Source organism: Dromiciops gliroides, chromosome 4 (assembly GCF_019393635.1).
Source record: "Dromiciops gliroides isolate mDroGli1 chromosome 4, mDroGli1.pri, whole genome shotgun sequence".
Taxonomy (NCBI): domain Eukaryota; kingdom Metazoa; phylum Chordata; class Mammalia; order Microbiotheria; family Microbiotheriidae; genus Dromiciops; species Dromiciops gliroides.
This window is the reverse complement of record NC_057864.1, coordinates 295443790-295515878: the sequence shown is the minus strand read 5'-3', so window position 1 is coordinate 295515878 and position 72089 is coordinate 295443790.

Genomic DNA, 72089 nt, shown 5'->3' with positions numbered 1-72089 from the left:
TGTTTGTGAGATTTTCTTATATATATTTTTGCTAGAAGTATAAAATCTCAAATAGTTTGTTTTGTTTTGTTTTTTTTCTGTTGTTTTCCTCAAACCAAATATACATATATCATACCCCATACCCTTACCCAAAGCTGTGATTTCATTGTAAATAGTGTCCAATGAGGAAATTCCTTAGTATAATGCAGGTTGGTACCTCCCCAGCAATTTAATAAGAATTATTTGGGACATTGAAATATTTAAGTGCTTTCCCCCAAGGTCACAAAACCAATATAGGACAGAGGTGGGACCCAAGTCCAGGGCTTCCTTACCCCAAGCCAATTCTCTCTCCCTTATGTCATACTTTATATGATTGTTGTTGTTGTTTTTATTTCCTTAACAAAATATATATTTATAATCATTCATTTTTAAAATGCTTTAAACCCTATAAATTACTTTCTTTACATGGTCTTTGTGAGTTAGTTAGAATTCAGTATTCTGTTATAAAGTATTACTATCATACATAAGAAGAGGTCAGCCTAGGAAGGTGATAAGGTTAGGATAATAACTTAGTCCTCAAATGACCACAAAAGATGCTGCATTGTAATGTCTGGGTCTAGACTGAAAGTCCATGGATTACTAAGAAATCCATTATTGGCCATGGAAAATGGGAATGGCATAAAATCTGCCAAGGACTTGAAAATATATGATTTTTTTTGGTCAATACTTCTTGTGCAAAATGACTAATATGGAAATGTTTTACATGATTGCACATATATAACCCATATTTGATTATTTACCATCTCAGGGAGGGGAGAGGGGAGATGGGGAGGGAAGGATACAATTTGGAACTCAAAACTTAAAAAAAAAAAGTTAGAATTGTTTTAAGATATAATGGGGGGATTATTCAAATTTAAAAAAGAAAATATATGATCAAGCCAAGAATAGAGACAGAACTCAATGTCTCCATTATGGCTAATACTTCAATTATCAAAAGTAAAATAAACCCTCCAAATACAACGCAAAATTTTATGGAGAAAAATCTGAGAATCAGCAGCCATTTTTCTCTTTTCTCCCAGTTATGTTTTCTTCCCAGAATTCTTTTCAAAACCCTTACCTCTGAAACATTCTTATGCTATATATGAATTCCTCCCGGGACCAATGACACTTTGGAGATTATGGAGGACCAAACATCCATAGAAATTCCTTATATCCACAAGTAAAAATACATTTCACTATTAAGTCCAAATACAGAGTTCCTATTTTGTTATATATAAACACCAATTTTATACATTATGGTACAGCACCCCTAAAGTCTTTGATTAATCTTTTCAAATCAATCAATCAGTCAATAAACATTTATTGTTTTTTCTAGGTGATGGGGGATTCCTTCATTCCTTCATTTGCTCATTCATTAGCAAATATATATTAAGTAACTACTATGTTCAAGGAACTGTGCTCAGTGCCAGGATTTTTATACTACATAGGACAGAGTAAGGATTTGTATGCAAATCTATGGAGGATGGTGAAGAAAGCATATCTTTTGAACTTGACTATGAAGGAAATGTAATTTAAAACATAGATATTGAAAAAAAAACAACTTGCAAACCATGATCCCTCAAACCCGCATTACCATGAAGCATTCTTAGAGGTTTATTGAAAGACAGTGGGTAATGGGCAATAGGTGTGTCCATTCTATTATTTTCAGGCCCCACTCCAAAATCATCTTCAGGGACTACGGTTTCAAGGTAATCTATGCTGTGCAGAGGCTTAAGAAGTTAGGAAACCTTTGAGATAAACCCAAATTTAGATCAAAACTAAACTTAAAAGTAGCAAAAGAAGTGATAGCATAGGAAAGGACACTTAGGAGACCAGACTCTTAATTCTAGCCAAAGGTCAATTCCAACATGTTACTCTATCAATGAAGGTTTTGGTGTACACTTTTAAAGCCCAATTGTTCTTCCATCATTTTAAATGGGTAGTGAGTTGGAGATAGACTGATTATTCTAATGACAAGTGCTGGATGGTAGGATAGCTTTAACAGCCAGGAATGACTGCCAGCAGATTGCTTCCTTTCCCCTACAATAAACGCTTCTTCATATCATTCTGTCCAGACAAGATTCCTGGGATGGGTTCCAGCTGGGACTGGCACATTGACTAAATAAGACATTGAGCAGTTGGTGCTTAACTTGGCCTATCTCCCTATTCAGATGGGCAAACCAGACTACTGAGTTAGCACCAACTTCATTGTCTGCCTTTTAAACTGACATAGTAACACATACAAGGCATTAATCTTGATTTCTTAAATTCTCAAACAGACACAAATGTTTCAGAAACTTCTTGTATCTAAATTCACTGCTTGCAATGTTGATTCACCTCATAACCAGAAAGTACTAGATCAGAGATTTTGGACCTCTAAATAATCTCCGATTTTGAAGGAATTGATAGTTGGTTCACAAAATGATAAGGTCTTTGCTCTGCAGGAAATCTCTGATATCCCTATCTAGCTAGCTAGCTAGCTAGCTAGTTCTCTAGCTAGAACATATATAATTATATATAAAACATTTACCTGACATATATCATCTATCTACCTATGTTGAAATCCATATGAGCTTATGACAGAGGTAACAATAAAGAAAATTTTGTTTTATGATTTTCTGATTAATAACACTAGCTAAGACATAAAAAGAGTTCAACAAAGATGTTTCCATAGGGAGCATAGAGGATGACCAAATGGAATAAGGATTCTATATAGGTCAGGTATTCTTAACATGGGGTACATGAATTTGCTTTTTAAATCTGTTGATAAGTTTTACTATTAAAATCGGGTTTCCTTTTATAATCCTGAATAATTTTTTGCATGTGAAAATATCATAGCTTTCACCAGATTGCCAAAAGTTTCCATGACAAAACAAAGGTTGAGAATGCCTGAGCTACAGATAGTAATAATATTAATATCAATAGGAAGTCCCCCATTATTCTGGGTGGACACTCAGTAAAGAAATTAGAAGACATGGACAAGAATCCCAAAGGATTAGATAGATGGTTTGGTATATTGTAATCTGTCATTATGATTGTGGGGGGTGGGGGGCGGGGGTCATCTATTGAAATACTCAAGTGCAAGTGATTTAAATCTTCCAGGAAGTTGTATAGCTCTAAAGATAAGGATGCTGTAGAATATTCCCTGAAAACAAATCTGCCAATTGCCTTTTCACATTTTAATAAAGCATATTCTTGAAGAATACAAAGATTATTTTATATATATTTTACATAGATGAAAAAGAAGGCTTAAGGGATACTGATATCTCCTTGTAACTTGTTGCTCATCTTTTCTTTTTTATTTCTGATTTAAAAATTTTAAAAAGAAGAGGTATTATCCATGATATTTCCAATTCTTATACACTTTCTCTCTTTGAGAGCTACCTTGAGAATTGATCTCTGAGAACCTTTCAAATTGTGTGGCCACCATCATGAATTTCTTCTCTTAAGTATAAACTTAAGTTCAGCAACTCTTCGCAATGTTGTCCTTTTAATTTCCATTTCTACTTTTTCATAGAGATGATAGAAGATAAAATATAAATTTTTGTAGTGATGTTAGAAAATATAAAATCCTGCTATGTTTTTTAAATTGAAAACTAGATTCCAATTAATGTGAATAATCTTTCTCATGATATGGTCATATTATTTGAACTTGTACTACATATTCCCACTGAACTCAAACCAATTACCATGTTTTACATAATTTTAACATTGAATGGTGCACATTTAAATACATGCCAACACATTTTAAAAATTTAACTTAACTTTTTGTTATTTTTAAAATTCCAGATGTTCCCCTCCATCCCATGTTAGAGAAAGTCACCATTTAATACACACACACACACACACACACACACACACACACAGAATGTGTGTGCATGCATTTGTGTATGCATGTGTATCTAAAGCCATATTATGTATACTACTATTTATCAGTTCTTTCTCTGGAGGTACGTAATGTCTTCCTTCATAGGGCCTTTGTAGCTTATTTGACTATTTATAATGCTCAGAATAACTTAGTTGTTCACAATTATTCTTTGAACAATATTACTGTTACTTTATCCAGTGTTCTCTTGGTTCTGCTCATTTCACTTTTCATTATTCCATGCAAGTTTTTCTATGTCATTCTAAAACCAGCCTATTTATCATTTATGTAAAAACAATATTCCTTCACAATTTTAAACCACAAGTTGTTTAGCTATTCCCCAATTGATGGACATCCCCTCAATTTCCAATTCTTTGCCATCACAGAGGGAGCCACTATAAATATTATAGAACATATAGATTCCTTTCCTCTTTCCACGATCACTTTGGGAAACAGATCTAATAATGGTATTGTTAGGTCAAAGGATATACAGTTTTATGTTTCTTTAGGCGTAATTCAAGATTGTTCTCCAAAATGATTGGACCAGTCCACAGTTCAATCCATAGTATATTAGTGTCCCGTTTTTTCCCATATCCCCACAAAATTTGTCATTTTCTCCTTTTAGTATTATAGCCAGCCTGATAGTTGTGAAATGGTAGCTCAAAGTTATATTAAATTTTTCATTTCTCTAACCAATAATTATTTAAATATTTTTCGTATGACTATATGCATAGTTTTGATATCTTCTTTCATAAACTGCCTGTTCATATCCTTTGACCACTTATCAATTGGGGAATGACTCATATTCTTATACATTTGACAAGGCTTTTTATAAGTCCCATTTATGAGACCTTTATCCAAGAGAATGTTTTTCCCCTATATGCCAACACTTTGAAGAATATATTATTCATATTAATCATGACCTAACTGTAGAGATTCCAAAAAAGTATTTGATTAAGGGAAAGTGGAGCTTTGATGGCTCATCTAAGAAAAGTCATTCAATATATGTGTTTTCCAAGGTTTGCCATTGTCAAAAATTCAGAATACCTAAAAAAAAAATCTCTATAGATGAAGATGCTTGGCATATACTCCTATTTTAAGTGAGAATCTTGGTAACTGCATTAAGCCCTTTTCAAAGAGATACACAGCAATGTAAAGAAAATTAGTAAAATCATCCATAATGGAAAAAAAAGATGAAAAATGTATATTGTCTCATTTATGCCATGTGGCTATTTGGAAGCCTGCATGATAAGTACACCAATATATATCTTGAATCAGCACTGCAAATGGATCAGTTGGCCTCCAGAGTTTGAGTAGAGAATTGGGCTGGATCATGATTGTAAAATTGTGTTGTGTTTTTATTTATCCCCAGTTGCTTATCACTACAAAAGGTCCATTAAAAAATCCTAATATCAAAAAGACATTAAACACACAGGGCACCTGACACAGTTTATTCCCAAAACAGCAATAAAAACAACACCTAGAGCAGCAAAACCCACAAAAAGATGGGCTAAGATTATTTTCCATCCAAAGACTCATTACAGGGGCCACGCTGTGCTGCAAGAAGAGTGCACCCGACAATCATGCCAACATAGATCCCAAGCATGCTAAACCAGAGGAACTTACCATGGAACCTCCAAATTAGCTGTAGCACCAATGTCTTCTGGAACTAAGCTTATGGTTGGGTGAGAGGGCTGAACAGCCGGCCAGGGGGGAAATACAGGAGTGTCTGTGGGACCTAAGGAGGAATTCAGCTATCCCACCCCAGCAGGGAACCAGGAATAAATCTTGTGAGGCAGGAAAGAACCAACACAGCACACAAAGTTCTGCTGGCTGGTTAATTAGCAAGTTGGCTTGAGGTTATCTTCATACCGGAGAACAGGCCAAGCAAGAGAAAAACCTGCCCTCCCTCAAACCAAAACACCTGGAACTCTCTGATTCTTGGGACAGTGTAGCTTGGAAGTAGGGACCCACTGTAAGAGGGAGTTAAAAGTCAAATAAAAGATGGCAAGATGAGCAAGCAAAAAAAGTTGAGAACTATAGAAAGGCTATTATGTGACAAGGAAGATAGAGGTGCACCCTCAGAAGAGAAAACCAACCTCAGGGCCCCTACATCTAAAGCTTCCAAGAATAACATGAATTGGTCTCAGGCCATGGAAGCACTCAAAAGGGACTTTGAAGAGAAAGTAGAAGAGATAGAAGGAAGATTGAGAGAGGTAGAGGAAAGAATGGAAAGAGAAATGAGAACAATGCAGGAGAGGAATGAGAAAAAAAATCAACAGCTTGAAAAGTCCATTGGAAAAGGAGATACAAAAGCTCTCAGAAGAAAATAATTGCCTAAGAATTAGGATTGAACAAATGGAAGCTAGTGACTTTATGAGAAAGCAAGACACAGTAACTCAAATCCAAATGAATTAAAAAGAGAGAGGGCAATATGAAAATATCTCCTTGGAAAAATAGATGGAAAATCATTGGACTACCTGAAAACCATAAACAAAATTAGAGTTTAGCCAGCATATTCCAAGAAATTGTCGGGTAAAATTGCCCTGATATTCTAAAAGCAGAAGGTAAAATAGAAATTGAAAGAATCCACCAATCACCTCCTGAAAGGGATCCCAAAAGCAAAACTTACAGGAATTTAATAGCCAAATTCCAGAGCTCCCATGTCAAGTTGCAAACAACTAGAAAAAAGGAATTCAAATATTGTAGAGCTACAATAAGTTTAAAACAAGATCTAGCAGCATCTACATTAAAGGACTGGAGGACGTGGAATATGATATTCCAGAGGGCAAAGGAACTGAGACTACAGCCAAGAATCACCTACCCAGCAAAATTGAGTGTAATCTTTCAGAGGAAAAAATTGGGACTGCAATTAAAAGAAGAATTTCAGGCACTAGTGATGAAAAGACCTGAACTGAATAGAAAATTTGAATTTCAAATACAAGGCCCTAGAGAAGCATAAAAAGGTAAAAAGGATAAAGGAATCATGAGGGATATTAAAAGATTAAACTGTTTACATTCCTACATGGGAAGATAATACTTCTAACTCATAAGAACTTTCTCAGTATTAGGGCAGCTGATGGGAATATATTTAGACAGAGGACACAGGTCTGAACTGAATATGAAGGGATTATATCTGTAAAACATTTATTTTTTTGTTTATTCTTGTATTTTGTGGGGCAGTGGTAGCTTATATCTGGGGCTGGATTTGGGCTTGGGACCTCCTGGGTCTAGGGCTGGTGTTTTGTCCACTGTGCCACCTAGCTAACCCCTGGTGACATCTTTAAAATAGGGTTGAGGGGTAGAAGGAATGCACTGGGAGATGGGAAGGGGAGAAGTGTACTGAGGAGAGGCAGATCACATGAAAGAAACAAGAAAAAGCTTATGGAGGGGAGGGGAAGCGGGGAAGAAGTGAGGGAGTGAATGAACCTTACTATCATCAGAACTGGCTCAAAGAGGGAATAACATGCATACTGAAGTGAGTATAATAATATATTTTGCCCTAAGGGAAAGTGGGAGGGGAAGGAGATAAGGTGTGTGGGGGAGAAAAGGGGAAAATGGAAGAGCAGATTGGGAGGGAGGCAGGTAAAAGGAAAATACTTTCGAGGAAGGTGAAGATGTTCTGCATAACTGCACATGTATAACATATCAATTGCTTGATTTCATAGGAGGGTTGAGGAGGGAGGGGAGGAAGGAAAATTTAGATCACAGAATTAGCTCAAAGACCGTAATCCTCATCAGAGTGGGCTCAAGGAGGGAATAACATCCACACCCAATTGTGAGGAGTAATCTATCTAACCCTACTGGAAAGTAGGAGAGGAAAAGGATAAGGAGGAAAGGGTGAAAAAAGGGAGGGCAGTGTGGGTGAGGGGGGCAATCAGAAGCAAAACACTTTTGAGGAGGAATGGAGGTAAAATAAGATAGGAAATTAGAATAAATATCATGGGAAAGAGATAGGACGGAGGGAAATTAGTTATGATGTTGGCTATAATGTCAAAACATAATGATAACCTACTCTGCTGGCTATTGTGAAGAAAATTCTTTGTCAAGTTTAAGGTACTATATAAAAGTTATGAGGAACAGGATGCTATCAGAAAAACCTGGAAAGGACCTACATGAACTGAAGCAGAGTGAAATGAACTGTATACAAAATAAAGGCAATAGTTTAAGTGATCTTCTGGGAAGGCACGGTACTTTTCAGCAATGCAATGATCCAATATAAACTCTGAAGAAACTTATGAAAATTGAAATCAATCTACATAGAAAGAACTGATGGTATCTTGAAAACAAATTGAAGGACTATTTTTTTCACAATTCCTTAATCTGAAGTTTTGTTTTTAGCTTTTTTCTCTCACAGCCTAGCAAATGTAGAGATGTTTTCCATGACTACTCATGCATAACTTATATTGAATTGCTTGAGTTCTTGGGGGTGGGGGGTGGGAAGGTAGGGGAGGGGAACAGAAGTTGGGAACACAAAGTTTTAAAAAATTGATGTCAAAATTTGTTTTTACATGTAATTTGGAAAATAAAATTCTAAAACAGAGAAAAAAAATCCTAATGTCCTTCCAATTTTGTGACATGGCTCCAAATTAGTATACAAGTTCAAAAGAATTAATGAATTAAAGACAATAGAAAAAGTTTATGTCTTAAAGGACTGGAAAAGGTCATCTAGTGAGAATGAGAAAATCATTGGACAATAGAATGATATGTTGTTGCTGCCATAGTAGTATAAAAACTATGTGATTGTATTCTTTAGAACTGCTGCAAAGATTTTATGGGAAAATATGGACTAGGATCACTCAGGTTATAGAGTAATGACCTGTATAGTAGAGTACTATACAGAGTTCTCCCTATAAACAGATATAAATCTAACAAAACACCTCAGCACCATGCAAATCATGACAAAATATATACATACATACATACATACATACATACATACATACATACATATATATTGTTTTTAAATGTTTGAGTCCACTTAAGCTTCAGAAGGTCTTATAAGGACTTTTTCAGAATGAAACCTATTGCTATGACTTAATTTTTTTGCAGAAAAGTTCTGCCAAATGACATCATAGATCTTAGAACTGAAGTGTGAGCTTAATATTAATAGTCATCATTGTATATGTATATATATATTGCATTTTACATTTTATAAATGCATATTATACATATAAATGTATTTATGTATAGGGAGGTTAATATTTCTTAAAGGTTTTCAAAGTGCTTTATAAGTATTAATTCATTTTATACTCATAACACGCCTAGGAAGTTAGTGTTATTATTATCACTATTTTATGAGATGAGAAACTAAGGCAGACAAGTTTAGTGACAATCCTAAGAGGCAAATGCCTTTTTTACTGATGAAAAAACTGAGGAAAACAGGTTAATCACTTGCCCTGTGTCAGTTGACCTAAGTCATATAGCTAGAAAGCATCTGAGGCTACATTTTAACTTTTCTTCCTGATTCTAGGTCCAGCTCTCTCACCACTGCCACCACGCGTGCATCAGATACAAGAGATAGTTTATTCCAACTTCTCTTCCTTATTCAGATGAAACTATGGATTAGGCCCAGAGAAGTAATGTGATTCACTCATGGTCATAAAGGTCAAGTCAGAGTGGGATTTTCCTAACTGGTTTAATATTCTTTCTAGTATATCATTTGAATTCCACCATTAATGCTTATATCAGTAATCAAATCTTTTAAATGAACTCTTTCAATCAGGGAACATAAGTGGCTTGTCAATTAGATGTTCAAATAGCTTTGTGGGAGGATGAGGGGCAATATAAATACTATGCTTTAAAACATAGCCCTTAAGTATTTCCCAAAATCCCACGATAAGACTTATAAGGTCACTTTTAGTTGCTAAACAATAGTCTTGGCCTGCGTGTTTTTAATTATTAGCTGAGGATTGTATTCTTCAGAAATGATCATATCTTTGATATCTGACAGTATCATTTTTACTACTGTTCAAAGGCATCTTTTGGCATTTATGGATCAACCCATTTCACTAAGGAAAATTTATATAAATGGTCTATAGAGTTCTATTGTGGTGAGTGGAAAGAATGTTGGATTTGGAGCCAAATAATCTGTATTCGAATCTGTCACTTAGTACCTGTATGACTCTGGGCAAATCACCTAACCAATCTGCTCCTGTTTTTCCTCACCATAAAATGAGGTTGTTTGACTCAATAAGATTTTAAGGCCTCTTTCAATTCTAAATCTATGAATCTTTGGGTTATTGGTTAGTATAATCAATCTTTTGTTTTGTTGTTTCTTTGTTTGTGTTTTGAACCCAAATTGTTATTTCATCAGAGTAGGCTAGTGAAGAATATTCTCCAGCATGATGGACTAGGACATTTTTGTGATTGTTAGATTGTTTAGAGGACTTTCCTTTGGGTACTGGCCAGGTCAAGTGACTTGCCCATTGACACATAGCCAGTATGTGCCGAGAAGCAAGGCTCATCCCCATAATGTAGTAAGTCTAAGGCCAGCTCTCTGTTTCACTTACTCTGCAGCCTTTCTTCTTCACAAGTCAATCATTCCATAATGAATAAATAAATGTAAATGTATTTTTTTTCTTCAGGATAGCTAGAGAGTACAATGGATAGAGTACCCAACCTGGAGTCAGGAAGAGTCATCTTCCAGAGTTCAAATCTGGTCTCAGACACATCCTAATTGTATTACCCTGGGCAAGTAACTTAATCCTGTTGGCCTCAGTTTCCTCATCTAAATGAGGTGGAGCTGGAAAAGGAAATAGCAAATAACTCCAGTATCTTTACCAAGAAAACCCCAAAAGGGGCACAGAGAGTCATACACAACTGAAAAATGACTAAACAACAAAATTTCTAGAACTTTGACTCAAATACCATTAGTAAACACAGGCTGTGTCTCCTTGGGGTTTCAAGGTGAACCATTTTGACTAGATTTTATTGATCACTTTAATAAAGTAGTTACTCTTGAGTTCTTATACTAAGTTTTCTTTTTTATTATTATCGAATTGACCATATCAATTTTCTGTTTTGGTATCATATGGATTCAGCCTGTAACTAGACTTTTTTTTTTTCCTTTCCTTTAAAAAAAAAATCTAACCAATGATCTGAACATTAACTGCTTACGTTCAGTCAGCTGAGTTCTTTTACCAGGTGCAATTAATATTTGTCTTTGTACTGGTTTCTTAATCTTCAAAATATGAGGAACCGTATTTCAGAGAAACATATGGAAAATTAATTCATGCAACAGGCAGCTTTGAAACTCTTCAATAAGAAATGCCATATTGAATGCCAAATATTAATATATAATAGTTTCTTCAAAGGAAGAGTCAGTAACATCCAAGTGATGCAGAACTGTGAGACTGTATATTAGCCTAACTATTCATGACTACCAGAGAAAACCGAATATTGAACTATCATAATAACTTTAGTCTATTTTTTGAGCCACTCAGAATTTGATCTGTCTGTGCCAGACCAGAAAATATAGTCATACTCCTGAAATGGGATTTTGAATAAGACTAGGACATTAAAAGTGTTGGAGAATTTGTGGGATGTGGTATTTAAACCAAGATTGAAATATATACTTTTTTATACCAAGCATTTAGTTTTAGTGCCATATTTGGTAATGTGCATTTTTTGGCTATAGGCATGTATGTGTGTGTATATCTGTGTACATACACACACATATGTGTATACTTATATATATATGTATATATACATATATATGTATATACACATCCTTAGCTATCTATATCTAGTCATCTTTTATACATACATATGGACATATTTTACGTTAGATTCTATTAGATTAGATTTTATATTTATAGCTAGAAAGCATTTCAAAGTTCAATTAATCAAGCACCATTCATCTTAAAGATGAGGAACCTGAGCCTCAATGATATGAATTCAACTTTCCAAGGTCATATTGGTAGCAAGTAGCAGAGCTCAGATTTACAACCACATATTTTAGCTCTGAATCCAGAACATTTAAAGCAATTACTAGAGTTACACTGACAATTTCATTAGATCAGGATTTCATTGAATAATATTTGTTTATTTGGGGGGAGTGGTGGGTAAAGATGTCAGTCAAAGTATCCTCTCATACACTCTGACGTTTCCAAGGCATGTAGGTGTTCAAAGAATGGGTAAAAATCACCAAAGGCACAAAACAAAACATTAATTTGCTATTCATACATATTCTCCAGAAGTAAAATTAAAATGAAAAAAGTAGGAGATTTAGAAGGTTTTAGAAGGACATATTTCTTTAAAATGTGATTTTCTTCAAGAGTTACACAACATTTGAGTGTCTTCTCTAAGTCATGTTCTCATCAGAACAATGAGTCCATCAACAAATATTTAGGAAAAACCTGTTGTATGCCTCTGAGCTTTGATAGCTGCCATTACTAATAGCACATGATCCTGGCAAGCACTCTAATCCCCTTTCCATCCAAGCATCAACCATTACCACCTAAGAGAATAAAAGAGACATCATAAAACATGTAAAAGGCTTCCATTCTTCTCAGACCTGTCTACTTTAAAGAAACAATAATTGTGTTTTATCCTCTCAAGAACACTGAGATGCCTACAGGACCCTCCCTGAAATCTCTTTTGACAGGTGCCAAAGAAATCATAGCCAGAAAATCTTTTTACTTTGTGTACAGTCTAGAGAAAAAGAAAATATCTGCCACAGACCTAAGTTAAATCTGTCCCTTTCTCTGAACCAGCAACCCTCAAAATCTATGACTTAGTGCCAACTTTCATGGTTCCCCCAAGACCCAGATATGTCAACAGTTCAGAACATTCCAAGCCCTAATATCTTGTGCTGGAGTCCAAACTCAAGTCCTAATTTTAACTCCTCCTCTTCCAAGCAAAAATCCATGAAAACATTGTTGTTTACAGGGAACTATCCTTTGCGTGTGTGTGTGTGTGTGTGTGTGTGTGTAGCATTGAATAGGATGGCTTTCCAGAATCACAGAATTTGAGTATCTGAAAGGGCCTTGGTAACCATATAAGTCAGTCAATGCCTAGGAAAAATTAAAAGAAAAAAAACCTCCTACTTCAATAGATCTGACAACTAATCTTTCAGTTTTAGCTTAATGATCTCAGAAGAGAAGGGAACTACTACCAACCCAGGTAGCCTGTTCTACTTTTGGATAGCTCTACTGTGGTTTATTGTTGTTCATCCTTCATGCCATCATGAGGGTAATGTCTTGACTTGCCCATGAATTGGATACAACTGGGGCAGAGTTGCACAAAGTCATCAACCTCACTCTCTTTTCTATAGTCATAGAAGTCCAGTGGCAAGACAAAGGTCAAGATGACTGGCAAAGGTCCAGGATGTAGTGACTAACATTGGCCTTTCTAAATTAGGGTGTTTCCTAGGTCTGAGTTTGTCTGAGACCATACCCATTTAATAACTAAGGACTAGGTAAGAGTTGAGACAGAAGACAGCTCAATCTACCATAACAAAGATAGAAATCTCTAAATGTCAGGAACAATCTTAATTCCACTCCCCAGTAACTCTAACTATGAGAATGTCAAGACTAATTTGCTTCTTTACAATTTGCACTTTTTCCTCTGTGACTAAATAGAAATCTAAACCCTTCTCTTTATAACAGACATTCAAATACTTGAAGTCAGGAGTTATGTTTTCCCTGAAGTTTCTCTTCTCGAGGATAAACATCTCTAATTTTTTAAATCAATCCTTATATAGCAAGGACTTAAGATCCTTCAACACTCTCCTTGTTTTTCTCTGGATATTTTCCAGCTTATCAATGCCCATCTTGCACTGTGGTGCTTAAAACTGAATACAAAACTTAAGTTTACATCTGAGTATAATTCTTTGATAAATACTGCTGGAGTCTACTGAATGATTGTTAGTAAGAAGGAACCTGGTGGGTGCTCATGAGGAGCTACAGAAATAAGAATATCCATTTGTGGCATTACTCCCTAGGATCCAAGGGAGCAGTAACCCTCTGAGGAGCCATCTTGTGCATAAAGCTGCAAGTTTAGGAGAGTGTCCCAAAAGGGTCACATACTTATAAAGTTGGTTTTAAGAGGCTTATATTCATATTCAATATCATATAATTATATTCAATGTGTATTGTGATTCCATATACAATTAAAAAGAATATATAACACAAGCATGTTTTATATATATATACACATATATGATATGTACGTTCTATACAATGTACATTATGCTTCTAATAATTCTCTTCATGCTCTGTACAATTCCCTATAATATTTTACAATGCAATAATGTTTTTTAACATTAACCTACTGGAACATCTTTGGCTATTCCCCAATAACTGAACAGACTATTGCAGTTCTGTGCTATTACAAACTTTTAAAATATAGAGCTGTGCCACCTACAAGTAAAAATGTTTTTAAATCCCTATCTAAAACAACAACAACAACAACAAGAAGTTCACTTGAGCTCTGACAAGGGCAGAGTCCAATAGGACTATCAACTCCTTATTCCTGTGAGCCATGTTTTTTAATGCAACCCATGACCAAATGAATTTGTTTAGATGTTATATTCCACTATTGATAAACATTAAAATTACAGCCCACTAAAATCAATAACAGGTCAGCTAGGTAGCACAATGAATAGAGTGCTGAAACTGAAGTCATGAAGACCCTTCTTCCCGAACTCAAACCCAGTCTCAGAAACTTAATAACTGTGTAACCCTGACAAATCACTTAACTTTTTTGCCTCAGTTTCTTCATCTGTACAATGAGGTAGAGAAGGAAATGTTAAACCACTCCAGTATCTTTGCAAAGGAAATTCCAAAGGGGGTCATGAAGAGATATACACAACTAAAACAACTGAACAACAACAACAATGACAACAAAAATCAATAACAGACACAAGAATATGATTTACTGAGCCTGCTGGGCCTGAAGCCAAAAATACATGCCTTCAAATCCAGCCTCAGAAACATACTACCTGTGTGACCCTGGGCAAGTGACACAACCTCTGTTTGCATTATTAATCCACTGGAGAAGGAAATGGCAAACAATTCCAGTATCTTTGCCAAGAAAACCCCACACAGGTCACAATGAATCAGACAGGACTAAATAACTGAATGAAAATAACAAAAATCCCTACCCATTTTCCAGGCAAAATTTTACCTACTGTGTCTTATACTTGTGAAGTAAATTTATTTCACTTCAAATAATATATTTATCCCTATTCAATTTAGGTGTTTTAGATTACACCTAGTGTTCTTACCTAACAAGGGTGTTTATGGATGCTGGCACCAATGTTCAGTGTGGTAATTATCCCTCCCAGCTTTATGTCAGTAATAAATTTAATAGGAATGCCATCTATGTCTTTATCCATATCACTGATAAAAATAATATATAACATAGGGCCAACACAGATTCCTGGGACACTCTACTAAAGACTTCTTTTCCAAGTTGATATTAAGCCATTAGTGACAATTTTTAAAAAAAATCTGGATATTCAATCAGATTCAAATTAATTAATCAGCAAACATTTAGTAGCATTATATGACACTTTTCCATCTTTTCCATGAGAATAGTATGAAACATGAGAGAAGTGAAATATAAAAAGGTAAATGTGAATGAATAATGATAAAGGACTAAAAAAAGAATAAAGTGCTTACATTTAAATATGAGGAGATAATGCATGTCACCTCAGTGCCTATCATCATCAATCTTCATAGAGTCTAAAGAGACAAGGCCAAGGAGCAGTTCTGTTATGTCTTGATGATCTTAAAAGAAGAATAAAAAGATAGGGTAAGAGGAATATGCTGGGGCATGGGGGAAAGAAGAGAAAGTAAGGCTTGGGGAAAATATCTTACATAATCAGAAAGTGCAATTAGAAATCTATATAGGGCAGCTAGGTGGCGCAGTGGATAGAGCACCAGCCCTGGAGTCAGGAGTACCTGAGTTCAAATCCGGCCTCAGACACTTAACATTTACTAGCTGTGTGACCTTAGGCAAGTCACTTAACCCCAATTGCCTCACTAAAAAAAAAAAAAAAGAAAAAAAGAAATCTATATAAACAAGGAGGAGTGTGCAGGGGGAGTAGCTGATACTTGTGATGATTTTGTGCAGCTCTTTTTCCAAGTTCACTTAAATCCAATTGCAAGTCAGGAGATCACCCTCCTGATGTCATTGGTTCTTTTGAGAATGAATGACAAACAGTAACAATGAGGAAAATATGTGAATTGTTCAAAGGTAAGAAGAACACACATACACACAGAGTTCAGTATAGCAATACATTTTACTAAAAAGGAAATAAATGGAAAGGTGAAAAGTAAGAGAGGGAATTAGAGGGAGGTTAATTAAAGAAGAAATTAGTCTTAAACTCTAAAGTTATTAAAAATATTTATATTTGTATTTGAGGGTGTTAAAGAATGGGAATCTTAAGTGGTGTCCACAAAGGGGGAAATGTATGAACAAGTTATGCTATAGAAATGTATTCATATGGCAATAGATAGCTTTTATTTCTTCATCAGAAAACTGCCTGTTCATATCTTTTGACCATTTCTCAATTGGGGAATGACTCGGTGTCTTATAAATTTGATTTAGTTCCTGATATATTTTAGAAATGAGGCCTTTATCAGAAATATTGGCTATAAAAATTGTTTCCCAGCTTTCTGTCTCCCTTCTAATTTTGGATGCATTGCTTCTATTTGTACAAAAACTTTTTAATTTAATGTAATCAAAGTCTTCCATTTTGCATTTCATAATATTCTTTATCTCTTGTTTGGTCATAAACTATTTTCCTTTCCAAAGATCTGAGAGGTAAACTATTCCTTCCTCTCCTAATTTGACGATGGTATCACCTTTTATGTCTAAATCACGTACCCATTTTGACCTTATTTTAGTATAAGGTGTAAGATGCTGATCTATGCCTTGTTTCTGCCATATTCTCTTCGAGTTTTCCCAGCCGTTTTTGTCAAATACTGAGTTTCTATCCCAGACGTTGGAGTCTTTGGGTTTATCAAACACTACATTACTAATGTCATTTACTACTGTGTCTCCTGTGACTAGCCTATTCCATTGATGCTCCACTCTATTTCTTAGCCAGTACCAAAAAGTTTTGATGACTGATGCTTTATAGTAAAGCTTCAGATTTGGTACAACTAACCCACCTGTTCATTTTTTTTTATTAGTTCCCTTGATATTCTTGACCTTTTCTTTTTCCGGATGAATTTTGTTATTTTTTTTTTAGTTTTATAAAATAATTTTAGGTAGACTGATTGGTATGGCACTGAATAAGTAAATTAATTTAGGCAGAATTGTCATTTTTATTATATTAGCTCGGCCTACCCATGAGCAATTGATATTTTCCCAATTATTTAGATCTGATTTGATTTGGGTGAAAAGTGTTTTGCAATTGTGTTCATAAAGTTTCTGGGTTTGTCTTGGCAAGTAGACTCCCAAGTATTTTGTACTGTCTGTCATTACTTTAAATGGAATTTCTCTTTCTATCTCTTGCTGCTGGACTATGTTGGTCATGTATAAAAATGCGTATGATTTATGTGAATTTATTTTATATCCTGCAACTTTGCTAAAGTTGTTAATTGTTTCAAGTAGTAATTTTTTAGTTGATTTCTCTAGGATCCTCTAAGTATACAATCATATCATCTGCAAAGAGTGATAGTTTTGTTTCCTCCTTGCCTATTCTAATTCCTTTAATTCCTTTTTCTTTTCTGATTGCTAAAGCTAACATTTCTAGTACAGTATTAAATAATGTAACGATTGGAATAACGCCACCTGCTGGATACTTACTGTAGAAGAGTTCTGCCCATGAAGGGAAGGTCTTTGAGGGCAAGACCAGGAGTCAGGAAGTGACGCGGACTAGAGGGAGGAGGAAGGAAGAGACTGGCGCTCAGTCTCACTCTCTTTCCTTTGGACTCTGGTGGAGAGCGGAGCTAGAAATGTGCTCTCCCTTTAATAGATAGGAATCTAGGCCTTTCTCTCTCTCTTTACCAAATTCTTGTTTTCCTTAATAAACGCTTAAAGGTCTAACTCTTGCTAAAGCTTATAATTTATTGGCGACCACTCATTAGATATTTTAGACAGACTAGCTAGAATTTTAGCCCTTAACAGATGGCTGACCACGAAGAGGAAAGCTAAACCTCAGTCTTCTGATCTTCTGGTTGGGTAAGAAATTTCCCCTACCCTTTAAATTGCTAAGTACTGGTGTACTGGCTGTGTTTTCCTTTAAATTTTTTCAAATGGACCTTTTAAACTCCCTAATTACCCTATTTTTGATTTTAGTCTGTTTAACCAGACAAATGGGAGATAAGATCATGTTAATGCTTTGTTTTTGTGGATTTTCTATTTTTCTTTTTATTTTTGTTAAAAGAGCCAGCAACTTACTCACACAAGGAAATATCTCTCCCTCTCCCAACCATGCTTTTTCAGAGAAACCTGAAGAGATTCCCGCAGCTTTTCCCAGTTCTAACAGTAATTGTTGCTCTAATTTTGCATGCCTGGAGGCAATGACCCACCCTCTAGAAGCTTTTAATCCCCTAGCACCTGGAGGCAAAGTGGGGGAAGAGGAATCCAGGCCTGAGTTCAAAATCAAGTCTGATTCAAATTGCTCTGGTCCCTCCCCTCCTCTCCAGACCCCACCCTCTACTCCTCCTATGGCCAAGCCCATTGCTTCCCTGCCTGGGTAGGTCCAGAGATCTGATGCGGCATGCTCAACTTTCCTCTACCTACATTTGCAGCTTCAAGGCTCAGCCCTTCCCCAGCCTGGTTGTGCTTCTGAGACAACCTTAGAAAACCCTTTAAACTCCAGAGATGCTCAATTTGTTCATAATTTTGCTAACCTGCTTTTGTCTTTAAGTAGTAATCTTATAAAGCATTTGTATGGTGAAAAGCCCGACAGACAATATAGAGGGGTTAAAGAAGAAAAACTTAAGCCGAATAGAATGACAATCATCAACATAGTTTCAAGACTTCCGCTTCTTTTGCCATGGAAGGGTATATATTTTACAGAAATGTAGAAGTAAGCAGCAAGGTATTGATATGAGTATTGGGGATTTTAGATATCGGAATCATAAATGTTCTGATTCACTCAGAGTAATAGTTCAGTTCAGAGGGTTACATAGGATTCTATGCTATTACATATACATTTTGAATTAATGGTATGGGTTTATTTTCATAGAGATTTTCATGCTTTTGAGATTGTGTTTTATACTTAAGCTTTTACAATAGTCATGTGATCAAGGTTTATATTTTATATATTCTTATTAAGTTCACATTCATTTAGACTTCCTTAGTTTGAATGTCAGTGTCTTTTATTGTTTCCATGTGTATTTTCTTCTATTCGTTTATCTATCTAATTTTGGAAAAATTGCAAGATGGTTTTTGATTTCATAATACAATGTTAATGCTAGGAGTATTGTGCTTCCCATAATCTGAGTTGTTTGTTTTTGTTATTTTTTTTCCTCAACTGATTATTTGATCAAACTCTTTAAAAGCATTTCCCTGGGCAAATTGGTTGCCATGGCAAGTGTAAATTGATTCTAGATGTATTAGTTTTGATAAGCATATCCAAAAACAAAAAAAAAGAGGGGAACATTTGTATAAGGTTTTCTTGAGATTGTGTTGTGATTTAACTTAGATTTAAATGTTATGAGTTTTCAAAAAAAGGGAAATTGTATACTAAGTAAAAAATAAAGTATTATTTGAAATTGGTTGCATAATTATATATTGTGTTCTGAGTCAAGATGTATTCACAGTTTTTTGCAATCATTTTATTATCCTCAATTTTTAAATCCATATGAGACTTGGAGTTATGGGAATTTATCATTTAAGACATTAATTGCCTTTATTCTGAGTTATCAGATGCCAGTTGGGCCAAGATGCCATCCCAATCTCAGAGGAATACATGCTAGAGCAGACACCTGAACTGTCACCAGGAGGGGGAGACATACATGTAGTCAAGGTATGGCCGAGGGAACGGCTTTTGACTAAGTGTTGAGGTGGGAGTTCTCGTGGTTTAATATTTTATTTTAGTGTGTCCCCACAATATGTACAGATTGGCTGAAGTATTGATCCCACCCATCTCACTTCTACACCTGGCTTCTATGCTCCCTCCTATATGCCTGATGCCATGGACATCTCATTCCATGCATCCATTAAGTCTGACTCAGTTTCCTCCAGATGTTTCGGTGGGCATGGACATATATTCCATCCACCTATTTTAAGCCTGGCATACTGCATTGGACAGTACATATTGCTCAAGTGTGGGGAATGCTCATATCCCATCATTTCTCTGTTCTTTTATGGTAACCCCCATAATTATCTCAGGTGTCATGATTAAATAACAGTGTTGAATTTGGCCTTGACACCTGTTACCAATTATATTAGATTTTCTAATTCTCATAATGGCTTGAGGATAATTAGGCAATGATTCAAAAAGGTGATGATACAAAGATAAAAATTATTTTAAAAAATTAATATCACAGCAATTGTTCTTCTCAATTACCCTCCATAAGGGGGGACTATAGTAATATTATAATTTTAAAGAATGTTTCAATTTTTGTTTTATTATATGGTTCATGTGTAACAACTAAGATTCTGAATTCCCTTAGACATGTTTTTGAGAAATTTCATTGTTTGATTTGATTATTGACAAAGGCTATTTAAAGTTGTGTTAAGCTCAATTTTGTAGGAAAGTTTTCCTGGCTGATGTACCAGCATCCACACATCAACCCCTGAAAAGACTTTCGTTTCTAGTGACTACACCTAGAGGACTTCTGAGAAAAGACTTTCAGAGGACTTTAAATGAACAGTTTTGATTGTTGTTTTTGTTGTTTTTTTTCTCTTTCTGGTTATATATACACCATCTGTAACATGTATTCTCTGCAGAGGCCCTCCCTTTGCAAGACTAATGTCAAAGCGTCGGTTCATGAGGACAAAAAAAACAAATCGCCCCTCTGGACAAAACTTTCCTCTCGTCCTTTTCTATATTGTTGTTCACATATTATTAGTTAGCAATAGGTTATTATAGTCTTTTTACTGTTCCGTCAAGGAAACATTTTGTTTCTTGAGGGAACAACAGGGGGGGACTGTAACGATTGGAATAACGCCACCTGCTGGGATACTTACTGTAGAAGAGGTTCTGCCCATGATGGGAGGTCTTTGAGGGCAAGACCAGAGTCAGGAAGTGACGCGGACCTAGAGGGAGGGAGGAAGGAAGAGACTGGCGCTCAGTCTCACTCTCTTTCCTTTGGACTCTGGTGAGAGCGGAGCTAGAAATGTGCTCTCCCTTTAATAGATAGGAATCTAGGCCTTTCTCTCTCTCTTTACCAAATTCTTGTTTTCCTTAATAAACGCTTAAAGGTCTAACTCTTGCTAAAGCTTATAATTTATTGGCGACCACTCATTAGATATTTTAGACAGACTAGCTAGAATTTTAGCCCTTAACAATAATAGGGGTGATAAGGGACATCCATGTTTCACCCCAGATCTTATTAGGAAGGCCTCTAACTTATCTCCATTACATATAATGCTTGCTGATGGTTTTAGGTAGATATTGTTTATTATTTTAAGGAAAGATCCACCTATTTCTATGCTCTCTAGTGTTTTTATTAGGAATGGGTGCTGTATTTGTCAAAAGCTTTCCCTGCATTTATTGAGATAATCATATGATTTTGGTCAGTTTTCTTATTGATGTGGTTGATTAAGTTGATAGTTTTGCTAATTTTGAACCAGCCCCACATTCCTGCTATAAATCCCACCTGGTCATAGTGTATTATCCTGGTGAACACTTACTGTAATCTCCTTGCTAATATCTTATTTAAGATTTTAGCATCAATATTCATTAGGGAAATTGGTCTATAATTTTCTTTCTCTGTTTTGGCTCTGCCTGGTTTTGGTATCAACACCAGGTTTGTGTCATAAAAGGAATTTGGAAGCATCATTCTTCACCTATTTTCCCAAATAATTTGTATAATATTGGAATTAATTGTTCTTCAAATATTTGGTAGAATTAACTTGTTAACCCATCTGACCATGGAGATTTTTTCTTAGAAAGATCATTAATGGCTTTTAAATTTCTTTTCTTATATGGGCTTATTTAAGGATTTTATTTCCTCTTCAGTTAACCTGGGCAATTTGTATTTTTGTAAATATTTATCCATTTCATTTAGATTGTCACATTTATTGGCAGTTGGCAAAATAGTTACTAATTATTGATTTAATTTCATTTCATTGGTGGTAAAATCATCCCTGTCATTTTTGATACTTTTAATTTGGATTTCTTTTTCCCTTTTTTAAATAAAATTAGTCAATGGTTTATTGATTTTATTTTTTCATAAAACCAGCTCTTAGTATTATTGATTAATTCCATAGTGTTCTTGCTTTCAATTTTATTAACTTTTCCTTTCATTTTTAGAATTTCTAATTTAGCATTTAATTGGTCATTTTTAATTTGTTCTTTTTCTACCTTTTTAAATCACATGCCCAATTCATTGATCTCTTCTTTCTCTTTTTTGTTGATGTAGGCATTTAGAGATATAAAATTTCCCCTAAGCACTGCTTTTGCTGCATCCCATAGATTTTGATATGTTGTCTCATTATTTTCATTCTCTTGGATAAAGTTATTGATTGTTTCTATAATTTGTTGTTTGACCCATTCATTCTTTAGTAAAGTTTTGCTCTCTATTTCCTCTTGTAACTCATTTAACTTATCTAAGAATTTAGATGGTATACCACTTGGTGCATACATGTTTAGTATTTATATTACTTCATTATCTATGGTACCTTTTAGCAAGATGTAGTTTCCTTTCTTATCTCTTATAATTAGATCTATTTTTGCCTTTGCTTTGTCTGAGATAAGGATTGCTACCCCTGCTTTTTTGATGTCAGCTGAAGCATAATATATTCTTCAGCAACCTTTTACCTTTACTGTGTGTGTATCTCTCTGCTTCAAATGTGCTTCTTGTAAACAGCATATTGGTAGGATTCTTGTTTTTAATTCACTCTGCTATTCACTTCCATTTTATGGCAGAGTTCATCCCATTCACATCCACAGTTATTATTACTGTCTATTTCCCTCCATTCTATTTACCCCCTTTATACTTTTTCTCCCCTTCTTTCTCCCTATTCCTCCTCATCAACATTTTGCTTCTTACCCCTGCCTCCCCCAATCTACCCTCTCTTTTATCAGCCCCCTCCCTTTTCTTTACCCTTTTCTCCCCTGCTTCTGCCCTCCCTTCTATCTGCACCACCTTTTCCCCTTATCCTTTTGCTTCCCTAAAGAATAAGATAAATTTCTTTATCCAAATGAACATATATGTTATTCCTTCTTGGAACCAAGTCTGATGAGAGTAAGGTTGAAACAATGCTCACCCCTCCCCTCTTTCCCTCTACTGTAATAGGTTTTTTTGCACCTCTTCATTAGATGTAATTAACTCCATTCCACCTCCCCTTTCCTCTTCTCCCCATAAACTCCTTTTTTTCACTCCTTAATTTTCTTTATATCATCACATAAAGACAATTTATATTTATAACCTCTATGTATAATCCTTCTGTCTGTCCAAATAGACATTCAGTTCTCAAGAGTTATAATTATTATCTTCCCATGTAGGAATGTAAACACTTTAACCATATTGAATAACTCCCCCCTCCCCCCCGCCCCGTTTACCTTTTTATACTTCTCTTGTGTCTTGTAAGTTAAGATCAAATTTCTATTCAGTTCTGGTCTTTTCATCAGGAAACCATTAAAGTCCCCTATTTTAGTGAATGTCCATCTGTTACTCTGAAAAAGTTTTGTTGGGTAGTCCATCCTTGGTTGCAATCCAAGCTCCTTTGCCTTCCAGAATATCATATTCCAAGTCCTGTGATCCTTTAATGTTGAAGCTGCCAGATCCTATGCAATCCTGACTGTGGCTCCATTATATTTAAATTACTTCTTTTTGGATGCTTGGAGTATTTTCTCCTTCATCTGATAGTTCTCAAATTTGGCTACAATATTTTTTGGAGTTTTCCTTTTGGGGTTTCTTTCAGGAGGTGATCGGTGGATTCTTTCCTCTGATTTTATAATATTAGGGAAGTTCTCCTTGAAAATTTCCAGGAATATGGTGTCTAGACTCTTTTTCTGATCATAGCTTTCAGGCAGTCCAATAATTCTCAAATTGTCTCTCCTGGATCTATTTTCCAGGTTAGTTATCTTTCCAATGAGTTATTTCACATTTTCTTCTATTTTTTCATTCTTTTTATTCTGTTAGACTGATTCCTGGTGTCTCATGTAGTCATTAGCTTCCATCTGTCTGATTCAAATTTTTAAGGCATTATTTTCTTCAGTAAGCTTTTGCACCTCCTTTTCCATTTGGCTAAATGAATTTTTAATGAATGTGCTTCCTTTTCCAAGATGCTGATTCTTTTTCCATAATTTTCTTGTGTTCCTTTCATTTCTCTCCCCATTTTTTTCTTCTACCTCTCTCAATTGATTTTTAAATCCTTTTTGAGCTTTTCCAAGAAGGTTTTTTGGTCTTGAGACCAATTCATTTTCCCTCTTGAGGCTTGATATGTAGGCGATTTGAGAGTATTGTCCTCATCTGAGTTTCTGTTTTGCTCTTCACTGTCCACACAGAATCGCTCAATGGTAAGAGCTTTCTCCTTTTTTGGGGGGGGGGAGGGGAAATGAGAATTAAGTGACTTGCCCAGGGTCACACAGCTAGTAAGTTTCAAGTGTCTGAGGCCAGATCTGAACTCAGGTCCTCCTGAATCCAGGGCTGGTGCTTTATCCACTGCACCATCTAGCTGCCCCTTTCTTATGTTTCTTAGCATTTTTTAAAAGTTGAGGTCTGCTCCTGGGGCACCAGGGTCACTTTTTCAAGCTTCTCATGCTGGGATATAGGGGCTGTGTCACTGGCTTTCTATTCTGAGGCCTCTATGGCTTGTGGATTTCTCACCACTCTGGGCTTACTCCCTGCACTTGCTCCAGGTGCTGGAATGGCCAGGCTTGGTCATGCCTGTCCTGTGGGTGGCACTCTAGTTGGCGCCCTGCTTTCTCCACTGGTGCTGGTGTGTCTGCTGTGCCACCAGCTTGCTGAGCCAGGTTCAGGGGGCCTTAGTTGCTCTTCTGTGGCCAAGAGCTTCCTGCTGACTTGACCAGACCTTCTCTGTTTTGTAATTTAAGATTCTAAATGTGGGTTCTAATCCGTTCCCCCAGTTTTGGGGGAAAGAAACTAAAATCACTGATAAAAAATGAGTTTAGGTTTTTAAGGGTTTATTGAAAGGTAGAAAGAGAAAGATTGAGAACAGAATTCCAACAGCATAGCAATCTTATCTTTCCTCAATTTTCCTGTGACTTCCTCTGCTGCCACCACCAAAGCCATAAAGTCAGGAACCAAAAAGAGACCTCTCCATGCCGGCCCTCCTTCCTCCTTCCTGTCCCCTCCCAGAAAATGGGAGGCTCCTCAAGTTGATTGGCTGGTAGCCTTGATGGACAGTACCCATGCGCAAACGTTACTTCCTGACGCCAAGGAAAAGCCACATGGCCTTGCCCTATGAGGCATTCTACTCATGGTGGAGCTTTCCTATAGTAGGTCTCCAGTAGGTGGCGTCATTCCAATCATTACACAGTGCTGCACTGTACTGTGAGCTGCATTGTGCTCCCCTTTTCCTCGAGGGAAACTGACCTTTCCTGAAGTCTTCTAAATTACCTCAAGTTGGAAGATTGTGTCTCTCTATCTTTTTGTAGGTTCTGTAATTCCAGAATCCATTTAGAGGCTTGATTTAATGTATTTTTTGAGGAAAACTTGGGAGAGCTCAGGCAACTTCCTGGCTTCTCTCCACCATCTTGCAATAACAGGTTTTTAATAAATATTTCTCATACTGAAATAAAATCCTATTCTAATTACTATAAAACTTGCTCCCACTTTGTTTGGCAATATGTTATATGATTTTAGCATAATTAGTGTGTAGGAACTGCTAACTTTAAGAAGAACAGAATAATCTTATCAAGTACCATAGATATGATAATCCCCAGATTCATAGCTATAGAGTTAGGAGGGATTTCCTTGAATATCTAATCCAATCTCTTTTCAGGAGATTGAATCCCAGAAATGTGACTTGCCCATGATCATGCAGATTGTATAAACAAAGAAAGAGATTCAGTTTCCAATTTGTTCCAAGAAAGCTATTTTCATTGTGTTGACACCTCCTCACCATCTTCCAGACTGACAGTCAAGATAACTAGCATGGCCCCTAACATTACCAATAAAAGTGAAGAAGGGAGAAATAAAATGTGCTCCCATCGCTTACTGAATTATCTCCAAAGATGAAAAACAACAGCATATAAATAATACATATAGACTGCTGTTGCTCTTTTATTTATCCTGATTATTGCCTTCCACCTACTTCAAATTCCATAATTGGAAAAGTCCAACTCTATGCCTCATAGAAATAACAAATATTAGAGCTGGAAGAACCCATAGGCATATCTAATTCCATCCTTTCATTTAATAGCTAACAAAAGTGATATAAGAAATGTTAGGTCAATTGCTCAAAGTCACACAATTAAATAGTGTTTAAATCAGGACCAGAAAGCAAAGCTTTTGACTCTCTGGCCTGATGTTTTGCCCATTTTGTCATGCAGCCACCATCTCAGACTCTTACCTTGTCTTGTGCTCTTTTCCCTGTGTCAGATGCAAAATAAACCATAATATTCTATAGTAAACAGATGATTAAGCATTAGAAGAAAAGACTGCTGGGAAAACATCTGTGATGTTTCCTTTTTCTCAAAAACCCAAGAAATAAAAATTATTGGTCTCTAGGACTCCCTTTACATTTTCACCTTTTTGCCAGCTATAATCTGAATGAAGTTTCTAAAAGACAAAAGTATAGATTTAAATTTAAAACCCATAAATAGAATGGTATTTGAATAATAAAACTTGAGCTACCCAATAAATCCTTGTTGAGTTTAACTGAATGATTTCCTTCCTCACTACTTATTTTACTTTCAAATAATGTCTCTTAAATGAACTCCAACATCACTGATCAAATATATGCAATTTAGGGAATATAAAATCTAGATTTAGCTTACGTGTACAGATGCTCAAAAATGAGAAATGATCTTTGCTGACTCAATTCAACATCTGGTACAAAGAAAGACAATGAGGAGGAAGGTAGGAAATGTTGGTCCCAATGGTTTCTGCTGCCCCAACTATATTTGGTCATAATATTTGATAGCTTTCATTGAAAGCCCAGAAGTACCTATCAAAAAGCTTTGCTGAAGGATTTCTTAAGTCAAGAAACTACTAGAAGCATAACCATAAATGGTAAATCCTCAAATGTCAGGTCTAGCTAAATGTCTATCCATTGCCAGTCTGTCCTTCATATCATCATCTCTTAAAGAGTGTCTCCTAGGGGTGGCTAGGTGGCACAGTGGATAGAGCACTGGCCCTGGATTCAGGAGTACCTGAGTTCAAATCTGGCCTCAAACACTTAACACTTACTAGCTGTGTGACCTTGGGCAAGTCATTTAACCCCAATTGCCTCACTTAAAAAAAAAAAAAAGTATCTCCTAGCTGGAGCCAGACATTTTGAATCACAGAATCTCACATTTGAAAAGGACCAGAAAAGTCATACAGTCTAACCATATCTGTATAGGAGTACCTTCTACAACTTTTTTTTTTAAATCATACTGGCTCCACTTTAACTTTTAAGTGAAGGGGGCCTCTAGGTGGCACAGTGTTTAGAGTAGTAGAATTGGAGTCAAGAAAACCTGAGTTGAAATTCTGTCTCAAATACCAGTAGTGTGACTTTGGTCAAATCACTTAACCTCTATGTATGCCAGTTTCCTTACCTATAAAATGAGAGCCTGGATTTGATGACTTACCAGTGTACTTTCAGTTCTAGATCTATGATTCTAACACGTACTACCAGCTTGACATTAAAATAGTCCCTGCACTTTTCTGGGGCTCATGTCCCTCATCTGTAAAACAGGGGAAAGCACATTTGATGGTCTCCAAGATCCCATCCAGCTCTAAATTTATAATTCTATAAATCTTTTTCCCCTTCTAAGGAATTTCATTTTTGAAAACTTTTTTTTTGAAAACTCTACTTCTTAGGAAGTTATCTGTTATTTTTAAATCTAAATTTACCTACCTATAACCTTTAGGTCTTTCTTTTTATTCCAAGTGGAAACAATCTAATCTAAATACATTATCTTTCCTATTCTGACCCTTCAAATTCTTAAACAGTTATCATGCCCTACCATTGCCAAAGTGATAATTCTGTGAAAATTTCCTGGAGGGAATATTGGTCTTGCCGAAACATCCCCATCACTGTGAGGTAGGTGAAGGGCTATGCAAGTCATATTCTCATCATGGAAGGCCCTCAGGAGTGCATAGAAATCCTCCATTGCTTTGGAATGTTATGGGGACAAATAAATTGTAGTGTTGTGAAATGAATAACTTTGAGACACCATGAAGTTCTTCCATCCAGATTAACGAGAACTCAATTTGTCCCTATACCCTGAATGGGATGGAAGGCCCAGGAACTGAAGGGGACCATATTCTCTCCTCATTCCTTTGACTTGTAGAAACATAAAGAAAGAAGTACATGCTTGAGGCAGACACAAACACTTGACTGATCCCATTCCCTGGTTAGAACAGATGATTTACTATCCACTATGTATTTTATCTCAGTTTATTGAAAAATAATCCTGATGCAGTTCAAGGAATTATGAGAATTAATTGAGGATTAAACTCTGTATTTCCTCCCAGCACCTTGGACACAGTACCATATACATTGTTTTTGTTGTTTGTTTTGTCCCAAACTGTGACTTCATTTACATAGGTGTTTTCTAATAAGGAAACCCCCTTTACCAATGCAGAACCAATCAAACAACCAATCAATCAATAAGCATTGATTAAGCACTTACCAAGTGTCAGCTGATGTGCTAGGAATACAAATACAAAATGCACTCTGAGGATAGAAATGCAAGAATGAAAAGAATCCCTATTCTCCATGAGCTTGAATGTAATCAGAGTTCAGAAGCCCATAAGTATGGGACTTACTTCTCAATGGTGGAAAAAGGTAACACCTGTGAGGCTAGGGATGAGACAGGGTTGGAAAAAGTAGGAGAGGAGAAAGTCTTTTAAATGTCTTGGCTTTCTTTGAGTCTTCAGATGCTTTGGAATCTATAATCACTTTAGATACTTCTTCCAGCACCAAGAAGAAAGATAGAAAATGCCAATCCCACTTCTGATTGTTTATGGGAGAATAAGATTCTGGGAAGAAGTTGACATGAGAAGAGCAGGAAGGCTTTATTATATCCCTATCACCAGCTGTTACACTAGGAATTTTTTATTTATTTATTTTTATCAATATAGTTTTTTGGGGTTTTTTTTTACATATAAGGTATTTTATTTTTTCCATTACATGTAAAGATAGTTCTCAACTTTTGTTTAGCACTAGGAACTTTGAGGAATTTCTTCTTGAGTGACATCTGAGATTCTCTCTCTCTATTGAGCTGAGTTACCCCAGTACCAATGGAAGAGCTCCTTTGCTTTGTATTGTCTAGTATCTATTATTTTATGTATACGTTCTCTGATTTCTGTTTTGCTATCAACTTGAATAAATGGTTTTCTTCCCTACTAGTTATATGTGTACATTGTGGAACTGACATTTGATAGGAAGAATCAAGCCTTGTATATAAACCTTGCATCCTCCTCTCCCAGTTAATGAATACTGATAAGAAATTTAGTTGGAATCTGAAAATCATATTCCCTAGACTAACAAAACTTAAGGAAGGAGAGATGTATAATTTTAGTTTTGTATTCCCTCTCTCTTAAGAGAATATAGGAACTGAGCTTCTGGACCCAAATTTTTCCCATCCTGACAGGAAATAAAACCTCCCTGGTTGAAGGACAGGGGAAGAAGAGGCCAGAGATCTTGGACATTGTAGGTACTTGATACATCTTTGCTGAATTTTATTGAATCTCTGAATAATTTTAAAATTATACTTCCTACAGGGTGGGTTTTTTTTTCTTTCTGCTAAGTGATTGACTAGCTAGAACTACTCTTCCTAACCGATAAAACAGGAAGAGCACTCACTATGGAGGCAGAGGATGGCTATCCTATGCTTACTTTCTGTGTCAGTTAGTAAGTGCCTTCTATGTGCCAGACACCAGGTAAAGAACTGGAGATACAAAGAAAGGCAAAAGGCAATCCCGGCCATTAATGGAGGTCAGTCATTTGACTCTAAACCCAGTCCTTTGTCAGGTACAGTGAGGCAGAGAATACATAATCCTACCATGTTCACTAGAAATCCCTTGGCTCAGTGCAATCAAATTAGGTGGTAAAATGGTATGTGGTTTTCAGCTTTATAGAAAAGTGTCAGTGGTTTTGATCAGGTGAGGCATAAACCTTGAAAATACTAACATTAAATGCTCTTTTTATTTTATGTTTGTTATGTTTTTTGTTTACCCACATACCCTACATTTTGTGCAAAATAGACTTGGCAGAATGCCAGCATTTTCTGTGTAGACATTATCTATCTTTATGTTTATATGCATAAGTGTATATGTTATATGTTGTAACTATTGGAATGATGCCACCTGCTGGAGACTTACTGTAGGAAACCTCCACCATGAGGAGAAGGCCTCTGAGGGCAAGGCCATACAGCTTTTCTTTGGTGTCAGGAAGTGAGGTTTGCTTGTGGGAGGAAGAGGGGGCGAGGCTGGCTCTCTTGTTCTCTTTCCTCAGGACACTGGTGGAGAGAGGAGCTAGAAATGTGCTCTCCTTTAATAGATAGATGAATCTAGGCCTTTCTCTTTCTCTTCACCAAATTCTTATTCTCCTTAATAAATGCTTAAAAGTCTAAACTCTTGCTAAAGCTTATAATTTATTGGCAACCACTCATTAGATATTTTAGAAAGACTAGCTAGAATTTTAGCCCCTTACAATGTTATATACATATACATGTATGTGTACATGTGTAGGTATTTGTAGATCCATTTGTAGTCTTCTATGTCTATGATCACATGTCTATGAGTAATCTAGCTTTTTCATTAGCACAAATCAAAAGCTATTAATTCACTTTTACTGGGTAGAAAGAATCTGAGCATTCTGTGTTACTTACAACTCACTCTTAACCATTCAGAATTCTTTATTTGAAAAGAGGTGGAATTAATTTTGGTATTTAAAGTAAAACAAACAACCGCTGTCTAACCTTCCTGCCCCCCACTGAACAACAATAAAGTACCATGCTAGAAAATGACCTATTAAAAAAGTACAACATCCATTTCTGACCAGTTTTAATCTTTTATTGTGTCATCTTTGGCAGTGGGACAGTGATTGCCTTTCAAATTATAACTTGCTTAATAGAATGCCATATGGCTCAAATCAACATTGTAGAAATGTTTCCACCTAGACACATTTCCTCCATTGATTCCATTCCATGTACCAGTTTTAAATAATGCAGAAAATTAATTCATAACAGAGGATTGGCATGTGAAGAAAGTAAAGATGTAGATGGGGAAGCAAGAGAGGTCAGACAAGCATTCTGAATTTAGTTTTGTCTCTGAAATTATCTAAAGGATACAAACCTTGATTTAGAATTATAAAGGAACTTCAAGTTCACCAAGTCCAACTAAATCACTTTACAGATGAAGAAACTGAGGCTGAGGAAGGTTTAGTGGCCAGCCCAAGGTTACAAAGGTGTTAAGCACCAGAATGATGCATTTTAACAAGCATTTCTTGAGTTCCTACAATGTGCCAGCCAGGGTGCTAAACTCTTTACAAATATTATCTCATATTATCCTCACAACCATCCTAAAACATAGATGTTACAGTCATCCCCATTTTATAGATGAGGAAACTATATCAGACAATGGTTAAGGGACTTGCTCAGGGTCACATTTGAATTCAGGTCTTCCTCACTCCAAGTCCATGACTCTAGCCACTGTATCACATAGCTGCACCTAGTCTTCAGGTGTTGAACCCACATCCTCTGTGTGGAGAGAGAAAGATCTTTCAATGGTAGTGGTAAGTTATCTGCTGATGTTAATTGACTTCTACTTACCAAGTGATTTCAAAAAGATCATGAGGGATGCCATAGAAAGGCCTGATGGGATGGGGATTTGAGTATTTGCAGGGTCTTGAGATGTTGAGACCCTTTGTAGGAACAAAGGCAACATGGTACAGTGGGAAAAGTGACTCCTCTGGAGCCAGAGAACTCTATTTCATATTTCTGCTATACTACATACTACCTGGGGAATATAGAAAAATACATACATCTCCTGGGCTTTCTTTTCCTTAACTATAAAATATGTCCATTGTACTAGATGAATATTAATATCCCTTAAAAGCTCTAAAATCCTTTGAGTCGATGATTAGGCTTCTTTCCAGCTATTATAATGTTATAGTCAATCAAAATTTATCAGGATGCCTAGCAGACATCTCTACCCACAATTCCTCTGAAGTTGCCTTCTCCTATATTTCAACAGAGCTCCCAGAAGGTGAGAACCAATATAGTCTCACATCATCATTCTTCAGGCATTCTACCTACCTCTATTCTCACATCCCTCCTCTCGCATCTCCCAGTAAGACTCAATCATAAACACTAGGTTTAGATATGGTGAGTCTGCACTATTTGATAAAAACTGCTGGGAAAAATGGAGGATAGTATGGCAGAAAATAGGCATAGACCAAGATCTTACACTGTATACCAAAATAAGGTCAAAATGGGTACATGATTTAGACATAAATGGTGATACCATAAGTAAATTAGGAGAGGAAGGAATAGGTTACCTCTCAAATCTATGGAGAAGAGAAGAATTTATGACCAAAGCAGAGATGGTGAATATTATGAAATGCAAGATGGATTATTTTGATTACAGTAAATTAAAATGCTTTTGTACAAACAGAAGCAATGGAGCTAAAATTAGAAGGTAAGCAGAAAGCTGGGAAACAATGTTTACATCCAGTATTTCTGATAAAGGAATCATTTCTAAAATATATAGGGAACTAAATCAAATTTAAGAGAATTAAAGTCATTGCCACTTGAGAAATGGTCAAAGGATATGAAAATGTACTTTTCAGGTGAAAAAATCAAAGCTATCTATTGCCATATAAAAAAATTCTCTAAATCACTATTGATTAGAGAAATACAAATTGAAACAACTCTGAGGTACCACCTCACACCTATAAGATTAGCTAATATAACAAAAAAAGGGAAAAAAAATAAATGTTAGAGAAGCTGTGGAAAAATTGGGACACTAATGCATTGTTGGTGGAATTGTGCACTGATCCAGCCATTCTGGAGAGCAATTTGGAACTATACCCAGACACCTCTGGGGCTGTGCATACCCTTTGACCCAGTAATACCCCTACTAGGTCTGTATCCCAAAGATATAATAAACATGGGGAAAGAACCTATATGTACAAAAATAGTTATAGCAGCTCCCTTTGTGCAGGCAAAGATTTGGAAATTGAGGGGATGCCCATCAATTGGGAAACGGCTGAACATATTGTGGTATATGAATGTAATGGAATACTATTGTACTATAAAAAATGATGAGCAGGCAGATTCCAGAAAAACCTGGAAGACTTAAGTGGACTGATGCTGAGTGAAGTGAGCAGAACCAGGAGAACACTGTATGCAGTAACAGCAACATTGTGCAATGATCGACTGTGATAGACTTAGTAATACAATGATCCAAGACAATTTCAAAGGACTGACTATGGAAAATGTTCTCCATATCTAGAAAAAAGAACTGCAGGATCTGAATGCAGATTGAAGCATATTATTTCTACTCTGTTTTTGTTTCCTTTTTAAAGGTTTTTTTGCTTTTATTCTGATTCTTCTATCACAACATGACTAATGTAGAAAAAAAGGGGAAAAAAAGAAATGGTGAGTCTATAACCTTCAGAGATCTAGGCTTAACAAAGGTTTCAGATTACTCATCTATTCTCTCACCAGTCTACATAGAAAAAAGGAGTGGAGATATTCAAACTACCATAGACTATTACCCAGAATGGTTAAGATTGTGGCAGAATCAATTGTATGCTGGAACCAGCTCAGACAATAAGTAACAACCCAGTTATTTGGTTGTTGCATTAGTGTCCAACACTTTGTGACTCCATTTGGGATTTTCTTGGTGAAGAAGCTGAAGCGGTTTGCCATTTGCTTCTCCAGCTCATTTTATATATGAGGAAATTGAGGCCAAAAGGGTTAAATTATTTGCACCGAGACACACAGCTAGTAAGTGTCTGAGGTCAGATTTTAACTCGGGTTTTCCAGACTCCAGGCTTGGGGCTCTATCCACTATGGCACCAAGATGCCCCCAAAACCTGATTCTCATACCTGGGAGCTATTGTGAGTATTTACAAAATATTTGTAAATATTTACAACTTTTCTTGTAAAATATTTACAAAATATTAGGCCTTGATTTATTGTTTTGTTAACTTAAGAAGGTGGAATAGAAAGGGTTAATGCAGATGAAATTTAAAAGTTTTAGAGATGTGGTTGTTAAACATTTACCAACACATCCCTGGGCTCTAACCCCAACCTATACACACATATACACACACGTAGAGAGCCCCCTAGGAATGTATACATTTATTAGACCAAATTCAACCTGTCAACTTTTCCCCCAACCAGGGGTAGGGGTTCCCCCAATAAAAAGAAAAATTGGTAGCTATGTGGTGCAGTGGATAGAATGCCAGGCCTGAAGTCAGGAACACTCACTTAACCCTGTTTGTCTCATTTTCCTCATCTATAAAATGAGCTGGAGAAAGAATTGAAAACCACCCCAGTATCTATACCTAGAAAACTCCAGATGGGGTCATGAAAAGTTGAACTCTATGGAAAAATGACTGAACAACCCTGGTCATACCCTGAATTTCTGTACTTCTCAGGAACAGGGATTAGATTTCCCTATAGACTAAGTTTTCTGGTCAGCTAAGGGCATCCTTCATGTTTTCAGATTACCTCCCCGCCCTGACCCCCAATGCTTTTCTGCTTTTGTTGTATATTATTTTTCCTGATTAGATTTTTTAAAATAATCATAAATATTTTTATTTGAAGTTTTGAGTTCCAAATTCTATCCCTCCTTCCCTCACTCCCTTGCCCTCTCCCTGAGGCTATAAGCAATCAGATATAGGTTATACATGTGCAGTTATGTAAAACATTGCCATATTAGTAATTTTGTATAAGAAAACGTGAATAAAACCCCCAAAAATAAATAAAATTTTAAAAAAGCACACTTTAGTTTGTATTCAGTCAATATCAGTTCCTTCTTTGGAGTTGGATAATATGCTTTAGCATTAGTCCTTTAGGATTGTCTTGGATCATTGTATTACTGAGAATAGTTAAGTCATTCACAGTTCTTCATCAAACAATATTGCTATCTCTGGGCACAGTGTTCTCTTGATTCTACTCACTTCACTATACATCAGGTCATACAAATCTTTTCACGCCTTTCTGAAATCCTACTGCATGTTATTTCTCATAGCATAGTAATATTCCATCACCATCATACACTGCAGCTTATTTAGCCATTCCCCAATTGACGGGCATTCCTTTGGTTTCCATTCTTAGCTACTACAAAAAGAACTGTTACAAATATATTTGTACAAATAGGTCTTCTTCTCTTTTGGGGGGATGTCTTTGGGAAATAAACCTAACAGTTGTATTGCTGGATCAAAGGGTATGCACAATTTTATAACCTTTTGAACATAATTGCAAATTGCACTCCAGAAGGGTTGGATCAGATCACAACTCCACCAACAGTGGATTAGCATCCAAGTTTTCCCGCATCCCCTCCAACATCCAATATTTTCCTTTTTTATTATATTTGCCACTCTGATAGGTGTGAAGTTATACTTCAGGATTGCTTTAATTTGCATTTCTCTGATCAATAGTGATCTAGGGCATTTTTTCATGTGACTATAAATAGCTTTGATTTCTTCGTCTGAAAACTGCCTGTTCACATCCTTTGACTATTTATCAGTTGGGGAATAATTTGTATTTTTATAAATTTGACTCAGTTCTTTATATATTTGAGAAATGAGGCTATATCAGAGATACTTGTTTCAAAAATTCTTTCCCAGTTTTCTGCTTTCCTTATACTCTTGGTTTACATTAGTTTTGTTTGTACAAAAGCTTTTAAATTTTATATAATCAAAATTATCTATTTTACATTTTGTATTTCTCTATATATCTTCTTTTTTCTGGGCAATGAGGATTAAGTGACTTGTTCAGGGTCACACAGCTAGGAAGTGTCAATTGTCTGAGGCCAGATTTGAACTCAGGTCCTCCCAAATCCAGGCCCGGTGCTCCATCCACTGTGCCACCTAGCTGCCCCCTATATCTTCTTTTTTCTTAAATTCTTCTTCTGTCCATAAGTCTGACAGATAAACTATTCCATACTCTCTTAATTTGCTTATGGTCTCATCCTTTATATGTAAACCATGTACTCATTTTGACCTTATTTTAACCTATGTTTTAAGATGTTGGTCAATATCTACTGATTAGGTTTTAATATCCCTTCAAGTCAGGAGCCTTCTTTTTCATATATGTATCCTCAGCATTAACCAATATGCATGGCACATAATAGGAACTTAATACATATTTATTGATATTCAAGGACAAAAAGTCCTAAAAACGTTGGCCCCCACATTTTGGCACAAAGACTACGCAAGTCACCATATTCAGAAAAGGGTTGGCTAAATCTTAAAAACTTGTACATCTTTGCTAAGTTAGGGTGAAGATAACCTTTATTCAATTGTATAATGATTTATGAGTGTTATGTTTTCTCCCAAAATAGAAACTGAACTTATAGCATGCTGGCTTTAGGCCTGACACTAAGTGATGTTGCCCACTGAGAGAACACAAAAGAATCCATCAATCAGCATTCATTAAGCATTTTCTAGGTGCTAGGTCCTGTAGAAACAAAAATAAAAATGAAGCACATATTCTAGCTGCACTCCCAAATTACATTTCCCTTTTCTTTTCTATCCCAAACACCACCAATTAACACAAGAAAGTAATTTGCAAATTGTTCATTCTTCCTTTCTAAGGGGATCAATGACATCATGAGGTGGCCTTGACTAGCACTTGAATTGCATTTAGGTGAGGCAGAGCTGCAAAGTCTTTAGTCTTGCTCTCTTCTCCAGTGATTCTGGACCTCATTGATTATGAGGTCCAGTAGCAGGACAAAAGTCTGGATGACTGGTGATGGCCTGGGATACAGTAGATAAACATGGGATCTTTGGGGTCTGACAAAGCCCTAAGAGCTCCATAGAACCTGCTTCAGCTGCTTTTATGGCCATTAGGAACAAATTGTTCTCATCTGCCTATTAAACTGGGGGAAGTCTTCACATGCTTAGGATAGACATCTCCCTAACTCGACAACTGGTTTGAAGTCTGGCAGTTACCCTCCAACTGCTTCAACCCATCTGCCCAAGGTTTATCGAGGTGTGACCTCTATACATGCTTCAGCTTCTTGGAGCCACAGGTAAGAGGAGGGTGAAAGATGGACACTGAAGTGGGATAAGTAGCCTGAAAGGGATCGACGAGCCCACACACTAGTTGGTGCTCGTCTTCCCTGAATACCCCATATGCCCATGGAGGAGGCAGCATATGCTCCTCTGAGGGCACAGTCCTCTTACTTGCTCTTTGACCCCTGCCCCTTCACTCTCTTCCCTTCTTCTTCAGAAGTCTAGCCTAGTTGCTAACAGACATTTCATATAGACTTTTAAATAGCTATTATGTCTGACCTAAGTCTTCATCTCTAGTTTAAATATGCCCAGGTCTTCCCCACATATCATGATTTGAGGCCCTTCACTAAACTGGTTGTCCCCTTCTAGGCTCTCCAGCTAATCAATGTCCTTCCTAAAAGACAGGTAGGTGTCCATTGGATAAAGTGCTGGCCTTGGAGTTACGAAGACTTGAGTTGAAATCCTACATCAGATAATTACTTGTTTTGTGACCTTGGGCCAATCGCATGATGTCTCTCTTAATTTTCTCATCTGTAAAGTGGGGATAACAATAGCACCTACTTCCTAGAGGTGTTGTGAGGACCAAAAGAGACAGCATACCCAAAGTACTTGGCTAATTTTAAAGTGCTATATAAATGATAACTACTATTAATGTTATCATTATAAACTGTGGCACCAAAAGCAGAATTGCATACCATGATGCCTCAGATGTGATCTAGTCAGTGAAGGTGGGCAAGTTTTGCCTGAAACTTTCCTAGAGCACTGAAAAGTGTTATAACTATCATTGTTACTTGTTGTTGATGATGTGCAGTAATTTCTCCATCTTGTCTTACACTTCTATGACCCCATTTGGGGTTTTCTTTGCAAAGATACTGCAGCAGTTTGCCATTTCATTCTCCAACTTATTTTATAGAGGAGGAAAATGAGACAGACAGGGTTAAGTGACTTGCATGGGGTCGCACAGCCAATAAGTGTCTGGGGCCAGATTTAAACTTAGATCTTCCTGACTCCACGTATAACATTCTATCCAGTGTGCTACTGAGCTGCCTTATATTTATGAGTAAGCTCCTCTAATTCATTACCTATCAGAAATAGGTATCGATACATATTGATAGATAGAGAGACAGACAGATAGATCTGGTAGCTAATGAGTTCTAAGATCTTAATCCTAGTAGAAAAGCATGGGAGATCTCTCTAATTGAATGCAGACTATGCCATGAGGAATGCCAAAATTCCCTGATGTCACTTTAAGGAGTGAACATGGCCTTGTTATTAAATGTGCAGAATTTTGTGTTCAATACAGGTTAGGTACTTAGATAAATGTAGCCCATATAATCTCTAAGGCTCCTTATCCCAATTCAGAATTTCACAGATGCCAATGGAAAAATGTAAAAGACTATTGTGGATCCATCAAAGTTCACAAAATCTTATTCCAGATAGAGTTGGGGAAGAAGACCTCACACAAGCCTAATTCAAGGCACCTTCTTGCCTTTGCTGCGAGTTTGTTCCTCCTAAGGGGTGTATTAGAAAGTCACATTCATTTCAGTTTCTGGAATCTTCATATTTCTGCTAACTGGTATTATATTGGACCTAACAGATTTGATAAGATCCCTCATCCAATTGTGATAGACTTTTCACTTCCTTAAAAGGCTTTCAAAATCTTTTCATACTTAGAATAAGACCCATGGTTGACATTGATTTACATCTGTTTATCATTTTTTTATGTAGGTTGAAGTTACTTGATTGAGGATATATCAGACAATACCATCCTAACAGGTCAAAGGTTATGATATATCCCTGCTCTCAAACATATATTTTTAAGTGGATCATCTAGTCAGGGTAAATACAAATTAATAAACATTTTCAAAATCCAGCAAGCATAGAACTCCTGCAAATTAATATGATGTTAACAACTAGCGAACATTTACAGCCAACCACTTTTATGAAGTCTGAACAATTTTATCATTTGCTGGACAAGAATATATAGTTTTCTTCTATGGGAAAGATGTTTTACAAGAAAACTATTATTTTGTTATTTAGTCTTTAAGTGTTACAAACTACAATTAGATTAATTTGTAAAATGTATGAGATATACTTAATGAGTAATCATCTGCCTTAATTAGGGGAAACTGTGGGGATGATTGAAAACTGCATGATCCAAAAAAATCATTTTGGGCTGTAATATTTTTATTGTGACAGATTTTTCTTCCTAATTATAGGCTTATATGAAAATTAGTCTTCATTCCCTGAACAGACATAACTGACATAGAGAACAATAGCCTACCGTGGGACTATCCTGTTATAAACTAACCCCAGAAGGAAAAATCGACCCTAGATAATCCACAAAATAAATAATTCTCAATCAGATAATTGAGAACCGCTGTTCACAAAATGTACATACCTAGTAATTATTAGTAACCTAGTAAGATCTGATAACCAGGATTATTTTAAATTTACATCCCATTCCTGGAACTAAATTATTTTAATTTATACCAAATAATCTTCCAGATTAGATTTTTGGAAAGAAAATAGGAAATAAGTTGGAAATATTAACAAATGTTAATGAAACTCAAATAATGTATTAAACTATAGAAAACTATCATGGGAAAATGTTATTGGTCTGGAAAATGGCTTGAAATGCTCAATCCTTCAAACACCATAGATGATTTCCATATTCATGTCTACACTGTTTCTGCCAGAGAAGGATGAAAGGAAGGAAGGAAAGGAATGTTGGTGGGTAGGGAAGAACAGGAAAGGTGGATGTGCTTCAGGGATTTGAATATTACATCATGCATATTCACAAGATGAACTCATTCTGAAAAATAGATCATCATGGCAAGTCTTCTCCTTAATTATATATACTACCCTGGAAAGATTTTTGTTTCTTAAATTATACAGTGCTTTCTTCATATTCCTTCAGGATATTTGCCAGAGCAGAATTGATGTAAATTTGCACATCGAAGGCCTTCTAAGACACATGCCATATTTCCATTTATACACAGTTGTCTAACTACTTACCAGTTGTGCCTCAGTTACTTAATAATAACAAATATGATTCCATTTCAGAATGGAAATAATGAGTTGACATTTGAAGAAATACTATGAAAGAAGATAATTCATTTGGGGCTTTTAAAAGGGTTTCCTATGGAAAGGGGCTTTTCAAGTGGATTCCAGCCTTATCTATGCTATGGTCATCAAGGAAAAGTTTCACTTTGTTAGGTTGACTGCTTATAAGGTGAACTCACTCTCCTTTGCTAAAGTATGTTACAACCATTAACACAGGTTTATAAAGAAACTGTCTCTGAAATAAATACAGTATGGTCTTGTGGCATTTAAAAAATTACTAGGTGCCCTATCTCTGTCCCAAGTTGTAGGGACGTTAGCTGAGGTTTCTAATATATTGCTACTTAGAAATTAGAGGCTATAGCACCAGTTTGGGGCATTAAGCATCTATTAAAGCATATTAAATATTAGTAAAGAGATAGCACGTGACTCAGAAATTTAAGAAAGGGGCAAGAGCTCAGCATGGCTGCCTCCTCCGAGTTCCAGGCAGAAGAGCCACTGTGCCAGAATAAGCTCACTAAGGTTAGGAGGAGAGGTGGCCCTTCCACCCTGCTTCAAGCTAATTGGCTAGCATCATTCAAATCTATTGGTTTACTGTACTTGAGGGTGGTCTGGCGCAGTATGTGCTGAGGTCAAAGTACAGAGGACAGACCCTCTAGGAGGGAAAGCTTTCAGGTAGGTGTGGTTTTGAATGAGGTAACTTCCTGTAAGTAGTCAGTAAGGTCAATCTACATGTCCCTTGAAATTCTCCTGACTCTGGGCTGGCCCCAAGAAAGAACAGACCCTCATGTGGGGACCTCTGGGAGTCCCAAAACCCATTATTTTCTCACAGTCTAAAAGCAGATAATAGATCATATCGATGAATGGTTAGAATATTTCCAGGCTAGGTGTCAGAAAGAGATCCAAGGGGTACTATTTGTTTGGGAATATCTCAAAGGTTGTCCTAATTGCAGAGGAGGGAAGCAATTGATTGAAATTTTTGAGGGATATTTAGAGATATCAGGCAGACATAGGCAGATTACATATATAAAATATATATGTGTGTGTGTGTGTGTGTGTATACAGTGTGTGTATATATACATATGTTTCTCCACTCTCTCTAAAGATATATATCTACATGTATATACACATGCATTATATGTATACATAATATATGATATATGTCATTGCTATGAGATATAGGATATGATGTATAATATAATGTGAGATAACATACAGAAATATAACATGAAACAATATAATATGATATAACATAACGGGACATATACAACATAATACAACACAACATAGCATAATACAACACAACATGAGACAACATAGTATAATGTAATATAGCATAGAGTAACATAACATAACGTAATGTAATGTAATGTAACATAACATAACATAGCATAACGTGAAGCTATGTGGCAGGGAGTGCCAGGGCTGGAGTCAGGAAAACTAATCTTCCCTAGTTCAAATCTGGCCTCAGACAATTCTTAACTGTGTGAACCTGGGCAAGTCACTTAACACTTTTTGCCTCAGTTTCCTTATCTATAAAACAAGCTGGAGAAGGAAATGGCAAACCATTTAAGTATCTTTGCCAAGAAAACTCCAGATGCAATCATGAAGAGCCAGGCACAACTGAAATGACTGAAATATAATATAATATGATATAATAATATTATGTATAATTATTTTTATATTTTAAACTGTGGTTAATATGAATCCATCCCAGATGTAAAAGATTCTAGAGCATGGTAGTAGGGTGCATTATTAGTTGCCAAGAAGTGAATACAGAGTTAAGGAAGTATGCCAGATCCCCCACCATGTTATTTTTTTGTTCTTTGTTGTATATACCACCGATGTGATTTCATTGGATATCCTAGCCTATGTGCATCATGCCTCATGATATGGGGCAGAGTAAGGAGGGATTGGACATTGTTCATAGGTGCTTATCTTAGTCATAATTTGTGCCTTGGTTGCTAGTTCACCCATATCTGCCACTCAGTGGATCTCAGGGTGGAGTGAAAATTGATGATAGTCAAAAGATAGATTTTTGTTTAGTACTTCATATCTGAATTGAGATAAACATCTGAACTTGCCTCTAGTTCTCATTCCTTTTTTTTTTTCTTTTTGTGAGGCAACTGGGATTAAGTGACTTGCCCAGGGTAACACAGCTAGTAAGTGCCAAGTGTCTGAGGTCGGATTTGAACTCAGGTACTCCTGAATCCAGGGCTGGTGCTCTATCCACTGTGCCACCTAGCTGCCTCTAGTTCTCATTCCTAAAGGTGACTGCCTGGCAAGGGTGGGATAGGGCAACTTAACTAGCCTTATGAAATATATCAGCAGTTACCTAACATAAGAGGATTCAGTATGTGTAGATCCTTAATAGATGTTTGTTGGCTGTTGAACAAAAAGGACTAATAATCAGAAGATATAAACTCTGGTCCTAGCTTTCACTCATTAGCCATTTGACCTTATGACACAACCTTTCTGAGGATCAATTTCTTCATCTGTAAAATGAGGGATTAGACTATATATTCTTTAAGGTTCCTTTCAGCTCTAAAACATTAGGATCTGACCTACCTCCTTCCTCTACCTTCCAAAACAACAGTGATTCTGATTCTTTGATTACATAATTAATGATGGGGCAGCAGAAAATGATGCTTTCCTTTTTCTGATCTTAGCCTGAGGTCAGAACTAGGAAGAAAGTCACCACATACCCTTTATGGTAGCATGAACTTTTTAAAAATCAATTTTAACTAACTCCTTGGAAAATGTTTTCCTCATTGTTATATGTGATCCAAGCATCAAATTAAAATTATTCTGACTAAGGCTTTGTCTACGCAGTGCCAAACAACCAGATGAAAAGTGAAAAACCCAATCAATCATATGGATGTTTTCAAATGTCTGGATGTTTGGCATTGTGTAATAGAACATCTGGATTATTGACTGAACTTTTCATCTTTAATCCAGATGTGTTGGCATCATGTAGCCACAGTCTAAAGGGTGAACCCCAGATTTCGATTTACCACATTTGGGGAGGCTTGGGTACTAAAAATGGATGAACAATAGTTCGTCCACTTAAAATGTTGATAAGCTATTTATTTGTTCAATGTAAATTGTTTTATCATAAGATTTCTCTTTTAGAGAAAGGTATTCTTGAGATCATTAAGACCAGTGTGCTCATGTCATAAGCGAAATAGTTGAGGCCAAGGAGGCAAAGTGACTTGTCTCAGGTCATACAAGTAGTAAGAAGTAGAAGCAAATTTGAATGCAAACATTCTGACTCCAAATTCAGTGCTGTTTTCCTAAATATTTTCCATAAAACAGTTATTTTGCACTTTGGTTTTCTCATCTATACACATATTCCATTCCTAACAAGTTAAACAACGCTGATTATTATTAAGGTAGCTTCAAAATGTCAAGGAATTCATTATTTCACCTGTATATTTATTCCTTCCATTAATGTTGCACCTCAAATGACCTTCATTTAAGTTATAGTAGCCCCAAAAGATCCATTACCTGATGGTCAAACTTCTGTCAGCAAACTTTTAACATTTTTCTAGACTAATAATAAGATGTTAGATATATAATTTGCCATTGGGTCCTTCAAAGTCTTTTCAGCTTGTTAAAAAAAAAAACTGAGATCATCTCATTTAATTGTATCTCAGGAATATTTCATTTGAAGCAGAAAGTTTATACATTCATCTGTGTCTAGTTAGAAATTATGCAAGTTCTATGTAGCTTCAGAATTTGAAAAGTAAAAAATTTAGTTAGAAAAAATATATAAGCTCATTTCTTTTGAAAAGATATTGTATTCCCATCTATGTAGTATGTCTTAAAGTCTGTACATTCAATTCATGGGCAGTAACCTTTCTAAGAGTTATTTATGGGGCTGCTGGGTGGCATAGTGGATAGAGCACTGGCCCTGGAGTCAGGAGGACCTGAGTTCAAATCCAGCCTCAGACATTTGACACTTACTGGCTGTGTGACCCTGGGCAAGTCACTTAACCCCAACTGCCTCACTCCCAAAAAAAGAGTTATTTATAGTCACAGAATCATAGAATGTTAGGGCTGAAACAGCCTTTAGACATCATTAGATCTAAACCTTTTATTTTACAGATAAATTGAGACAGAGAAAAGGTAAATAACTTGACAGTAGTAATGAAAAGTTGTAGGCTGAACTTATAGTAGAACCCAGGTCTCCCAAAACATTTGGCTACTGGCATTACCAAAGGATCTTAGGATGGAATTTTAAACCTTATAGATACTACGATGGATTTTTAAAGAATACAGATCCTGGGGCAGCTAGGTGGCATGGTGAATAGAGCAATGGCCCTGGAGTCAGGAGGACCTTGAGTTCAAATCCGGCCTCAGACACTTGACACTTACTAGCTGTGTGACCCTGGGCAAGTCACTTAACCCCAATTGCCTCACCCCCCCCAAAAAAAAAGAATACAGATCTTTATAGTATTCATACTGCTATTGAATGCTTAACTTATGAATTAAATAATTTATTTAGAACCTACTATATGCAAAGTACTGTTCTTGGAACTCAAAGACAACAATATAATAGTTTCTGCCTTCATGGAGTTTATTTTCTTCAGTATGTCATTATTTTGCAGAATTATTCTGGCATAAATTGGTGATAGAATGATGGAAAAGAATCTAGTCATACTTTTTTTTGTCAAAGAACAGTGCTGTTCTTTGAAAATTAGAGTGAAAAGAGATGGGGGCAGCTAGGTGGTGCAGTGGATAAAGCAACTGCCCTGGAGTCAGGAGGACCAGAGTTCAAATCCGGCCTCAGACACTTGACACGTACTAGCTGCTATGTGACCCTGGGCAAGTCTCTTAACCCACATTGCCCTGAAAAAAAGAGAGAGAAAGAGAAATGCAAAGCCATTTAAAAAACCCTCAACTTCCATGCAGTCAGTTATTCATTTCAGATAGCTAAATGATAATTTTTTTCTCCCAGACAAATAGCTATCATTTAATTTTTTTTTCAATTCAAGGAACAAAACCAGCACAGAAAAATAAAAAAAAAGATGATTGCACATGAAACTGCACATCTACCATGTACAACTTGCTATTCTCTCCAAATATACAACAAATTTATTGGGGAAATTTCTTTTTTTTTTTCTTTTGTTCTTCCCTCCCCCCTCCCCCACTCTAGAGATAGCTGCCATGAGACACAAATAGGTATCCCTCTTAGTTTATCTTCTTTCTACTTCATATTTATCTTACATGGTCTGACTTAAATGTTGTCTCCCCCATTAAAATGCAAACTCCTTGAGGGCAGGGATGGTCTTTACTTTTTTATATTCATCTCCAGTATCCTTGCACGCACAGTACCTGACACATGGTAAATACTTAATAAATGTTTGCTAATTGATTGATTTGGAAAATGAAAGAGGTAATTATCATGCAGGTGGAAATGTTTCATTAATTTTCACTTAACTTTTATGTGCTGGTCTCCCTATGGTGTGAGCTTATTAAGAGAAAGGATTTTATACTTCATTTTTCTATTTATAACCCCCATCTCTTAGCAGAGTGCTTGGCACATAGTACTTAATAAATGCTTTTTCATTCATTTATTTATTCATTCATTCATTCAGCCATTTTGAAAATGAGGAAAATGAGTCTGAGAGAGATTAAATGATTGGCCAAAGTCACAAACCTAATATGTCTGAGGAAGAATTTGAACTGTGATGTTCCTCAACACATCTGGTTCTCTATCAACTACAGCAAACTGCCTTCAAAAAGAGTTGTTTGACTGAAAAAGCATAGGTCTATGCTCATCATTATGTTACATAAATTGACCTGACTAAAACTGATGGGATTTAAAATTTTTAAACCAAATATATAGAGGTGATCACCATGTGATAGAGTCAGAACGGGGCTTATTTATATTCTAGTATCAATAATCCCAGCTAATACAAAGCCTTTATTTACATTTGTCCTAAATTCTATTTGTATTTGTTTTTTCTACTGTCTATGGGGTTACCAAGTCATGTTCTATATATAGAAAACAAAATAAAACAAAAGGTCTTAATACTTGAAAATCACAATTGTCTCATCTTCCAACCTTCTCTTTCTTCTGTATGACTAAATATTTTTTATTCATTTAAGTCTTCTTAGAGCCCTCACTTTTAAAATTTTTGATCTTAGTAGGAAAATTATTTTATGTTTTGAGTATACTTTTTGGGGGGTGGCATTTTGCCCCATGTTACCAGCATCATGTATTCAGATGTTTAGACTTCTTGTCGAAGTGATGATAAGTAGACTGTTTCCTCTAGTCCATCTCCAATCCTCAGTCCCTTCTTAACCAAATGGAAGTCATGAAAGGTCACAGGGAATCCACATAAGATGACTCAAGAGAAACATTTCAGAGTATACAACATTAAAAGTTGTATTACTTTTCCAAACATGCCCTTTTTCCAGGGGTATACACGCATACCCCTCACACATGTACATATTGAGGTGCCAGGAAACTTTGCTAAAATCTGAATGCATTAGTTGCTGGAAGAGTTTGTCCTGACTGTGTCCCAGCCTTTGGCAGTAGTATGACTGGTTGTTCTGGACTATATCCACAATAATTGTTTCATTGTAACTCATATTATTCCGGTTGAGTATGACGCCAAAATTCAATGTGGAAGACATACCTGACCCCTTAGAATACTCTTAGGTAGCTCCTAATCCAGAAAATTGTACAGTTAAAAAAGTGTGGTTCTGAAATGAGACAACTTGGATTCAGCTCTCACTTATGATGCTTACCACCTGTGTGACCTAGCAATCACTTAACCTCTCTGGGCATCAGTTTACCTAGCTGTAACATGAGGAATTGGACTATATGTTCTATCAGATAACTTTTAGTTTTGTGTCCATGACTGTATGAATTACTTTCCTTAAGGATCTAATAGCATGCCTTTTATATATCTTTACAATTGTTTAGACATAAAATCTTTATAGATATAATCTTCTCTAAGGATCATAATGTATGTTTCTCGTTGGCACATATGACCAGTTAATTTCAGGATACTGAAATGTCAAAATTCACACATCCCCAAACTAGGAAGATTTTCCTCTCTCCTCTAAATTCTTTTAATACTTTCAAGGACCTTATCATTTAATGCTTTGTATGCTTACTTATGTATTATGTATATTACATATTGTTTCTACATTATCTCCTCCATTTTGAATGTAAGCTTTGTGGTAAAAAACGGAAGTTTTAGCTGAATCATTTGAGAGTTGAGCTCATGCTACTGAAGTGGCTTTTGAAGGACCGCCCTTTTGGGGAGGAGATCATGAGGAACAGCCACGCACCTGCTGCTGCCCGGAGTGCTGGCCAAGCAAGCTTTGTCCGAGGGCACCAACTTCCAGGACTCCAGTTTAAAAACTGAGGGAGGAACAGAATTGGCTCTCTCTGTTTTTTTTAAACTAAGCCATGGCGGCGTGAGCGTGTGCTGGTTCTCGGGCTGGTGGGTAGTTTGGGATTCGGTGAGTTTTATAAAGGAAAATAGACTAAGCTTAGATCTAAGATTATTCATTTGTATTTCTACTTTCCTATTTCCCTAATTGGCATCACCTTTTGTTGTTTAATTAATTCCCAAGCAATAAAAACTAATCCCTCACGGATTAAAGCTCAGAGGCTTCTTTTTCTTAGTGGTCTGGGAGATATATGAGGGAAAAGTTAAAAGGGGGAGTTTAATTCTCATATATCCAATTTTAAATCTCACAGTTTCATGGAGTGTCTACTGGACTCTGATTCATAATCTAAATAAGATCTGTTCTACATCAGCTCTTGTATAAATTATTGGATATCCCTTTGTATTCAGAGAACTCTGGTGATCCATAGAGATTTGTTGCCACTCTAACCTTGGTGCATCTACTTTGCAGTATACAGGATTTTAAAACTCTTTTCATAGTTTGGCATTTTATGCTAATTTTGTGGGCCTAAATCATACTGCTGATTGATGGTTAATTTATTATCTAATACGAATTATGGATTGTGGATTTTGTTACAACTTCTTTCTAATTGTCCTATTTACCAGAATCTTTTATGTCTAAAAATCATATTTTTAAAACTCTTGAAAAAAACAGCTGATAATTGATTTGTGGGTGGACAGGGAGGCTGGGGTGGGCAGTGATCCTATGATTCACAATTAATTCTCTCTACCAGTATAGATCAGCATCTGCTCTGCAACTTTTAGTATAGGGCAATAGCATAAAACCCAAATAGAAATAAATACCTCTGGCAGCACTTTGACCTAGAAAACCACAAATTAACATTAGCTATGTTGTATTCTAATTTATTTTGTTAAACATTTCACGAATATATTTTAGTCTAGTTCAATCCACACTTGGGAGTTTTGCTGACCAAGTTTGATAACTCTGGCTAGGGCACTGAGGGATTAAGTGACTTGCCCATGATTGCACAGTGAATGAGGCAAGATTTGAGCCAAGTTCTTCCGATCTCCAAGGCTAGCTCTCTATCCACTACACAATATAGTCTTATGGTTAATAATTCCTTTGCTCCACTCCCCCCAAATGAACCATTTGATCTTGTTCCCATATAAGTCAAATGAAACTACTAAAAAGTCAGTACTGATTGATTACACCTAGAGCTGTTGCTGTTTGTCCTTCATTCTTGAAGAGGACCAGGACATAAGGGGATGTCATAACTTACACTCAATTGGATTTAAGTGAGGGAGGGCTGTGCAAGGTCACCAACCTCACTCTCTCCTCCAGAGTCATACTGGATCCAGTGGCAAGATATGTGTGTGTAAATATATATATATATATATATATATACACACACACACATATATATATACACATATATATATACACACATATACATATACACACATATGTAATATAATATATACATATATGTATATATTATATATGTGTGTGTGTGTGTGTGTGTGTGTGTATATTTACACACACATATATTGCCACTGGATCCAGTGCTCTACTGTGCCACCTAGCTTTCCACACCTAGGGCATATATCACTGAATTATGTACATGGAAAATATTGAACTTTGACTATGGAACAAACACAAAGACTGAGGCAGATTATTTCTGAGAAAATATCGCAGGAGAGAAATCTTCGAACATGCACATTATTCCTTTGGAAGAGCAAATGTGTCAGAAACTTGGCTCCCATTGCCATGGTATGACTGCTCTCTTTTCCTTTTCCATTAAAAGGCACCTACAAGCCACTTGCCCCTGTTCCTCCATAGTCCTCTTGACAGTGATCTTTTCTCACAGTTTCTGCTGATTGGCTTTTGGTCTTATGGTTGGTATATCTCACATGGCTTAGGTTTTTCAGTCTTATGTTTATGGAACATCTACTAGGACTTAGTTAATCAACAGTGCTCATTGTCATTTCCATTAATCCTATCTTTGTAACATCTCTCATAACATGCTCACTTCTCTCATCCAACACTGGCACCACTCTGATACAGGTCCTCATCAGTTCATACCTGGACATTTATAAAAACCTCCTAGTTGGTATCTCTTCCTCAAATCTCCCTGCTCTCTGGTCCATTCTCCACACAGAAGCATTAATGAACAAGGGGTAAAATTGTTCAAGTCACCTCACCTTGAATAAACTTCAGTGGATTCCTAATACCTCCAGTGTTAAATATAAAATATCTCCTGTTTAAAGCCCTTTACAACCTGGCCTCTTCCTACCTTTCTGGTCTCCTTAAACCTTACACCCCTCATATAGTCTGTGGTCCAGTGGCACTGGCCTCCTTGCCATTCCTCAAACAAGAAACTCTTTCTCCCAATCTCAGGTATTTTCCCTGGCTCTACCCTTCGCGGTGATTATTTTTCCATACCCATCTCTGTTCCCTGGCTTCTCTGGTTAGCTTCAAATCCTGACTAAATCCCACATCATACAATATCCCACTAATACAATATACAATCCCACCGATACAATTCTCCAACCCCTCTTAGTGCTAGTGCAATTTCTATGTCGATTACCCCCAATTTATCTTTTATATTGCTTCTTTATATGTAATTTCTTGTTTGTTGTTTACCCCATTATGGAGTTTCTTTCTGAGCTCTTTGGGAGCAGGGGGTGTTTTTGTTTTTACTTTCTTCATATCCTCAGATTTTAGCTATGTGCCTGGTGCATGTTTCTTAATTTGACCTTATTTTCCTTATGTAACACCTAAAGGCCTCCTCAGAATGTGATTAGACACCATCCTCCAAGAGATTGTAGGGAAAATTGCCCTGATATTCTAGAAGCATAAGCTAAAATAGAAATTGAAAGAATCCACTGATCACCTCCTGAAAGAGATCCCAAAAGGTAAACCTCCAGAAATATTATAGTCAAATTCCAGAACTCCCAGGTCAAGGAGAAAATACTGAAAGCAGCTAGAAAAAAGGAATTCAAATACTGTGGAGCCCCAATAAGGATAAAGCAAGATCTAGCAGCTTCTATATTAAGGGACCGAAGGGCATGGAATATGATATTCCAGAGGGCAAAGGAACTGGGACTTCAGCCAAAAATCACATACCCAGCAAAACTGAGTATAATTTTTCAGAGACAAATATGGGATTTCAATAAGAAAGAGGTCTTTCAAGCATTTGTGATGAATAGACCTGAACTGAATAGAAAATTTGACTTTCAAATACAAGATTCTGGAGAAGCATAAAAAGGTAAACAGGAAAAAGACTTCATGAGGGATATTAAAAGAATAAACTATTTACGTTCCTACATGGGAAGACAATACTATGAAATCATAAGAAATATCTCAGTAAGAAATTCACAGAAGACAGGGCTGAACTGAATGTGAAGGGATGATATCTATAAAGCATTTCTGTTTTGTTCTTTGTAGGGCAGACAGGGTGGGATGTCTTATGTCTGGGGCTCTATCTGGGCTTGGGGTCTCCTGGGTCCAGGGCTGGTGCTTTGTCCACTGTGGCACCTAACTAATCCATGATGACATCATTAAAATAGGGTTGAGATGTAGGAGGAAAAAACTGGGGGAGGGAAAAGGGGAGAGATGGTCTGGGGAGAGGTAGTTCACATGAAGGAAACAAGAAGAAAGCTTATGGAGGAGAGTAGAAGAGAGGGAAGGAGTTGGGGAGTGAGTTAACCTTAATATCATCAGAATTGGCTCAAAGAAGGACTAACATACATACTCAAGTAGGTATAGTAATATATTTTTGCCTAGGGGGGGAAGGGAAAAAGGGGGGGAAGTGAAGGAGGAAAGGGCAGTTTGGGGGAGAGAGCAGTAAAAAGCAAAATACTTTCAAGGAAGATGAAGATGTTCTGCATTACTGCACCAGTATGACATATTGAATTGCTTGATCTCATAGAGAGGGTTGAGGAGGGAGGGAGGAAGAACGATTTAGAAAACAGAATTTGCGCAGGGACCCTGATCTCATTGGAGTGGGTTTATGGAGGGAATAGCTTTCATACCCAACTGGGAGGAGCAATGTATTTAACCCTGAAGGAAAATAGGAGGGGGAGAGGATAAGGAAGGAAGGGTGAAAAAAGGGAGTGCACAGCGAGGGAGTAGATAGTCAAAAGTAAAACACCTCTGCGGAGGAATAGGTAAAAAGAAGATAGAGTAAATGTCATGGGAAGGGTGTGGGATGGAGGGAAATAGTTATGATGATTGATCATAATGGCAAAACATATGGTACCTACTTTGCTGGGCTTTTATGAAGAAAATTCTCTGTCAAGCTTAAGGTACTATATAAAGGTTATGATGAACAGGACACTATCAGAAAAACCTGGAAAGACCTACATGAACTGAAGCAGAGTGAAATGTACTGTACACAAAATAACAGCAATAGTGGGGGATGATCTGCTAGGAAGCATGGGGTTATTTTCAGCAAGGCAATGATCCAATATAACCCTGAAAGACTTATGAAGATTACAGTCCATCTGCAGAGAAAGAACTGATAGTGTCTGAAAACAGATGGAAACACACTTTAAATTTTTTTTTTCATTTCCTCTTTGACAATTCCTTAATCTGAAGTTTTGGGTTTTTTGACTGTTTTCTCTCACAACTAGTTAATATGGGGATTTTTCCATGACTACTCATGTATAGCTTATTTCGAATTGCTTGAGTTCTTGTGGGTGGGGGGTGGGAATGGAGGGGGGAAGAGAAGTTGGAACACAAAGTTTTTTTTTTTTTAATTGATGTGGGGGAACTAGGTGGTGCAGAGGATAGAGCACCGGCCCTGGAGTCAGGAGGACCTGAGTTCAAATCTGGCCTCAGACACTTAACACTTACTAGCTGTGAGAACCTGAGCAAGTCACTTAACCCCAATTGCCTCACAAAAACAACAACAACAAAAAAATAAAATTGATGTTAAAATTTTTTTTACATATATTTTGGAAAAATAAAATTCTATTAGAAGGAAAAAGTGTTAAACCAAGATTTCCAAAACAAATAAAACTTATTTATTCAAAATACTTTCTATCTTAATATTTTGAGTGAGAACCAAAAGTTTTTGTACTATTAATTTAAAATATGTAATAAACATTTTAAATTTAAAAAAAAAAAGAATGTGATCCTAGAAACTATATTCAGCATTCACTCAAAACTATTGCTAACAGGCCCTTCTGATATGTTTGGTTTTACTAAGTCACCTAGAGAATACACTACTTTAAAGCAAACATGTTTAATCAAACAGTATGTTGAATCTTTGTCCTTTCCATACACAAAGGGATATGCTTTCCTACAAGTTACCATACTACCAGTGATGGAGGAGACACATCGGGAACATGTGTAAACAGGAAACACACTTTGAAGGACATGTGCCTTGAGAAGATAAAGTCAGGGAAGATGTGTTAAGAGGCACAGATACAGGGAAAATATATAGAAGTTACTAGGGCCAGTCATATTTACAAAATTATAAAGCTATCAATGTGTCCCAGTGATATGATCTTGCTATACTCTGCTATCTGTCTCTACTGCTTTTTGTGCTGCTTTTCTGGGTATTTCTGTTCTTTTCTGAATCTGCTGGTCCATATTTGTAATTTGGTTCCTTTCTCATAGGAAGGGGCTTGTGTAGAATTTAGTTTATATCACCAGAAACTGTATGAATCATTTTGTGATGCAGCCCCCCACTCCCAGTCAGCTTCATAGAGAAACACTTGGATATTAGGTGTCTATTTCTTGAACTCTTTCCATCTAAACTTTGATTTTACTGACAGTGAGAACACTTTTTTTCAGCTCCTTCTGACTACCATTATTCCAATCATGGACCATGAAAATCACAGGAGCTGGATGCAAAAAACCAAAAGGAATTGGTGACTTTTGTTTTGCTTTTTTTTTTTTTTCATTCTCCATTCCCATCAAAAACAAAGTCTTCCTCCCTAAGCCATGTGGTCATCCAAATCTCTAATATCAGAATACTCTAATAAATGTGTCTTTTCCTTTGCTTCAATCATACTGTAAACTTTCCAAAACAATTCATTATTGGTTACTATTGTGAAAATATTTTTGATGACTAGCCTAATTTGGGGGGCTAATCTGACTGGAGGACTAATCTAGGGACTAATGACTAGCTGGCTATTGGACTGCTAATAATTTACCATGGGCCATTTATAAAGTTCCACCACACTGCTCCACTCCCAAATTGATAAGCAAAATATTAAGAAGCCTCTTAACTAAATAATCAAAGCAGAGTTTATTTATGAGATACTATTTAAAATTAAGAATACAGGGAAATAAAATGTACAACCTGACTGCTTTCCTGTGGTCTCTTTCCACTGCATCTCTTTCCCACCTGCTGTGCCTCAAACTTTTTTAATACAACAAGGGCCTTAGCTGTGCCTCGCCTCAGGGCACTCAGGTCCTTCATTCTAACTCCAAGCCCCTTTCACTTTGTAAATCCCCCTGCTTCTAACTTTCCTCTCCTTGCTGCCACCTCTGTGTTTCTCTCTCACTGACCTTCTGTCTGTCTGCTCCGTCAGTCTGCCCTTCGGCCTCTCTTTTCTCTGTTCCTAGTACTTTTCGTCTTCTCCTGCATCCTTGTAGCCCCCTGTATGTCTTCTCCAACCTTTCTAATCTTGTCAGCTGCCACTTGACTTCTTCTCCGCCTCGTCTCAACCGTCCTAACCTCTTCTCAGCCTCTCTTGTCCACCCCCCTAATCTTGTCTGCCTGCCTTTCCTCCTTGCTCCTAGTCCTGCGTTTCTGTTCATCTCATCCCCCTGTTCATCTCCCAGGTCTATATATACCTTTTCTTCTCTCCACTCAAATCTCAGGGCTTCCTGTGCCCCTGTAGACCAAGCTAATCCTCAAGCCAGGGCTGTGACTGGTGGGGGGGGAGGGCACACTCCTCTTCACATGCCTCAGCACAGGCTATCTGGGATCTTTCAGATAGCTGCTCAGGTTGGAGGGAGCTGAGAGCTTTTTTTTTTTCCCCCAGCTGTCTGACCTGGCGTCTTGTACAGCCCACAGGGCTTTTTGGCTCAGCTGAAGCAGAGGGGGAAGGGGAAGAGACACTGAGGGCCTAAGGCTTTCTAATCTCAGTCCAAAGGTAGGGTCCCCAAATCAAAATAAATTTCCACTCTATGAAGGCTTAGGGTGAATCCTAGCTGGAATTCAGCTCCTATCTGCTTCTTTTTCAAGTGGGGACATGGTTAACCTTCACCTCTTTACATCCTGCAGCTGTGGTCTGACAATATGCCCGAGACTAATTCATTTCTCTCTCTCTTTTTTTCCCCAGGGCAATGAGGGTTAAGTGACTTGCCCAGGGTCACACAGCTAGTATGTGTCAAGTGTCTGAGGCTGAATTTTAACTCAGGTCCTCCTGAACCCAGGGCCAGTACTTTATCCACTGTGCTACCTAGCTGCTCCATGACTAATTCATTTCTAATTTCATTAAATATTCAAAATTTTGTATACTACTCTAAAATGCAAATATATACTCATTCATGTATATACCCACATTTCTTGGCCTATTAGAATAGTGAAATTACAACTCCTTTTAGGGTAATATCCTGAGTAATCTTTGGCAGTAGATAGCTACTAATGAAACATTACAACTTAAAAGTATAGTATACACATTTTTCTTGTTTATCCTGATCACGTTTCTTCTTGGATCTGCAACACATTATTGATGAATGTAAGCCTTTACTTGTGGTTTGACATAGTCTTCTGGCAGTGGAAATGTAATCTGGAATCATTTTCCCAACCCAGTTTAAGGGACCAGATCTATGTGGTTTACCGTATTAGGTAAGATGGTTAACAGCAAATTCAACATCAGCATTCCAGATGAATGCAGTTAGCTTAGCCATTTGCTTATAAAAGTTATCATATTTTGAAAGATGAGCAAATCTTGTCATTGCTCTTCAACATTTATGGGGTTGAACCATGGAAAGTAGACATCATGTAATATCAACATCTAATTAACTTTTCTTGTTCTCTGACCCTCCACTAAAATCCTCTTCTAATGCTTTAAGGTAATGTTCAGGTATTTGGGGGTTATTGATGGCTAAGCCAGTGCAATGCAAGTTCTTGAGGGCATGATCATAGGTCTGAAGCTGGAAGACAACTCAGAACCCTAGAAAGGCTTCAAATAAAGACAAGGCAAAAAAGTATATGTCTATTGTTAGAGGACTAACCTTTCACTGAGTTCAAAAGGATTCATCACTAGGCTAGCTACATTGGCTGAATCCTGTGGACAATATTTTATCATATAATGAACAGACAATTCTCAAGTAGACAAATGACAGTTAATTTGAATTTAAAGATGGTATTTGTGTTTACTATTTCCCTGCATGCCCTACTCTTCTCCTCCTTCCCATTGCATGTGTTTTGGGGATTGTTGGCTCCTTCACCATATAGGCAAGAAAGAGGTAACACAACTCAAGTCAATTATTTCTTCTTGTTAAATCTTAGGCATATAGGAATTCAAGTGAAATGCCAGTTTCATTTTCTATATATGGACTGGTTAATTCATGACAATACAAGTAAACTTTTATTTTTTATTTCTTTTCTTTTATTTTTAAATTGTGGAATAAAATATTTCCATAACATAAAAAATAAAAAAGCTAATTCCTCATGAAATTGCAAATCAATTTTGTAAACAAAATTCTATTCCTTTTAAATATATAAGGTTATAAATGTAAATTTCTTTTTTCCCTCTCTCTGTCTCATGTAGACTTTTCAAACAAAATATGTGCCATGCCATCTCTTTGAAACCACATGAGATGTTGGGGTTCTAAGATATTTTCCTCAAGCTAAACTAGATAGTTTTTACAGGTGAGGACCTTCTGTTCTCAATTCCCTTGCATTAACAAGATCATAGATTAAAAGGTAGGAAGCAACATAGAAGCCATTGAGTACAACTTCTTTGTTTTGTAGAAGGATCAGATGAGGCTCAGAAGTTTAAGTGACTTGCCCAATGCCACACATATCTAGTAAAGGTCTGATGGTGGATTCAAACCCAGGTGTTCCTGTCTTTAGTACCAGGGCTCTTTCCTTTACACCATGCAACCTCTGTACTCATTCTCACAACTCCACCATCTCTTGACAGGTATTCCAATCTACTGTAGAATGCCCTGGCCTAGACTGGCTATTTTATATTGCTTTTGTTATCTTTCATGATGGCAAAAAAGAGGAATAAAACTTTGGAGAAATAGATTTATATATCTTGGAGAATGTTTATATAAGGAAGCACCCAATAAATCTTTTAAATAAACTTTGTGTTGAAACAAAGAATAAAAGAATCACAGGTGAAGAGAGATTCTAAGGTTACATGTAAAATTTATTATTTATTCAAAAGAAAAAAAAGCTGTATGTAATAGGAATTTTCAGCTTCGTGTAAAATCTTCTTTTATAATACTATTTACATAGAATCATTATTTTATTTGTTTTTTGTTAAGTTCAGAATAAAAATAGTGAATAAAAAAGAGTTCAGAGAAGGAGAAGTTCTCTTCTGGTAAAATGAAGACTTGGGTAAAAGTTGTACAAAGGACATCATCATGAAAATGCATGGTTGGAAAAGAGGATGCCAGTTATGGAATGATAGTGGAGGGGAGTAATATATAGAGGCAGCTAGGTGGCACAGTGAATAGAGTGCTGGGCCTGACATCAGGAAGACCTGACTACAAATTAGCTTCAGACATTTTCTATCTTGGTGAAGTATATGTAGCCTGGGAAGATGAGGGTTAGAGATGAGGAGGTGGGGAAATCAGATATGATAACAGTGGTAAGGGAAAACACATAGTCTAATAATACAGGCTAATAATAAAGATTGGAGAAACTGAAGGTGGGAAGGTGGGTGGAAGGAAATGTTACTAATAAGGTAGTGCTGGAACAATGCAGTCAAATCGATGGTTTGGTGCTATATTTACCAAACAAATGACTTATTAATTAGATTTCTTCCTTTCCAATTTTGTTTTTCATTGTGTAAAATAGCTAAGTATATGAATAAAAACTGCAAAATTAATTTTATTTATTTTTTTCTTGTGGTTTTTTTATCTTGGTTGTGCAAAGTTGCTATCTGAAAGGTGGCTAAAATTGTAGCTAAACTGTTTAAAAATCTAATGAGGGGTTGTCATAAATTCTAAGCTTTAGCAAGAGTTTAGACTTTTAAGTATTTATTAAGGAGCATAAGAATTTGGTGAGGAGAGAGAAAGAGGCCAAGATTCCTTCATCTATCTATCTCAGGGAGCCAGCATCTCAGCTCCACTCAAACCGAGGTTCCAGGTGCAAGGGAGCTTGCTCTCCCCTTCCTCCTCCCAGAAGCCTTTTGTGAAACAGGAAACAGGGTTGTCCACACACACACATAACTCCAAGCTAATTGACTGGTAGCTCTGATTGACAAGTCTAACAGGCACTTCTACAAAAGTAACTTCCAGACACCAGGCTGACCTTCGGAAACCCCTAAAAGTCAGTTCCAGATGCTAACGTCACATGGCATTGTCCTCACCAGCCTTCTCCTCATGGAGGACCTTCCCTACAGTATCTCTCCAGTAGGGAGTGCAAATCCAATTCTCACAGTTGTAATTCCAATTACTTTGCCCTCTGGAATATCATATTTTGTGCCCTCTGGTCCCTTAATATAGAAGCTATTAGATCTTGTGCTATTCTGACTGTGGCTTCACAGTACTTGAATTGTTTCTTTCTGGCTGCTTGCAATAATTCTCCTTGACCTGGGAGCTCTGGAATTTGGATATAATATTCCTGGAGGTTTTCATTTTGGGATCTCTTTCAGGGGGTGATCTTTCAATTTCTATTTTACCTTCTGTTTCTAGAATATCAGGGCAATTTTCCCTGACAATCTCTTGGAAGACGATGTCTAAGCTCTTGTTCTGATCATGGTTTTTAGGTAGTCCAATAAGTTTCAAATTATCTCTCCTTTCTCTATTTTCCAGGTCATCTGTTTTTCCAAGAAGATATTTCACATTGTCCTATATTTTTTATTCATTTGGATTTACTTTATTGTGTCTTGGTTTCCCATAATGTCACTTGATTTCATTTGTCCAATCCTAATTCTTAGGCAATTATTTTCTTCAGAGAGCTTATCCATTTGGCTTTTCAAGCTACTGATTTTCTTTTCATGACTTTCCTGTATCACTCTCATTTCTCTTTCCATTTTTTACTCTACCTCTTTTACTTTATCTTTAAAGTCCTTTTTGAGTACCTCTATGGCCTGAAACCAATTGATATTTTCTTGGAAGCTTTGGATGTAGGAGCCCTGATATTGCTATTCTCTTCTGAGGGTGCACCTTGATCTTCCTTTCCACTAAAGAAATGTGAGATTTAAAATTGGATATAAGAGCATTAAACTCCCCTTTAATCTTTCCCTTATATATCTCCCAGAGCAATAAGAGAAAGAAAGATTACTTAGCTTTTATTGTTTGGGAATTAATTAGCCAATAAACAAGGTGATGCTGATTAGAGAAATAAGAAAATAGAAATACAAATAAATAGTCTTAGACCTAAGCTTAGTCTATATTCCATATAGAACTCACCAAATCCCAAGGCCACCTCTGAGGCTGAGAACCGCGTCAAGCACGTGCTCTTACGGAGGACCAGGCCTATCACCAAGGACCACGCCATCAAACCTGAGTCAGAAAGTCAGCATGTGTGTGCAGAGCGAGAGAGAGACCACTTTTGTTCTCTCCTCATTTTTAAGCTTGCACCCCGGAAGTGGAATGCTTAGCAGATGCACGGCTGTTCATCACGGTCTCCTCCCTGAAAGCGCGGTCCTTCAAAAACTGGCATCCTTCAGTTATCACTAACCAACTCTTAAATCTTAGTTAAAAGCTTTCACTTTTTACCACAGAAACCTTCTATATGGTCTGCATCTTTTTTCTCTCTGCTCATCTTGCCTGTCTTTTACTTAACTTTTAACTCCTTCTGAGAGTGGGGCACAACTTCCAGGCTGCACTGTCCCAAGCCTCAGGGGGTCCAAGATGATATAGTTTATGGAAAGGCACGTTCTTCACTTGGCTGGCCTGTGCTCTGTTCTGAAAATAACCCCTGGTCTACTTGTTCTTCAACCAGAAAACAAACTTTTTGTTTTGCTGGGTTGATAGATCCAGGAAGCCTATACCCCTCTCCTACCTGCTGCTTACTGGTTCCCAGCAGGGGTAAAACAACCAAATTCTGCCTCAGAGCCAGCAGAAACCCCTGTAATCTCCCCCTGGACAACCACTCAGTCCTCTCACCAGACTGTGAGCTTAGTTCCAGAAGAAGCTGGTGCTGCAGCCAATTCAGAGGCTCTGGCGGTCTCTTTCTCTGGGGCTGGATCTGTGTTGGCTCGACCTCGGGGTTGGGTTTGACTCATACCCCTGCACAGCAGACCTCTCCTGCCTACCTTCTAAGTCATCTTTAGCTGGAACATAATCTCACCCCATCCTTTTGTGGGTTCTGCTGCTCCAGATATTGCCTTATGGCTTTATTTAAAGGGATTTGGAGGGATGTGGGGGAGAGCTCTGAAGAGTCACTGCCTGCCCTCCTCCACCTAGGTTCTGCTCAGGACGTCCCAGCAAAACTGATTTTAAATGTAATTGCTTCCAAATATCTATATGATTGAAGTGTCACATGGAAAGCTCATTTAGATAGATGAATGGTTAGATGGACAGAGATAGATAGATGGATGGATGGATGGATGGATGGATGGATGGATGGATGGATGGATGGATGGGAAGATGGATGGACAGACAGATACATACATAGATAGATAGATGGTAAGTTGGAGAGAGAATTTTTTAAAAGATTTTTCAGTTTGCATACAGATAACAGAACAGAATTTTACAATTTGAAGGGACCTTGTAGATTATCTAGTTCAACACTTTCATTTTACAAATGAGGAGAATGAAGCAAAAATAAATAAAATTTAAGTTATTTACCATCTGATACATATATCAATGCCAGCCTAGCTTTGAGTCCAACACTTCTTACCATAGGATACTTTTTGATAATATCTAGTAAGCATAGGCTTTGAATGGATTAACTAATGTACATTGTGTTCCAAAAAATCAAAGGATATGCATTCACAAAGAAAATTTAAGACTAAATCTTTGAGTACATTGTCTCCAAAGCAAGATCTGGTAATTTCTTGCCAAGTTTTTTTTCTTTTGATACAATCAAAGTTAAAACAGGTCAAGAGCCAATATATATACATATATATGTCCCACTTTTCATCTCAGGCTTCTGCAGTGCTTGGACGCTAACTACTCACTGCCCTTTGTACTTCTGGATGGCATACACTGAATATGCAACTCTGGCCAGAAACAGCCACTTCACTCAAAAAATAGGGTAGCAAAGGCTGGTCCTGGCTAGTGACCTGGAAAATGGGCCCCATAACATTGTATATTTGCAGATTGAAAACAGGTTTCTCCTCAGAAACAATGATTTCTCTCAGAAAATTGTGTTCTGGGAAAGCAGTGTGTGGCCTTCATGGAGCCTTCAGAGATTTGTGGAGTGTACTAATAATATACTTTGGAAGCTGTGAACCCAGTAGTAAACTTCAGACTGAAGAGTGTTCTGTGAAGAGTTATAAAAAGTCATAAAACTGGGGGCTTGGGGCCCTTGGAATTTGAAATTACCAAGATCAGCTAAACACTGCCCCTCTGAGAATTATCTGGCCACAAGTGCCATTGTGGCTGTCTCCTGATTACCAGGGCTAGACTGAAGCCCTTAAGGGTCCTGAGAATTTCCTAAGGGACTTAGTCAATGTGATCAAGAATAATTAACCCAAAGGAAACCATAAACGCAAATGGAGATGCTGTCTGGCTAAAATAGCCCAAAATACATGCCTTTCATCCCAAAGTTTTATAAGTGGGGGATGGAAGAAGGATGAGGTGACCAAACTCCAAATCCTTTTCATTCAGACTTAGTAAATTCAATACCACGCCAACAATAATCCCCCAGAGCACTCCCCTCCCACCCACCCCCTTCAATTTTGAGTTGCATGAGATTTCCAATTGTTCTGTGTCTGTAGAATATACTGAAAATATACTTTCCCTGAACTTTCTTCTCTAAAAACTGGGACACAGCACTCCAGCTCTTTATGGAATGATCATAGTTCCTTCATCTCTACCCTGATTCTTGGAGGCTTTATTTAATTACACATACACACACATACATATGTACACAAATATACACACACAAAAATTAGATGTCAAGCTCTAAAATGTTATGAGCTGGAAATATGCATATTGTTTATTTTTTATTTTGAACCCTACTCCCCCTTTCAACATTCCCCCTTTCAGTCTAGCTCATTATCCACTATCTTGTGGCCTCAATCTCTGTCACCTAGACCCACCACCTATGAAAATCTGCTACCTTTCTCTTCACTCTGCATTTCTACTTATCCCAGGTTTATCTTTCCTCAGGTTTCATCCCTCCTGCTGGCTCTTTTCACTATGTTCTCTGGAACCCTGGTCAGTTAAAAAACATTGGCTCATTCTCCATTTCTCTTTCTCCTATCCTATTTTCATTTCAGTAGGTTACCTGAAATCTACCTGCTATCCTACTGGTGGACCCTTTTCCTACAATCTACCTCACAGAATCTGGAAATAAAGTTGATAAATTGCTTTTTTTCTCATTGGAAATTCCAGACCCCTTGCCCTGTCACTCAGTAAGTTCTCCCTTGAATTACAAGTCATTATTTTACCACCCCATCTTGATCCTTATTGGTCATCGTATCAACCTCTCGGACACTGTCCAACTTTTCTCAATGGCTTTGGTACCTGGGTCATAGTGTTCTTCTCCATCTCTTCCCATGTCATCATCCTTAGAAACTCTTGTTTTTTCTATCTCCCTTACCCTCATAATACCCCCACCTGCCTTTTACCCTCACCCTTTCCTTTTATCCCTTGATCCCTTCTTATTTTTTTCAGTCTGTCAATTTTCTGCTGGTTTTACTATCTCTTCTATTCAATTTCAAACAATACAGTCATCTATTACATTAGCAGTCTCTATTCTGACCTTGAATCCTTTCTTCTCAACCATCTGTCCTTCCAACATAAATGTAAATTATTTTTATCATCTGCCTCCATTCCTATATTCCACTCCTATTCCTCATAAAATAAAGTCACTGGATGAAATGATAAAATTGTGCTAAGTTGATCCATTCAAAATATATGAAACTCACATTTATATAGTACTTTAAGCCTTAAAAAGCATTTGTTCAAAGCAACTCCATAAGAGAAATATACATTTCTATTTAACTACAAATGGTTCTTCAATGCTGCATAGCAGTGCTTTTATTCATCTCTGACTGATTTTCCTACTTTCTCAGTGATTATTCCTAACACTTACTTCTTCCCTGAAGTTCTGAACTCCATCCTTTGTCCTTTATTTAACTGAAAAATGTGAGGCATCCAACATGAACTCCCTCAACTCCCTTCCTCCACTACTCTCAATTTTGAAATCCTTTCCTAGATTGGAATAAAGGACAAAGTGATGCTTCTTCTCAAAGCTAACTCCTCCGCCAATAACATTGATCTCTTCACTTTCTTTCTTCTCAGTTATCGTTCCATCAATCATCCCTTCTCTTTCATGCATCTTTATTCTTTCTACTTTATTATCTAAAAGGAGATAATATGTGTAATGAATTTTATAAACTTTAATGAATTATAGGAATGTGAGCTTAGTAGTAGTAGTAGTAGTAGTGGTAGTAGTAGTAGTAGTACTAATATTAATATTACTGGTTTCTTCCCTTAAGTCTATAAATATGGCCAGGTAGCACTTATTCTAAAAACAAACAAACAACAACAGAAAAAAAATGTTCTGTGTGCTCAGCCACTCAAGTTAGGATACTATCTTGTCCCCCTTTGTATTGCTAAATTATTCTCCTTAGCATGTTATGAATTGAGATAGTTTATCTGAGACCATTAGATTTTTGTTTTTTAGCAAATCTACATTATTTTTATAGCATGGCATCAGTTAGGATAGTTTATCAGAAACTTCTCAAAATGGCACTACATGTATTTGTTTGAAAATATTACTATATTACTATAGAATGTTACTATACATTAAAAATGACTAGTGTGATCAATTCAGAGAAACAGGGGAAGATTTATGTGAACTGATGTGGAATGGAATAAACAAAACCAAAGGAACTATATGCAAAATGACAACAACAATAATGAGATCATTTTTGAGGGAAACTACACTCTGAGTAACTAAAAGACCAATGGTGTTCCAAAAAAAAAAACCTCAACAACAACAACCAAAAACCAGATGGTGAAGCATGCATCCCTCCTTGGGGAGGAAAAGGGGGAACTACCAGGAAGGAATGTTGTAAACATTATCAGACACGCTCATTGTAATTGAGTATTTTTGCTTGATTGTTTTTCTTTGTTGCAAGAGAGGTTTCAATCTGGAGAGGGGAAAGGAGATGTAATTTCAGAAATAACTATGATGTAATAACAGAAGGCATCGATAAAACCTATTTTAACAAAAGATTTTACCACACAAATACATTTCCCAAGTTTGACTGAAAACCTATGGACTACAGTTCCATAGAAAAGGGCTTTTTAAAAGGTCAATCTGTTTTTTTTTTCCTTTTGGAAGGAAATGTTAATTAATTTTTTTTATTTATCTCTCTTTTTTTGGTTATTATTAGTTCATTAAGTGTTCTTATTTTGCTTTTTAAATTTAATTTGTTTTGGGGTTTAGGAAAGATACTCACATGTAATAAAACAGGCAGGAATCTAGAGCAGGGATTCTTAACCTGGAGTCCATATACTTTATATATATACACATACATATTATATAATATATTTTATAAATGTATATGTAACTGTAATTCAATATAATCAGTTTCCTTTTGAAACCTGTATATTTTATTTTATGCATTTAAAATCTTTATTATAAGAACAAATCCATAGGCTTCACCAGACTGCCAAAGGAGTGCATGAAATAAAACAATTAAGAACCCTTGAGCGAGAGGGAATTTATACAGTTATGTGTTAGAAGTAAATATGAACTAAAGATCCACCCAGTTATGGAAAGTCTGCATTCTCACATAAAATTATTAATTTGGGAAGTGTGTAAAAATGTGCATCATGGGCATTGCTGTGGACTCCTAGTCAGTCAATCAATGAACAAGCATGTACATGTGCTAAAAGCTGCATATACGAAGAAAAGCAAAAACAGTTTTTGTCCTCAATAAGTTTGAATTCTAATGATAAAGACATCATTTATATAAATAGGTATGAACAAGAAATATGCAAAGTAGATAGAATATAACTCTAGAAGAGAAGACTCTAGCAGCTGTATAAGAAAGGCTACATGGAGAAGATGGCATTTAAATTGAGTCTTGAAGAGAGCAAGGGATTCTAAAATGAAAGAATGGGAGAAGATTAGTGAAAGGTATGTCTGTCCTAGGTCTTCTTTACCCTCTCTGAACTCTCTTCATTGTCAATCTCATGCCCTTCCTTGGCTACATCAATTCAGATGATTTTCAAAATTATAGTTCCACTCTCACTCTATCTCCAGAATTTCAGTCCTGTTTTTTCAACTGCTTTCTGGACAGCTGTACTTGGAAGTCTAGCAATACCTCAAATTGTCTATGTCCAGAATTGAACTCATCTCTTCAAACCCTGACACTTTGTCCAAATTCTTTTTAACTACTGAAGACTCTACCATCATTCTAGCAACCCAGGCTTGACCCGCAGTCACTTTTGCCTTTGCTGTTTCCCTCACTCTGCACATTAATAACTTACCAAGTCTTGTCAATTCTAATTCCATTCTACTTGTGGCATCTTTGCTTCCTATTTCACCATGCCTACAAGCAATCTAGTTCAAATTCATATATCTTATCACTAAGGGTATTATAATCGTTTCCTTAACAGTTTGCTTTTCCATACTTTTTTCTCCTTTCTACCCTATTCTTCAGGCTTAAGTCTGAATAATTTTCTTAATGTATCAAACACACCACTTCTCTATTCAAAACACTGAGACACTCTCTATGGACTATCAAATAAAAGTATGAGCATATTCTGACTCTAACTTTTCACTTTACATAATAGGCATAATTCAGAACAATTGGCCATGGATCCAACTTTGACAAATTTAATTCTAAATTAAATATCCTATTAGAAGTGAATGTTTAAAGAACACTGTGGTAATTGTATATATAAATCAATGACTCATATGGGGGAAAGCAGATTTAGAGATAGAAAGTACTTAAGAGGCCATAGAGTTCAAGCAACTCATTTTCCAGATGAGGAAACAGAAAGATGAAATTATTTGACCACAGTCACACCTAGGGAACATCTGAGACATGATTTGAACATGATTCTAGATCCAGTGCTATTGTCCCTGGACTACTTAGCTGCTCTTATTAGAATAAGTAATCACACCCATATTCTTATGTTTCATATGTGTGTATATTTATATACCAGTTGTTGCTGTAGTTGTTCACTTGTTTCAGTAGCGTTTGGCTCTTTATGACACCATTTGGGATTTCCTCAGCAAAGATATTGGAGGGGCTTCCCATTTCCTTTCCCGGATCATTTTACAGGAAGCTGAAGCAAACAGAATTAAGTGACTTGGCCAAGGTCACTCAATTACTAAGCATCTGCATTTCTCTGATCAATGGTGATCTAGAGAATGTTTTCATATGATTATAGATAGCTTTGATTTCTTTGTCTAAAAACTGCCCATTCATCAGTCTCCACCCATGCCTTAGTAGAACACAATGAGCTTCCCCAATTTGAGATGGGTCTGACCAAGATGAAGAGAGTTAAATGCAATCTTATCAGTAGATTCTTTCAGGAAAAACTGAAGGACTTTTGGAAGAAAGGAGGGAAACTGTGCATCTCCACAAGATAGGGATTATTAATAATCATTTCTCACAGTTGGGCATTAAATACATAATGTCTACATCTATATATCAATACTTGACTATATATCTATACTTAACTATAGTTGACAATTGAAATTACTTTGAAATGAACTGAATTCAACTGAGTTATGAGTTTTCTTTCTTGTCAAGTCCATCCATTCCTTATGAACAGAATGATTTCTATTAATCTTCTTATCTCTGCCATTTTATATCAAAATTGCCTTTAATGAATGTTCATTAAATTATATTTGACTGAATAGAAGAGTGTCCCTCATTACTGAATGCCTTTTGCTGCCTGAAAGGTATAACATAACCTTGGATGACCAAAAAATGAAAGTAGGTGTTTTGATTTTTACCTCCTAATAAGTTTTGTTTTGATATGCCAGAATTACCTAATAAAGATAGCACTAACTAGATAAACAATTAATAAGCATTTATAAAGCACCTATATGTCAGGAACTATGCTAAATACCTTATAAATATCTTATTTGATCCTCACAATAATCCTAGGAAGTAGGTGCTATTGTTACCTCCCGTTTTACAATTGAGGAAACTGAGGAAGACAGAAGTTAAGTGACTTGCCCAGAGTCACATAGCAAGTATCTTACAGCAAATACTTACTCAGGTATTCCTGACTCCAACCCAGCCTGGACTACATCCTAGCTTCTTGAGCTACATTTTGTAGGAAGAGAGAGATTATGTGATGTGAAGAGATTAAGGAGGGAGTGCCTTCCTGGAGGTAATCAGTGGGATGGTATGAAGATGGTAGCTGGATCTCTTTGTTGAAGAACAGAGGGCAGGTCAGTTTAGCTGAATCACAGAATCAAAGAGGAATGTATAAAGAAACTTAGAAAGTGAACAACTAGTCTACAAATAGTGTTAAAAACAATATTAATAGACAATTTTCTGATCAATGATATACTATGGTCAGGATATGTGGCTTAGGGGTAACACTACCATAATAGTCTCTTCATTAAGGATGGCCACATATATTTAAAAAATAATCTAATCACAGATCCACTAATGTTGAGAGAATAAACAGAGGCTCTAGTTGTCTTTTCAAATTAGAATGCAAGTTCATGCAGGACAAGGACTATCTTTCTTTTCGTATTTGTATTCTCAGCTCCATGAACTAAATAAAGTATTATTGTCAAACTCAAATAGGAAAGGGCCACTAAGATATATATATAAGGATGCCTGCAGACTACATATTGATATAGAAAATCACACATTACCATCACATATGTTTTATTATATTTTTATTTTATTAAATATTTTTCAATTATATATGTATACACATTTAATTATATATAAAATATTTCCCAAATATATACAAAAATATGTCCCAACTATATGTATATATACATAAGATTATATATAAAATATTTCTGAATTATATATATGTGTGTGTATGTATGTATGTATATATATATATTTATAATTATATACATAAATTTTCCCAATTATATTTCAATCCAGTTCTAGCTAAACTCTGGAGAGTTGAGAGCTGCAATATGGTCAGTAGGGTGCATGTTTGACACATCTGGTCTATAGTCAAAACTTGAAAATATTTTTGATAAATTCATTTGTTGAGCAATGACAAATGCTGGTAAGATTATTTTATATGTGTGTATACATATAAAATTAAGTCAAAATATTGCCGTTCTTCTGGCCTGTGAGTAGAAAGGTTTATGAGGAGACGGAAGGGGAGGACAAGGATTTACTCCACCCCTCATCTTCCCCACCCTTATGTATGTGATGTTTGCTATGCACAATTGTAGTAAAGATGTCTTCCCTACATATAGCCCCTGAAGAAGGTTCCAGTAGAGGAACAGCAGAATCGAACCAAATATATTCCATTCAATCAACATTTATTAAGGATCTGTTGTTAGCTAGTGTGTATGTTGTTTGTTTAAAAGGATCCAATATGATGGAATATATAGGGAGCAAAGGTCAGAGAATAGGCACATCCTATAAAGAGTAGGATTTGCTCTTTATACCAACCCCTCACTATTGCCTCCCACTGCCTATGCCTAAAACTTTACTCTCTGGGAAATTTTGAAGATAGTCCTTGCAAGTAATAAAGGTATGTCAAATAGAATGGGCCCTGTGCTTTGGGGCAGGGGACCTGCTCCCTAGTTATAAAGGAGGAAATGTGACCACTAAAATGATTTTTTTTATGAACCTGTCCTTTTTATATTATAATACTGATGGCTCTGATGCATGCTCCTCTGGAATGCTGACCTATTATTTCTCTTTCAGCACCTAGAAGTTTGTTACTTTCTAAAGATTTATGAAGAGTTGTTTTCACCAGGAGGAATTTTGTGGGTTTCTTTTGAGTCTTTTGAAAATTGGAAGATGATGAAGATATAATGGAAGGACCAGAGTTCTGGGAGTCTCTGAAAGAAAAGCAATATTTTAAAAAGGATTTAAAAGAGGTAAGGTGTGTTTTTTTTTTATTGAATGGAAAATTACTCTGGATTTTTATAGGAGTGTACTTATTGGAATCTTTTTTGCATGTTCCTCAGGGAATTTTTCTTTTAAAAAGAAGAGTAAGTGCCCATGTTGTCTTGTAGGCAGCCAGAGTTCACAGGATAACAGTTAACCCATGGAAGCATTCACCAAGGGGTGTTTCCACTGTAAAGTATATTTGAATATGTACTGAGTGTCTAGTGTAATAAAACTAGAGCAACTCAGAGACTATTCAGAGATTATGTGAAGAGGGGGAAAATGTTTTGCTTTGGTTTTGGTTTTGGTTTGGTTTTGCTGAAAAGCTAAAGATGGAAAGCATAGAAAGTCAAACTAACAGCATTGAATCCTGAAATCTGAGATAAGATCAATACTCCCTTTCCTTCATCTTCTTACAAATTTGGGGAAATTAGCATTCCCCTCCTTCTGAAGCAAAAGGCCAAATGTTTGTATGAGATATGTATGTATCATGTATATATGTATAACATGTAAACATGTTATGTATATCTTATAAATTGTCCTAGACATAAGCAAACTACTATGGAAAAAGTCTGGCCCCAGCCAGCTTTTTCCTCTCTCTGCTATGTAAATTAGGACCCCTGAGACCCATATGAATGGGTTTGGGTCATAAAGCTTGTTTCTATTTGATTTCATAATAACTAAACAAGACACAAAACACAACACAAGATGCCTCAAGGAACTTTATTCCCACCCCCTTCTCTTTATTTCTCCCTTTCTCCATCCATCCGCATAATATTCTAGGAAGGACAATTCCTGACTTAAAATTATAACTTCAAATTAAATTTTGAAGGTAAGTTGACCATTATGGAAATAATGACAAGCTTTAAGTATTAAATTGTTATTAAGTCTCTGCTTCCTGTTCTCTATAGGAAAAAATCTTTTCCTTTAAAACAATAATATGTAACTGAGTTCTTGTTGTTGTCAAAAATATGCTTTTTTATAAATGAATTTAACACATTACTGATGGAGAAAAACAAACCCCCCAAAATGAAAGATCTTGAGAAGATAAATGAAAACCAAATGAAAGAAGACCAAAAAAAGGGACTAGAGGAATTTCAGTCTTGTAAAGTCTATTTGCATAAATTTTGTTGGTTGTTGCTTAACTGGAGAGAGGGATCATGTCAGCAACAATTCATGGTAAATTAAGAACAAAATATTTTAGTTGATTGGACCTGGGAAGCCCCACACAATGACAGGGCATTGAGAGGAATTGGGGTGGGGAAAAGTCTAAGTTACTGGGCTTCATTCAAAATTGGTCTGCTGGAGTCAGAACAATCGAGCTTGCCCTGTTGCATTACCACTGTCCCTGTCCGAGTGATGTACATGACTGTGAGCATCTGTAAAGAAGAGAGATGAAGGCCAAAGGAAAAGGGTGAAAGAAGAAAAGTATTTAGAACAAATGTCTATAATATAAGATTAGCTGGGGTGCAAACATTCCTCAAATAGTGGCAGCAGGGAGGTGGGCATTTTCCATGAAAAGTACACTTTTATGAATTCTGTTTTTCTATGAGGTTGACAAAGCCCCAGATGCTGCTGGAACTGCTAGTTTGTGGCCCTCAGCATCTTCTCAGGCTGCTGGACTTAAATAGATAGAATCATATGCTATTTTACAGGGGCAGGATTTGTCTGGACTTTATGGTATGTCCTGATTATTTTCAGTTTTTAAAATTTATTTTAATGATGTGCACATTATGAAATTTGTTTGAACTTCTGAGAGCTCATTTTGTTTGCTCTTTCACCTAGTGGTCACCCAAAAGCTATGTTTCAGATAGTCTCACTAGCTTCCTTTAGTCTCTTCCAATTTTTATGCTGTGCAGATGATGTTTAAGAGATTTTAATGGCAATTCAAGGAGTAGTCCTTCTGGTAAATACCCAGGGCATTTGGCTCCATTAAAGTCTACATCTTATACTTTGTTTTGGCTCAGAGTTCATGAAGGTCATGCCAGAATTGAAGAGTGCTGAACTTGGAGTCATAGCAACTTGAGTTGTAATCTTGTTTCAGATAGTTACCAGCTGTGTGACCCTAGGCAAGTCACTTGGCCTGTCTCAGCCTCAATGTCTTCATTTGTTAAATAAGAAGGTTGGACACCATGCTAGGCATTGAAGATAGACATATACAAATGGAGAGTCCCTGGCCTCTAGGAGCTTATATTCTAATCAGTCTACACAACACATAAAAGGGAAAGGTAGCAAGCGAAGAGAATTTTTGTTAGTAGTTTGTTGTTGGGGGTCAGAGGAGAAAATGACAAGGCATATGTGAAAAAATACATCTGACTCAGTCAGATATAATGAGATAGATGAGTTTATGCTTACCCATCAGGATAACTCAATTCTAAGATGGAAACCCAAAGTTCAATAGATTAACTCCCCAAGGGAAAAAAACGGAGGCAAGTTATGGTTTCTTTAAATATTTAAGATCTGAGTTCAAATCTGGCCTCAGACACTTCTTGGATATGTGACCCTTGACAAGTCACTTGACCCTGTTTGCCTCAGTTTCCTCATCTATAAAATCAGCTGGAGAAGGAAATGGCCAACCACTCTAGTATTTCTGCCAAGAAAACCCCAAATTGGGTCACAGAGTGAGACACAACTGAGAAATGACTGAACACAACGACAATAAATTAAATTAGATTAATTAAATAAATTAAATGTTTATAATGTGATTGGCAGTTTTTAAAGTTTTATACAAATAATAGCTATATAAATGATAAACTGTACTTGGAGTCAATCTATAACAAAGTCAGGATTCCAATTGGGTGGGTTAAGGGTCCAGACATGGAGAAGTTTGAAGGTGACAGCCAAGCCCAACTTTGAGAGGGGTGGATTAGATCATGGACCTTGCCTAGGACCATGCCAAAACTACTCCTTGGAAGTAGAGTAGATGCTCAAAGATCTCCAGATTCTCAACAAAGTCAGATGTT